The following is a 72,089-nucleotide window of genomic DNA, read 5'->3' on the forward strand; positions in this document are numbered from 1 at the left end:
TACTGCAGTGATGTATTTATTTTATTTTTTGAGTATACTGTTTTAAATGGGGGGGCGGTCCTGTTACTGTGCAGAGTGACACTATATCACCTTTTTTTCTTCATGTGGTGTAATGTAGAAGTTGTGAAAAATTAAGTAATGTGTTCTGCAAGCGGAGCTCGAGATAACTGTGTTATTTCCTGCAGAAACGAGTCCTGGCTGGAAGGAATGATGGCGGTCTATGCTGGATGAAAGATGAAGGACTTCACCTAGAGACGTCACTGGTGAGTCAGTGTTACCTATACACTGACACTATACACTGTATACTATATAGAGGTCCTGTGTATAATGTCACCAGTGATCTCTGTATTACCTCTACACAGACACTGCATACTAAGTACAGATCTCCTGTGAATACTGGCACTTATGGTGATAGTATTGTGGTTTTTTTTTTATTACTGATCAGTATTGTAGTATTCAGTCACTATGTGGTGGTAATATGTGGTCTGGAAATGGTGCGGTGGTATTTGTCCCTTGTATGTAGTATTATTCGGTCACTATGTGGCCTGGTCATGGTGTGGTGGTATTAAGTCACAGGTGTGGCATGTGGGGGTGACACCATTAGGCCCAGTTTAAGTTCTACAAAACAGGAAAACCATTTTTGGTAACCTTTGTGTGTATTGAGCCGGGCGGGGGGGGGGGCCAAACTCGGGAACAGCCCCGGGCGGCAAAAGCTCTAGCTACGCCTCTGCCCTCTATATATATATATATATAAAGAGAAAAAAAACCAACCAGCACTCCCAATGTGAACACATGCAAGCTGCAAGCTGTATCATATAGATATAAAGAAACACAGCAGCACATGTATATGAATCTAGGCCATGTGAAAACACAGACAAATATTCGATATGAATCATACTACTCAAAAATATTTTTTCATAAAAAATTTTTCAAAAAATTTTTTTTTTTTCATAAAACTTACAGTTATAGATAAAATGAAGATTCTTAGCGCATAAATTGGCCAATTCATGTGTGCCCATCAACCACGGCAAGGTGATCTCCCTCTGATGGGTCCTAACTCTACTGTACATGCCACTCTTGGGCCACCAGCCTACAACTTAGGACAAACATGTCACTCTGGGCTAAACCTACAATTTATGGGCAAGTAGAGAAAAAAAAAAAAAAAAAAAAAATTTTTTGAAAATTTTTTTATGAAAAAATATTTTTGAGTAGTATGATTCATATCGAATATTTGTCTGTGTTTTCACATGGCCTAGATTCATGTACATGTGCTGCTGTGTTTCTTTATATCTATATGATACAGCTTGCAGCTTGCATGTGTTCACATTGGGAGTGCTGGTTGGTTTTTTTTCTCTTTGTTTAGTGTATGGATGTGGCTGCATCCAGACTGATCTTGCACTCCCCCCATTGACCTTGCAGGTGGCGGTAATCATCTCTACTTGCCCATAAATTGTAGGTTTAGCCCAGAGTGACATGTTTGTCCTAAGTTGTAGGCTGGTGGCCCAAGAGTGGCATGTACAGTGGAGTTAGGACCCATCAGAGGGAGATCACCTTGTCATGGTTGATGGGCACACATGAATTGGCCAATTTATGCGCTAAGAATCTTCATTTTATCTATAACTGTAAGTTTTATGAAAAAAAATTTTTTGAAAAATTTTTTATGAAAAAATATTTTTGAGTAGTATGATTCATATCGAATATTTGTCTGTGTTTTCACATGGCCTAGATTCATATACATGTGCTGCTGTGTTTCTTTCTATATATATATATATACAGTGGGGCAAAAAAGTATTTAGTCAGTCAGCAATAGTGCAAGTTCCACCACTTAAAAAGATGAGAGGCGTCTGTAATTTACATCATAGGTAGACCTCAACTATGGGAGACAAACTGAGAAAAAAAAATCCAGAAAATCACATTGTCTGTTTTTTTAACATTTTATTTGCATATTATGGTGGAAAATAAGTATTTGGTCAGAAACAAAATTTCATCTCAATACTTTGTAATATATCCTTTGTTGGCAATGACAGAGGTCAAACGTTTTCTGTAAGTCTTCACAAGGTTGCCACACACTGTTGCTGGTATGTTGGCCCATTCCTCCATGCAGATCTCCTCTAGAGCAGTGATGTTTTTGGCTTTTCGCTTGGCAACACGGACTTTCAACTCCCTCCAAAGGTTTTCTATAAGGTTGAGATCTGGATACTGGCTAGGCCACTCCAGGACCTTGAAATGCTTCTTACGAAGCCACTCCTTCGTTGCCCTGGCGGTGTGCTTTGGATCATTGTCATGTTGAAAGACCCAGCCACGTTTCATCTTCAATGCCCTTGCTGATGGAAGGAGGTTTGCACTCAAAATCTCACGATACATGGCCCCATTCATTCTTTCATGTACCCGGATCAGTCGTCCTGGCCCCTTTGCAGAGAAACAGCCCCAAAGCATGATGTTTCCACCACCATGCTTTACAGTAGGTATGGTGTTTGATGGATGCAACTCAGTATTCTTTTTCCTCCAAACACGACAAGTTGTGTTTCTACCAAACAGTTCCAGTTTGGTTTCATCAGACCATAGGACATTCTCCCAAAACTCCTCTGGATCATCCAAATGCTCTCTAGCAAACTTCAGACGGGCCCGGACATGTACTGGCTTAAGCAGTGGGACACGTCTGGCACTGCAGGATCTGAGTCCATGGTGGCGTAGTGTGTTACTTATGGTAGGCCTTGTTACATTGGTCCAGGCTCTCTGCAGTTCATTCACTAGGTCCCCCCGCGTGGTTCTGGGATTTTTGCTCACCGTTCTTGTGATCATTCTGACCCCACGGGGTGGGATTTTGCGTGGAGCCCCAGATCGAGGGAGATTATCAGTGGTCTTGTATGTCTTCCATTTTCTAATTATTACTCCCACTGTTGATTTCTTCACTCCAAGCTGGTTGGCTATTGCAGATTCAGTCTTCCCAGCCTGGTGCAGGGCTACAATTTTGTTTCTGGTGTCCTTTGACAGCTCTTTGGTCTTCACCATAGTGGAGTTTGGAGTCAGACTGTTTGAGGGTGTGCACAGGTGTCTTTTTATACTGATAACAAGTTTAAACAGGTGCCATTACTACAGGTAATGAGTGGAGGAAAGAGGAGACTCTTAAAGAAGAAGTTACAGGTCTGTGAGAGCCAGAAATCTTGATTGTTTGTTTCTGACCAAATACTTATTTTCCACCATAATATGCAAATAAAATGTTAAAAAAACACACAATGTGATATTCTGGATTTTTTTTTCTCAGTTTGTCTCCCATAGTTGAGGTCTACCTATGATGTAAATTACAGACGCCTCTCATCTTTTTAAGTGGTGGAACTTGCACTATTGCTGACTGACTAAATACTTTTTTGCCCCACTGTATATATTTATTTATATACTAGATGGTTGCCCGATTCTAATGCATCGGGTATTCTAGAATATGTATGTCTACGTAGTATATTGCACAGCCACATAGTATATTACCCAGCTACATAGTATATTGCCCAGCCACGTAGTATAATGCCCAGTCACGTAGTATATTGCCCAGCTACGTAGTATATTGCCCAGCTACGTAGTATATTGCCCAGTCACGTAGTATATTGCCCAGTCACGTAGTATATAGCCCAGTCACGTAGTATATTGCCCAGTCACGTAGTATATTGCCCAGTCACGTAGTATATTGCCCAGCCACGTAGTATATTGCCCAGTCACGTAGTATATTGCCCAGCCACGTAGTATATTACCCAGCTACGTAGTATATTGCCCAGCCACGTAGTATATTACCCAGCCACGTAGCATATTGTCCAGCCACGTAGTATATTACCCAGCCATGTAGTATATTACCCAGCCACATAGTATATTGCCCAGCTACGTAGTATATTGCCCAGCTACGTAGTATATTACCCAGTGATGTAGTATATTACCCAGCCACGTAGTATATTGCCCAGTCACGTAGTATATAGCCCAGTCACGTAGTATATTGCCCAGCCACGTAGTATATTGCACAGTCACGTAGTATATTGCCCAGCCACGTAGTATATTGCCCAGTCACGTAGTATATTGCCCAGCCACGTAGTATATTGCCCAGTCACGTAGTATATTGCCCAGCCACGTAGTATATTACCCAGCTACGTAGTATATTGCCCAGCCACGTAGTATATTACCCAGCCACGTAGCATATTGTCCAGCCACGTAGTATATTACCCAGCCACGTAGTATATTGCCCAGCCACGTAGTATATTACCCAGCTACGTAGTATATTGCCCAGTCACGTAGTATATTGCCCAGCCACGTAGTATATTGCCCAGTCACGTAGTATATTGCCCAGCCACGTAGTATATTACCCAGCTACGTAGTATATTGCCCAGCCACGTAGTATATTACCCAGCTACGTAGCATATTGTCCAGCCACGTAGTATATTACCCAGCCACATAGTATATTGCCCAGCTACGTAGTATATTGCCCAGCTACGTAGTATATTACCCAGTGATGTAGTATATTACCCAGCCACGTAGTATATTGCCCAGCTACGTAGTATATTGCCCAGCTACGTAGTATATTGCCCAGCCACGTAGTATATTACCCAGCTACGTAGTATATTGCCCAGCTACGTAGTATATTGCCCAGTGACGTAGTATATTACCCAGCCACGTAGTATATTACCCAGCCACGTAGTATATTACCCAGCTACGTAGTATATTGCCCAGCCACGTAGTATATTACCCAGCCACGTAGTATAATGCCCAGTCACGTAGTATATTGCCCAGCCACATAGTATATTGCCCAGCTACGTAGTATATTGCCCAGCTATGTAGTATATTGCCCAGCTACGTAGTATATTACCCAGTGATGTAGTATATTGCCCAGTGATGTAGTATATTGTCCAGCCACGTAGTATATTGTCCAGCCACGTAGTATATTGTCCAGCCACGTAGTATAATGCCCAGTCACGTAGTATATTGCCCAGTGACGTAGTATATTGCCCAGTCCCATAGTATATTGCCCAGCCACATAGTATATTGCCCAGCTACGTAGTATATTACCCAGTGATGTAGTATATTACCCAGCCACGTAGTATATTGTCCAGCCACGTAGTATAATGCCCAGTCACGTAGTATATTGCCCAGCCACGTAGTATATTACCCAGCTACGTAGTATATTGCCCAGCTATGTAGTATATTGCCCAGTGACGTAGTATATTACCCAGCCACGTAGTATATTACCCAGCCACGTAGTATATTACCCAGCTACGTAGTATATTGCCCAGTCACGTAGTATATTGTCCAGCCACGTAGTATATTGCCCAGTCACGTAGTATATTGTCCAGCCACGTAGTATATTGCCCAGCCACGTAGTATATTACCCAGCCACGTAGTATATTGCCCAGTCACGTAGTATATTACCCAGCCACGTAGTATATTGCCCAGTCACGTAGTATATTGCCCAGTCACGTAGTATATTGCCCAGCCACGTAGTATATTGCCCAGCCACGTAGTATATTACCCAGCTACGTAGTATATTGCCCAGTCACGTAGTATATTGCCCAGCCACGTAGTATATTGCCTAGTTACGTAGTATATTTCCCAGCTACGTAGTATATTGCCCAGCTACGTAGTATATTGCCCAGCCACGTAGTATATTACCCAGCTACGTAGTATATTGCCCAGTCACGTAGTATATTGCCCAGCCACGTAGTATATTGCCTAGTTACGTAGTATATTGCCCAGCTACGTAGTATATTGCCCAGCTATGTAGTATATTGCCCAGCCACGTAGTATATTACCCAGCCACGTAGTATATTAACACGTAGTATATTACCCAGCTACGTAGTACAGTTAGGGCCAGAAATATTTGGACAGTGACACAAGTTTTGTTATTTTAGCTGTTAACACATAGTATATTGCCCAGCTACGTAGTATATTGCCCAGCTACGTAGTATATTGCCCAGCCACGTAGTATATTAACACGTAGTATATTGCCCAGCCACGTAGTATATTAACACATAGTATATTGCCTAGTTACGTAGTATATTACCCAGCTACGTAGTATATTGCCCAGCCACGTAGTATATTACCCAGCTACGTAGTATATTGCCCAGCCACGTAGTATATTAACACGTAGTATATTGCCTAGTTACGTAGTATAGTGCCCAGCCATGTAGTATATTGCCCAGCCACGTAGTATATTAACACGTGGTATATTAACACGTAGTATATTGCCTAGTTACGTAGTATATTGTCCAGTCACGTAGTATATTGCCAAGCTATGTAGTATATAGCAGAGCTACGTAATATATTGTCCAGTCACGTAGTATATTGCCCAGCCACGTAGTATATTGCCCAGCCACGTAGTATATTAACACGTAGTATATTACCCAGCCACGTAGTATATTAACACGTAGTATATTACCCAGCTACGTAGTACAGTTAGGGCCAGAAATATTTGGACAGTGACACAAGTTTTGTTATTTTAGCTGTTAACACATAGTATATTGCCCAGCTACGTAGTATATTGCCCAGCTACGTAGTATATTACCCAGCCACGTAGTATATTGTCCAGCCACGTAGTATAATGCCCAGTCACGTAGTATATTGCCCAGCCACGTAGTATATTACCCAGCTACGTAGTATATTGCCCAGCTATGTAGTATATTGCCCAGTGACGTAGTATATTACCCAGCCACGTAGTATATTACCCAGCCACGTAGTATATTACCCAGCTACGTAGTATATTGCCCAGTCACGTAGTATATTGCCCAGCCACGTAGTATATTGCCCAGCCACGTAGTATATTACCCAGCCACGTAGTATATTGCCCAGTCACGTAGTATATTACCCAGCCACGTAGTATATTGCCCAGTCACGTAGTATATTGCCCAGTCACGTAGTATATTGCCCAGCCACGTAGTATATTGCCCAGCCACGTAGTATATTACCCAGCTACGTAGTATATTGCCCAGTCACGTAGTATATTGCCCAGCCACGTAGTATATTGCCTAGTTACGTAGTATATTTCCCAGCTACGTAGTATATTGCCCAGCTACGTAGTATATTGCCCAGCCACGTAGTATATTACCCAGCTACGTAGTATATTGCCCAGTCACGTAGTATATTGCCCAGCCACGTAGTATATTGCCTAGTTACGTAGTATATTGCCCAGCTACGTAGTATATTGCCCAGCTATGTAGTGTATTGCCCAGCCACGTAGTATATTACCCAGCCACGTAGTATATTAACACGTAGTATATTACCCAGCTACGTAGTACAGTTAGGGCCAGAAATATTTGGACAGTGACACAAGTTTTGTTATTTTAGCTGTTAACACATAGTATATTGCCCAGCTACGTAGTATATTGCCCAGCTACGTAGTATATTGCCCAGCCACGTAGTATATTAACACGTAGTATATTGCCCAGCCACGTAGTATATTAACACATAGTATATTGCCTAGTTACGTAGTATATTACCCAGCTACGTAGTATATTGCCCAGCCACGTAGTATATTACCCAGCTACGTAGTATATTGCCCAGCCACGTAGTATATTAACACGTAGTATATTGCCTAGTTACGTAGTATAGTGCCCAGCCATGTAGTATATTGCCCAGCCACGTAGTATATTAACACGTGGTATATTAACACGTAGTATATTGCCTAGTTACGTAGTATATTGTCCAGTCACGTAGTATATTGCCAAGCTATGTAGTATATTGCCCAGTCACGTAGTATATTGCCCAGTCACGTAGTATATTGCCCAGCCACGTAGTATACAGCACAGAGCCACATAGTATATTGCCCAGTGATGTAGTATATTGCCCAGTGACGTAGTATATTGCCAAGCTATGTAGTATATAGCAGAGCTACGTAGTATATTGCCCAATCACATAGTATATTGCCCAGACACGTAGTATAAAGCACAGAGCCACGTAGTATATTGCCCAGCCACGTAGTATACAGCACAGAGCCACGTAGCATATTGCCCAGCCCATGTAGTATATTGCCCAGCCACGTATGACACAGGTTAAAAAAATAAAAAATAAACATATACTCACCTTCCGCAGGCGCGTTGTAGCACTGTCGCCTCTGTGGGGTGCAGGCGGCATCTTCCGGTCCGAGGGCGTGCTGACGTTGCGGTCACATGGCCGTGACGTCACGGCAGGTCCTTTTCGCGCAGGCGCACAGGACTTGTGATGACGTCGCGGTCACATGACCGTGACGTCATGGCAGGTCCTTCTGCCAGACCATCCGTGCGACCGGAGCGTGCCGGTTGCATCGCGAGGAGCCGGAAAGGCGGCGTAGGTGAGTATTTAATAATTTTTTATTTTTTTTATTATTTTTAACATTCGATGTTTTTACTATTGATGCTGCATAGGCTGCGTCAATAGAAAAAAAATGTGGTCACACAGGGTTAATAGCAGCGGTAACGGACTGCATTACACCGCGGCATAACGCGGTCCGTTACCGCTGACATTAACCCTGTGTGAGGGCAGACCGGAGGGGAGTATGCGGGCGCTGGGCAGTGAGTGCGGGGAGTAAGGAGCGGCCATTTTCTTCTGGACTGTGACTGCCATGACAGGCAGCTACCGAGACCAATCAGCGAACAAATAACCGTTACAGAAGGACAGACAGACGGAAGTGACCCTTAGACAATTATGTATATAGATAGGAAAAAAACCAATCAGAACTCCTAATGTGAACACGTGCATGCTGCAAGCTGCACCATATAGATAAAAAAGAACACAGCAGCACATGTACATGAATCTGCTGTACATATATGTGCTGCTGTGTTTTTCTTTATCTATCTATCTATCTATCTATCTATCTATCTATCTATCTAGTGAGGCTGTGGCCTCTGATACAGCTAGGGGGCGCTGTTTGTTCTCCCCAGAATGTGCATGCAGACGGATGAAGTCCATAGGTGTGCATGAGAGTCACGGATCTCCGGTCCAGGTTTTCCAGGTGGATGAAGGCCACAGGTTTGTGTGTGTTTAAAAACCCTGCAGTAAGGGGTATGGGTGTGTCAGATGTCAGGCCAGGTGTGCGAGGTGCACGTCAGTGTCATTCTGGTGTGTGCTGGTCTGCAGAGTGCATGGAGGCACAGTCCAGCAGAGCCAGCACCCAGGGCAGCTGAATAGCTTGGCACCCGCAGCGTACACAGAGATGCAAGTCGTCCATGGTACTGGTCTCGGATGTGGACAGTCCTGTGCCCGGAAGTGGATATCCTGTGCCCGTAGGAGTCAGATGTGGACAGTCCTGTGCCCGGAGGTGGATATCCTGTGCCCGTAGGAGTTGGATGTGGACAGTCCTGTGCCCGGAGGTGGATGTTCTGTGCCCGAAGGAGGACTAGCATGTGCAACGAAAGCAAACAGGTGGATATGGTGCCCGGCTGCTATCCGGAGGATATCCTGAACTGTGTACGACTGTGTGAGTAATAAGTCTGTAAGAGACTGTGATACAGCGATGCAGGACACCCATGAGAACTAGTCAGAAGAGGGCTGGCGTGTGCAGTGTCTGCAACATATGAGGCTGTGTGTACGGAGACGTATAGACACTGTGAGATGGCGTGCGGTCGCCCAGGGAAACTGGACAAGGGAAGTCTGGCCTGTTTAGGGACCGCAAATCTAAAGCCATGTGATATGCATTACTTTGAACCGGTGTAAACTGGTCACTGAAGTTCCATGCATTTATGTGAAGTGGACTTTAATGCTGTGAAGAAACACATTAAAAGAGACTTTTGTGTTTGAATTTGTGGGTCACTGCTTCTTCACTGCGTACGATGCTACTGTAGCTTTACAATATATATCTACTAGCTATTGAACCCGTTCTACGCCCGGGTGGCGAGCATTTATATTGGTATATGGTCTCCATCCTGGTATGTGCTGCTCCATCCTGCGTCCCCATCCTGTCATGTGCTGCTCCATCCTGCATTCCCATCCTGTCATGTGCTGCTCCCATCCTGCCCCAATCCTGTCATGTGCTGCTCCCATCCTGCGTCCCCATCCTGTCATGTGCTGCTCCCATCCTGCGTCCCCATCCTGTCATGTGCTGCTCCCATCCTGCCCCCATCCTGTCATGTGTTGCTCCCATCCTGCCCCCATCCTGTCATGTGCTGCTCCCATCCTGCCTCCATCCTGTCATGTGCTGCTCCATCCTGCGTCCCCATTCTGACATGTGCTGCTCCATCCTGCGTCCCCATCCTGTCATGTGCTACTCCATCCTGCGTCCCCATCCTGTCATGTGCTACTCCATCCTGCGTCCCCATCCTGTCATGTGCTGCTCCCATCCTGCCCCCATCCTGTCATGTGCTGCTCCCATCCTGTGCCCCATCCTGTCATGTGCTGCTCCATCCTGCGTCCCCATTCTGACATGTGCTGCTCCATCCTGCGTCCCCATCCTGTCATGTGCTACTCCATCCTGCGTCCCCATCCTGTCATGTGCTACTCCATCCTGCGTCCCCATCCTGTCATGTGCTGCTGCCATCCTGCGCCTCCATCCTGTCATGTGCTGCACCCATCCTGCGTCCCCATCCTGTCATGTGCTGCACCCATCCTGCGGAGGGCGTTAAACTAGAAGAAGAGGGGACGGGAAGAAAAACATTAGACTCGAACAAAGACGACCCAGGAAAACATACTCAGAAGGGAGGTAAGAACATTTCTAAAACAATCCACAGTGAGGAGATTGGAACAAAACAAAATCCTCTAAACTGCATGCTCGCAAACGCCAGAAGCCTGACAAACAAGATGGAAGAACTAGAAGCAGAAATATCTACAGGTAACTTTGACATAGTGGGAATAACCGAGACATGGTTAGATGAAAGCTATGTCTGGGCAGTTAACTTACAGGGTTACAGTCTGTTTAGAAAGGATCGTAAAAATCGGAGAGGAGGAGGGGTTTGTCTCTATGTAAAGTCTTGTCTAAAGTCCACTTTAAGGGAGGATATTAGCGAAGGAAATGAGGATGTCGAGTCCATATGGAAATTCATGGAGGGAAAAATGGTAACAAAATTCTCATTGGGGTCTGTTACAAACCCCCAAATATAACAGAAACCATGGAAAGTCTACTTCTAAAGCAGATAGATGAAGCTGCAACCCATAATGAGGTCCTGGTTATGGGGGACTTTAACTACCCGGATATTAACTGGGAAACAGAAACCTGTGAAACCCATAAAGGCAACAGGTTTCTGCTAATAACCAAGAAAAATTATCTTTCACAATTGGTGCAGAATCCAACCAGAGGAGCAGCACTTTTAGACCTAATACTATCTAATAGACCTGACAGAATAACAAATCTGCAGGTGGTCGGGCATCTAGGAAATAGCGACCACAATATTGTGCAGTTTCACCTGTCTTTCACTAGGGGGACTTGTCAGGGAGTCACAAAAACATTGAACTTTAGGAAGGCAAAGTTTGACCAGCTTAGAGATGCCCTTAATCTGGTAGACTGGGACAATATCCTCAGAAATGAGAATACAGATAATAAATGGGAAATGTTTAAGAACATCCTAAATAGGCAGTGTAAGCGGTTTATACCTTGTGGGAATAAAAGGACTAGAAATAGGAAAAACCCAATGTGGCTAAACAAAGAAGTAAGACAGGCAATTAACAGTAAAAAGAAAGCATTTGCACTACTAAAGCAGGATGGCACCATTGAAGCTCTAAAGAACTATAGGGAGAAAAATACTTTATCTAAAAAACTAATTAAAGCTGCCAAAAAGGAAACAGAGAAGCACATTGCTAAGGAGAGTAAAACTAATCCCAAACTGTTCTTCAACTATATCAATAGTAAAAGAATAAAAACTGAAAATGTAGGCCCCTTAAAAAATAGTGAGGAAAGAATGGTTGTAGATGACGAGGAAAAAGCTAACATATTAAACACCTTCTTCTCCACGGTATTCACGGTGGAAAATGAAATGCTAGGTGAAATCCCAAGAAACAATGAAAACCCTATATTAAGGGTCACCAATCTAACCCAAGAAGAGGTGCGAAACCGGCTAAATAAGATTAAAATAGATAAATCTCCGGGTCCAGATGGCATACACCCACGAGTACTAAGAGAACTAAGTAATGTAATAGATAAACCATTATTTCTTATTTTTAGTGACTCTATAGCGACAGGGTCTGTTCCGCAGGACTGGCGCATAGCAAATGTGGTGCCAATATTCAAAAAGGGCTCTAAAAGTGACCCTGGAAATTATAGGCCAGTAAGTCTAACCTCTATTGTTGGTAAAATATTTGAAGGGTTTCTGAGGGATGTTATTCTGGATTATCTCAATGAGAATAACTGTTTAACTCCATATCAGCATGGGTTTATGAGAAATCGCTCCTGTCAAACCAATCTAATCAGTTTTTATGAAGAGGTAAGCTATAGGCTGGACCACGGTGAGTCATTGGACGTGGTATATCTCGATTTTTCCAAAGCGTTTGATACCGTGCCGCACAAGAGGTTGGTACACAAAATGAGAATGCTTGGTCTGGGGGAAAATGTGTGTAAATGGGTTAGTAACTGGCTTAGTGATAGAAAGCAGAGGGTGGTTATAAATGGTATAGTCTCTAACTGGGTCGCTGTGACCAGTGGGGTACCGCAGGGGTCAGTATTGGGACCTGTTCTCTTCAACATATTCATTAATGATCTGGTAGAAGGTTTACACAGTAAAATATCGATATTTGCAGATGATACAAAACTATGTAAAGCAGTTAATACAAGAGAAGATAACGGGAAACCACTGGGTAAATCTGACAGGGAGAAGGACTTGGGGATCCTAGTTAATGATAAACTTACCTGGAGCAGCCAGTGCCAGGCAGCAGCTGCCAAGGCAAACAGGATCATGGGGTGCATTAAAAGAGGTCTGGATACACATGATGAGAGCATTATACTGCCTCTGTACAAATCCCTAGTTAGACCGCACATGGAGTACTGTGTCCAGTTTTGGGCACCGGTGCTCAGGAAGGATATAATGGAACTAGAGAGAGTACAAAGGAGGGCAACAAAATTAATAAAGGGGATGGGAGAACTACAATACCCAGATAGATTAGCGAAATTAGGATTATTTAGTCTAGAAAAAAGACGACTGAGGGGCGATCTAATAATCATGTATAAGTATATAAGGGGACAATACAAATATCTCGCTGAGGATCTGTTTATACCAAGGAAGGTGACGGGCACAAGGGGGCATTCTTTGCATCTGGAGGAGAGAAGGTTTTTCCACCAACATAGAAGAGGATTCTTTACTGTTAGGGCAGTGAGAATCTGGAATTGCTTGCCTGAGGAGGTGGTGATGGCGAACTCAGTCGAGGGGTTCAAGAGAGGCCTGGATGTCTTCCTGGAGCAGAACAATATTGTATCATACAATTATTAGGTTCTGTAGAAGGACGTAGATCTGGGTATTTATTATGATGGAATATAGGCTGAACTGGATGGACAAATGTCTTTTTTCGGCCTTACTAACTATGTTACTATGTTACTATGTTACTAGGGTAATTGGTCGCCAGAAAGGCTGCCTGCTATGTAATGGCTATTGGGCACACTGCAGCGACGCGATAAACTACTTCCACTCAGGCAGGAACAATAATTGTCAACGCCGCAGTCGCTACAATGACACCCAAATGCCAGCACACGGTATGCTGCCACCAGCTTCATTTAAACGGGTCCGAAGCTAACCCAAAACAGTAGCGTAATTCCCTTCAGAAGACTTAGGGTACGTTTTAGAACAGGAAGAACGAACTAGTACTTTAAATATTTTTACTCCGAAAGATAAGGCAGTGTTTATAAAAAGTTATATAAAGATGTTACAATATGAGACAATTGAAAATATGTACAAAGGTAATTATAAAAATACAGGGATTACATGAGAAATCAACACTTGCATGTGTTCAGAGCATTGCAAGCAACCAGGCTAGTTGGTGGAGTTTCCATCTGTCCCAGTGCATCAGGCTAGCTGTCAGGGCTTCCCAGGTAAAAAAAAAAAACTAACTGCTGGGGTCTGTCACAAACAGTATTCCATGTATTTATATTGTTTATATTATAGTCGTTATTTTTGGTATTTCATGTCGTTGTTTTGATTGAGACTATATTGTTATGTGGTTTCCTGCAGTGAATGCATAAATCGCTGTGATTCTTGTTATGCTGCTACTCGCTGATATTATACTATATATAGGGCGCCAGTGGTTTTTATGCAGTGTTGGCGCAGTTTGTACTATCTCCCTGTGTTCCCTTTACATATGTCTCTATTGTCATTTTCTGCCCTCAATTAAAATGGCCGCTGGTGTACTTCCGGTTATGCGCGGTACGCGTCATCGTACTTCCGGTCCGCGATTCTGTGCTGACACACACGGGCCCATGTGTGAGAGGCACAGACAGGTGCGGCCGGTTACGTTGATGCGTCCGCCTATTGGTGCGGCATTGGGGGTCGGCCTCTATATAATCCACCGGCCTCTGTACCTGGCACGCCCCCTGAGGAAGGACTTGTACCGAAACGCGCGTTGGGGTGGGTTGGAGCTGGTGCGGTCCCCTGTACTCCTGTGGTATGTGCACCTTTACTACCGTTATTGATATCTGCCTATGGGTATTATTGATTGCGATATTATAGAACTGCATGATTTTTTCTTTAACCCTGTGACAGTGTTATACAATGTTTATGTGTGCCTACCATTAGCATCCCATAGGTTTTTCTTGTGGGGTGTTTGTGGTATTGTCATCTGGGGGATCTGTATCCACCTCCTAGTTAGCACGAGGTCTCGTTTTACGTCCCCTACCTTGCTGTCTTTGTCCACTGTTTTATTGTTTTTCTAATAAAGATACAAATTTTCTATGATATTCTGGACTTGTACACTATTTGTTTCATGGTTTTGCTGTCCGAAAGATAAGGCAGTGTTTATAAAAAGTTATATAAAGATGTTACAATATGAGACAATTGAAAATATGTACAAAGGTAATTATAAAAATACAGGGATTACATAAGAAATCAACACTTGCATGTGTTCAGAGCATTGCAGGCAACCAGGCTAGTTGGTGGAGTTTCCATCTGTCCCAGTGCATCAGGCTAGCTGTCAGGGCTTCCCAGGTAAAAAAAAAAAACTAACTGCTGGGGTCTGTCACAAACTTATAAACCACAGCCCATGGCATCACCAACAGGGCTGGTTTACCCAGTCCCTCCTCCCTCCTCAACCTTCTAGTTTTCTCCAACAATTCTTATAATTTGTGTATTTTCGGTCTAGAACATGTCAGAATCATAACACACCCAGCATTCATCTTGTATTAGGATTTGCTCTCTATAGATACTAAACTCAGGCTAGTAGGGATAGGATTTGCTCTCTATAGATACTAAACTCAGGCTAGTAGGGACACTCCATTCCAGCGTAATCCATATTCTGTCCGTGTTGGACTTGGAGACTCCTGCTTACAGTGATGGATAGATGCGCCGATGGACGTTAGAAATATGTATTTATTATGCTCTTAGCCCAAGTCGTTGGCCCAATATCTTGCAATATTAGGACAAAGGACTTCATGTTTTACAAGAACTTCTAAAGCCAGATATAGCTGGACAGAGGGGAGGGGGACAAGTAACTTGCTTCGAGCCTGGAATTTATGGCCAGGGCAATAAAACCATACCATACATTCGGAAGCACACAGAAAAGCAAAGAGCCAGAGAGAGAAGGGGGGTTTTTATCCCCCAGCATGGGCTGAAGGACAAAGCTACAACATCATATTATTTTTCATACAATATTGTGACATGTGCATGGAGGCATACTGTGGGGTTCTGCCTCCCTAGCGCAGACCAAAAGGGGGAGGTGTGAGGAAAATGTATGTCACGATAATGTAAAAACCATAGTTGAGGTATTTTTGCACTTCTGACCATGGTCCCAAAAGCATGGCAGCTGTAAAAAACCCCTCACTTCCCCCCCCCCCTGAATACAACAAACCAGCCCTATGGCAGACACTGGGTAATTTGAAGCTAGTGTGTGAGCAGGGTGAAGCTTTAAACTGCAGGTGACCAATCCTGCAAAGCCACCTGTGGTCCCTCCCTTCTCAGTCATGAATTTCTCTGTCTCCGGGGTCTGAAAACGTAAAGATCTCTGACCTCAGTGAATATCATTAACCAGCCCTTTAGTGATTTCCTGAGGCTGGAGTATATAAGCCCCCACACTTAACCCAGCCTGCAGTCTGAGTCTGAGTTTTTTTTGCCTGAGGAGCTGTACTATGCATTGGGACATTTGGGAGCTCTGCCTGCAGCATGGTTTTGCCTGACATGAACTGAGAACATGTGAGTTTTACCTTTTCTCATTTAATCCCTTTATTTTATAATTACCTTGTCTCTTGTGTAACATCCTTGTAATATTTTTCATAAACACTGCCTAATTTTAATGGAGTAAAATACTTAAAATACTAGATTCGTTCTTCCTGCTCTAAAACGTACCCTGAGCCTTCTGAAGGGAATTATGCTACTGTTTTGGGTTAGCTTCAGACCCGTTTAATAGAAGCTAATGGCAGCATACCGTGTGCGGTGCCTTTGAGTGGCGTTGATAATTATTGTTCCTGCCTGAGCGGGAGTAGATATATTGCGTCGCTGCAGCGTACCCAATAGCCAGTACATAGCAGGGAGCCTTTCTGGTGACTAATTACCCTAGGTGCAGTACCTAATCTGACCTGAGGGTAAGGGGGCGCCAGGGAGCTGCACGTTCAAGCAGAACTGAAAAGCTGGATATACATAAATCCCTGCAGTTCGTGGTATATTGAAGAGCAGAATAAGCCCCTGCTGTAAACTAAGAGGTCCATAGACTTGTGTTTTGTTTTGTTTTTTCATCACATTGTAGCAGTGGAGGGGTAACTAAGATAAGCCCCCCTGCACATGTGATAGCCGTCTGTTGGCCTAAAGTCACCCCGATCCGTGACGTGGGGGTGACGGTCACGGTGTGAATCGTGACAGTCCTTCATTCAGACTCCAGCCAAAGCAGAGTGGACCTCCGGAAACACGGGGTGGTACCGAAAGAGGTACCCCAGATTGGTAGACCCCGTTACACCCTGTCTGTTTTGTCCCTGCGTTTTCTGATGTTTTTCATCTGTGACATTTTATCCATAATTTATTTAATCTGTGACATTGATAAAATGTCTTTGCTATATGCATTATGCTATATGCATTTCTTTACCATAGAGGATAACTTCTTTAATAACCCCTTAGTCCTCATCCAGGGGCAAAAACATTTTGAGATCATGAGAGAACATTCCAGGTTGCACTCCTAAATATGAACTGGTTTTGCTTAGTAACCCAAGGATGGAAGCTATGTCAGGAAGATATTCAATAGAATTTTGTCCGCAAGCTACACAGTAACTGCCCAGAGAGCTCGAAGTCAACAATCATTGACGTATTATTCCTCCAGGTCCTGAAAGTCACCGGGCAACATAACTCCTCAAGTGACATCAGTGCTGGTCAGAGGCTTGACTCCCGATAATTACCACTAGGGCATAAATACTGGCTGAGACCTGAGTAGTGACACAAGATTGGGGTTGTCTGAGGAGATCAGGAAGGTAGGACATGATGGTGGCTTGCTCTTTTGTGGACTCGTAAAGCAACTTGGATCCTATGTATGGAGACTCAAGTTCCATAAGGTCTTAAACTGATATGTTATATTATTAGGATGATTTCTACTTATTTGGTTTGGTCTCTAATTATACTTACGTGTGTCTCTGTTGTTGCTGAGTTTTTTCCAACTCAGATGTGAATAAACTGTACAGATAGAGTGACGGCACAGCGGTGATATACTGTACAGATAGCGTGTGACAGCACAACGGTGATATACTGTACAGATAGCGTGTGACGGCACAGCGGTGATATACTGTACAGATAGCGTGTGACAGTACAGCGGTGATATACTGTACAGATAGCGTGTGACAGCACAACGGTGATATACTGTACAGATAGCGTGTGACGGCACAGCGGTGATATACTGTACAGATAGTGTGTGACAGTACAGCGGTGATATACTGTACAGATAGCGTGTGACAGCACAACGGTGATATACTGTACAGATAGCGTGTGACGGCACAGCGGTGATATACTGTACAGATAGCGTGTGACGGCACAGCGGTGATATACTGTACAGATAGCGTGTGACGGCACAGCGGTGATATACTGTACAGATAGCGTGTGACGGCACAGCGGTGATATACTGTACAGATAGCGTGTGACAGTACAGCGGTGATATACTGTACAGATAGCGTGTGACGGCACAGCGGTGATATACTGTACAGATAGCGTGTGACGGCACAGCGGTGATATACTGTACAGATAGCGTGTGACAGTACAGCGGTGATATACTGTACAGATAGCGTGTGACGGCACAGCGGTGATAGACTGTACAGATAGCGTGTGACGGCACAGCGGTGATATACTGTACAGATAGCGTGTGACGGCACAGCGGTGATATACTGTACAGATAGCGTGTGACGGCCCAGCGGTGATATACTGTACAGATAGCATGTGACGGCACAGCGGTGATATACTGTACAGATAGCGTGTGACGGCACAGCGGTGATATGCTGTACAGATAGCGTGTGACGGCACAGCGGTGATAGACTCTACAGATAGTGTGTGACGGCACAGCGGTGATATACTGTACAGATAGCGTGTGACGGCACAGCGGTGATATACTGTACAGATAGCGTGTGACGGCACAGCGGTGATATACTGTACAGATAGCGTGTGACGGCACAGCGATGATATACTGTACAGGTAGCGTGTGACGGCACAGCGGTGATATACTGTACAGGTAGCGTGTGACGGCACAGCGGTGATATACTGTACAGATAGTGTGTGACGGCACAGCGGTGATATACTGTACAGATAGCGTGTGACGGCACAGCGGTGATATACTGTACAGGTAGCGTGTGACGGCACAGCGGTGATATACTGTACAGATAGAGTGACAGCACAGCGGTGATATACTGTACAGATAGCGTGTGACGGCACAGCGGTGATATACTGTACAGATAGTGTGTGACGGCACAGCGGTGATATACTGTACAGATAGTGTGTGACGGCACAGCGGTGATATACTGTACAGATAGCATGTGACGGCACAGCGGTGATATACTGTACAGATAGCGTGTGACGGCACAGCGGTGATATACTGTACAGATAGCGTGTGACGGCACAGCGGTGATATACTGTACAGGTAGCGTGTGACGGCACAGCGGTGATATACTGTACAGGTAGCGTGTGACGGCACAGCGGTGATATACTGTACAGATAGCGTGTGACGGCACAGCGGTGATATACTGTACAGATAGTGTGTGACAGTACAGCGGTGATATACTGTACAGATAGTGTGTGACAGTACAGCGGTGATATACTGTACAGATAGCGTGTGACGGCACAGCGGTGATATACTGTACAGATAGCGTGTGACGGCACAGCGGTGATATACTGTACAGATAGCGTGTGACGGCACAGCGGTGATATACTGTACAGATAGCGTGTGACGGCACAGCGGTGATATACTGTACAGATAGTGTGTGACGGCACAGCGGTGATATACTGTACAGATAGCGTGTGACGGCACAGTGGTGATATACTCTACAGATAGTGTGTGACGGCACAGCGGTGATATACTGTACAGATAGCGTGTGACGGCACAGCGGTGATATACTGTACAGATAACGTGTGACGGCACAGCGGTGATATACTGTACAGATAGCGTGTGACAGTACAGCGGTGATATACTGTACAGAAAGCTGTGACGGCACAGTGGTGATATACTCTACAGATAGTGTGTGACGGCACAGCGGTGATATACTCTACAGATAGTGTGTGACAGTACAGCGGTGATATACTGTACAGATAGTGTGTGACAGCACAGCGGTGATAGACTGTACAGATAGCGTGTGACAGTACAGAGGTGATATACTGTACAGTTAGCGTGTGACGGCACAGCGGTGATATACTCTACAGATAGCGTGTGACGGCACAGCGGTGATATACTCTACAGATAGCGTGTGACGGCACAGCGGTGATATACTCTACAGATAGCGTGTGACGGCACAGCGGTGATATACTGTACAGATAGTGTGTGACGGCACAGTCGTAAAGAACATTATTGTTGGAGGAAGAGAATAGAAGAAAACAAGTTAACAATAGAGAGAGATAGGAGAGCAGACCTCATGGGAGAGTCAGGCCCAGAGAAGACCACCAAGCTGACAGCTGCTGCCCATTTTCTGATCTGCGCAGTTAGGCTACGTTCACACTAGCGTTCGGCTAGTGTGCGTCGCGCTAGCGTCGGGCGACGCAGCGGCGACGCACGCGTCATGCGCCCCTATGTTTAACATGGGGGACGCATGCGTTTTTGCTTGTTGCGTTTTCCGACACGTGCGTCTTTTTTGACGCTAGCGTCGGACCAAGAAAACGCAACAAGTTGCATTTTTCTTGCATCCGATTTTCGTCAAAAAACGACGCACGCGTTGAAAAACGCAGCGTTTTTGCGTGCGTTTGCACGCGTTTTTCGGTGCATTGTGCGTCGCGTCGCCGACGCAGCGGCGCACAACGCTAGTGTGAACGTAGCCTTATGCTGTTGTGGGTGTAATTTAATTTTTTGCATTTGCATAAACAGGTCATTCATATTTGTTTTGTAAATGATGAGCTCTGTGACTGCCTGACGAAGTGTGGTGTCACCTTGCAGAACTTTAGCTGTTTGATCTGTCTGATGTGAGGTGTGGACACGCTCCACCGGTCCAGTGTCTGCTGTCTGAGTGGAGGTCTTGTGTTATCCTTACATTTTTGGGTCTTTCCTTTCTGTGAAGGTGGCAGTTGTGGTAGAGTAAACCATCATTGACTTCCATGATGGCCTCGCACGGCGTGTGCCCCACACAGTACAGATCTTTACGATGGGGTACAGTGTGTTCTTCATCAGGATCCCACCAGTTCCCATCTATTCAGCCGCAGCCAGATCTGCTGAAGTCACTGTGACATTTCGAAGGTCATGTTGGTGATACAGAATGCTCACCACAGTCCTAGGAGACTCCAGAGTGTTTGGCCTCTCTTCAGGGTAATGAGAGGCTTCGCAGTTCCTGTGACTTGCAGCTAAATAACTGGTTGTAAGTAGAATTTAAGTAGAATTTCCCTTTCAAATTTGCCGAAGACAGAAAACAAAAATTTCTGAACAATCGCTCATCGCAGATAGGTTTGAGTGAAACCATACAGATCAAATCCATGGAGATTGATGGCCGGATGCCTTGTATAAACACCCCGGATTGTGAGCAATGTCTCCACAGATCTGAGAAGGTTTTTGGTTCCCTCAGGTGATATCTCGCTGCAGGTCGGGTAACCTGTTTGGTTGGGTGCATGTATATTTGTGATCTTCTTCTTTGGGCTTTTCTAGAATTTCTTTCCACTGATCTATGAGGAAAGTTCTGATATAAACTCTGTTTTCTGATTACGTGGTTTCGTCCGTGACGCAAAGATCGGACACGTTCCTCTCATTCTGCAAGTCACTCAGAAGACGTCCCATCCCTAATGTGTGGAATGCTGGATGTATCCATGCACCCCAGTAATGACCTGAACCCCTACACCGCACATAGAAGTCAGCAGAGAGAGCATAGAGACATGTGAGCCCTCAATGCCAGGTGGCTGCAGCACAGGAAACATGCACAGTATGATAGGAGCCAGCTCTATATGCACTGGATAAGGAATAGTCATAGATGTCCACAAAGATATCGAAGGTCCTTCAACATAACAGGCGCACGACCCTGAGGGGCTGGATGTTCCCAGACTATAGAACCACAAATCATGTTGTGCCACTTTTATGCCACGTGTGAAGGATATGCCTTAAACATTAGTGAGTTCCTTCCACCTCGAGGTTCTCCTTATGCGGGATACCACCTCTGTGTGGGGCCGACAGATCTGAGACATTGAGTTTTGGGTCATGTCAAAGCTTAGATGACTTCTGGGATTCTCTACGTTCGACATGTAGAGGACAGTAGTCAGATATTATTAGGATTCTACGGAAAACCTGAAGAGACAGTGGCTCCAAGAGTAAAATCGGGAACGAAGCTTTCCCACCACCCGGACGTGCATACTAGTCAGATTCACTCATGGACTCATTGATGGTCGTATAAAGGAGTTCTTTTTTTCTCCTTTTACATTGTTGGTTACATTTAGATGTGGTTTTGAGTCTTTATAATTTTGTAGTTTTCATACATTATGTAGCACATTATTCTGTAAAATGCTTAAATATCATCAGATTTCTATGGTCGTGTACTGTGCAAAGCTTCCAGTCCCAGAGGCAGAAAAACAGGTCTGTAACATTACAGATCTCTGACGTTGGCCACTATATATGCGGCACTTCTCTATACAGGCTCCTCCGTGTGTCACTGTACGAAGGAGGCACTTTTCTCTATTGGCTTCTCCTCCATGTGTCACTGTAGGAAGGAGGCACTTTTCTCTATAGGTTGCTCCTCCGTGTGTAACTGTAGGAAGGAGGCACTTTTCTCTATTGGCTTCTCCTCCATGTGTCACTGTAGGGAGGAGGCACTTTTCTCTATAGGTTGCTCCTCCGTGTGTAACTGTAGGAAGGAGACACTTTTCTCTATAGGTTCTTCCTCCATGTGTCACTGTAGGGAGGAGGCACTTTTCTCTATTGGCTTCTCCTCCATGTGTCACTGTAGGGAGGAGGCACTTTTCTCTATAGGTTGCTCCTCCGTGTGTAACTGTAGGAAGGAGGCACTTTTCTCTATTGGCTTCTCCTCCATGTGTCACTGTAGGGAGGAGGCACTTTTCTCTATAGGTTGCTCCTCCGTGTGTAACTGTAGGAAGGAGACACTTTTCTCTATAGGTTCTTCCTCCATGTGTCACTGTAGGGAGGAGGCACTTTTCTCTATTGGCTTCTCCTCCATGTGTCACTGTAGGAAGGAGGCACTTTTCTCTATAGGTTGCTCCTCCGTGTGTAACTGTAGGAAGGAGGCACTTTTCTCTATTGGCTTCTCCTCCATGTGTCACTGTAGGGAGGAGGCACTTTTCTCTATAGGTTGCTCCTCCGTGTGTAACTGTAGGAAGGAGACACTTTTCTCTATAGGTTCTTCCTCCATGTGTCACTGTAGGGAGGAGGCACTTTTCTCTATAGGTTCTTCCTCCATGTGTCGCTGTAGGGATGAGGCACTTTTCTCTATTGGCTTCTCCTCCATGTGTCACTGTAGGGAGGAGGCACTTTTCTCTATAGGTTCTTCCTCCATGTGTCGCTGTAGGAAGGAGGCACTTTTCTCTATAGGTTCTTCCTCCATGTGTCGCTGAAGGGAGGAGGCACTTTTCTCTATAGGTTCTTCCTCCATGTGTCGCTGTAGGGAGGAGGCTCTTTTCTCTATAGGTTCCTCCTCCATGTGTCACTGTAAGAAGGAGGCCTTTTTCTCTATAGGTTCTTTCTCCATATGAACCTGTAGGAAGGAGGCACTTTTCTGTATGGGTTCCTCCCCCATGTGTCACTGCAGGAAGGAGGCACTTTCCTCTATAGGTTCTTCCTCCATGTGTCACTGTAGGAAATAGGCACTTTTCTGTATGGGTTCCTCCTCCATGTGTCACTGTAGGAAATAGGCACTTTTCTCTATAGGTTCTTCCTCCATGTGTCACTGTAGGAAGGAGGCACTTTCCTCTATAGGTTCTTCCTCCATGTGTCACTGTAGGGAGGAGGCACTTTTCTCTATAGGTTCTTCCTCTATGTGTCACTGTAGGGATGAGGCACTTTTCTCTATTGGCTTCTCCTCCATGTGTCACTGTAGGGAGGAGGCACTTTTCTCTATAGGTTGCTCCTCCGTGTGTAACTGTAGGAAGGAGACACTTTTCTCTATAGGTTCTTCCTCCATGTGTCACTGTAGGGAGGAGGCACTTTTCTCTATAGGTTCTTCCTCCATGTGTCACTGTAGGAAATAGGCACTTTTCTCTATTGGCTTCTCCTCCATGTGTCACTGTAGGGAGGAGGCACTTTTCTCTATAGGTTCTTCCTCCATGTGTCGCTGTAGGAAGGAGGCACTTTTCTCTATAGGTTCTTCCTCCATGTGTCGCTGAAGGGAGGAGGCACTTTTCTCTATAGGTTCTTCCTCCATGTGTCGCTGTAGGGAGGAGGCTCTTTTCTCTATAGGTTCCTCCTCCATGTGTCACTGTAAGAAGGAGGCATTTTTCTCTATAGGTTCTTTCTCCATATGAACCTGTAGGAAGGAGGCACTTTTCTGTATGGGTTCCTCCTCCATGTGTCACTGCAGGAAGGAGGCACTTTCCTCTATAGGTTCTTCCTCCATGTGTCACTGTAGGAAATAGGCACTTTTCTGTATGGGTTCCTCCTCCATTTGTCACTGTAGGAAATAGGCACTTTTCTCTATAGGTTCTTCCTCCATGTGTCACTGTAGGAAGGAGGCACTTTTCTGTATGGGTTCCTCCTCCATGTGTAACTGTAGGAAGGAGGCACTTTCCTCTATAGGTTCTTCCTCCATGTGTCACTGTAGGGAGGAGGCACTTTTCTCTATAGGTTCTTCCTCTATGTGTCACTGTAGGGATGAGGCACTTTTCTCTATTGGCTTCTCCTCCATGTGTCACTGTAGGGAGGAGGCACTTTTCTCTATAGGTTGCTCCTCCGTGTGTAACTGTAGGAAGGAGACACTTTTCTCTATAGGTTCTTCCTCCATGTGTCACTGTAGGGAGGAGGCACTTTTCTCTATAGGTTCTTCCTCCGTGTGTAACTGTAGGAAGGAGGCACTTTTCTCTATTGGCTTCTCCTCCATGTGTCACTGTAGGGAGGAGGCACTTTTCTCTATAGGTTGCTCCTCCGTGTGTAACTGTAGGAAGGAGACACTTTTCTCTATTGGCTTCTCCTCCATGTGTCACTGTAGGGAGGAGGCACTTTTCTCTATAGGTTGCTCCTCCGTGTGTAACTGTAGGAAGGAGACACTTTTCTCTATAGGTTCTTCCTCCATGTGTCACTGTAGGGAGGAGGCACTTTTCTCTATAGGTTCTTCCTCCATGTGTCGCTGTAGGGATGAGGCACTTTTCTCTATTGGCTTCTCCTCCATGTGTCACTGTAGGGAGGAGGCACTTTTCTCTATAGGTTCTTCCTCCATGTGTCGCTGTAAGAAGGAGGCACTTTTCTCTATAGGTTCTTCCTCCATGTGTCGCTGAAGGGAGGAGGCACTTTTCTCTATAGGTTCTTCCTCCATGTGTCGCTGTAGGGAGGAGGCTCTTTTCTCTATAGGTTCCTCCTCCATGTGTCACTGTAAGAAGGAGGCATTTTTCTCTATAGGTTCTTTCTCCATATGAACCTGTAGGAAGGAGGCACTTTTTTGTATGGGTTCCTCCTCCATGTGTCACTGCAGGAAGGAGGCACTTTCCTCTATAGGTTCTTCCTCCATGTGTCACTGTAGGAAATAGGCACTTTTCTGTATGGGTTCCTCCTCCATGTGTCACTGTAGGAAATAGGCACTTTTCTCTATAGGTTCTTCCTCCATGTGTCACTGTAGGAAGGAGGCACTTTTCTGTATGGGTTCCTCCTCCATGTGTAACTGTAGGAAGGAGGCACTTTCCTCTATAGGTTCTTCCTCCATGTGTCACTGTAGGGAGGAGACACTTTTCTCTATAGGTTCTTCCTCTATGTGTCACTGTAGGGATGAGGCACTTTTCTCTATTGGCTTCTCCTCCATGTGTCACTGTAGGGAGGAGGCACTTTTCTGTATGGGTTCCTCCTCCATGTGTCACTGCAGGAAGGAGGCACTTTCCTCTATAGGTTCTTCCTCCATGTGTCACTGTAGGAAATAGGCACTTTTCTGTATGGGTTCCTCCTCCATGTGTCACTGTAGGAAATAGGCACTTTTCTCTATAGGTTCTTCCTCCATGTGTCACTGTAGGAAGGAGGCACTTTTCTGTATGGGTTCCTCCTCCATGTGTAACTGTAGGAAGGAGGCACTTTCCTCTATAGGTTCTTCCTCCATGTGTCACTGTAGGGAGGAGGCACTTTTCTCTATAGGTTCTTCCTCTATGTGTCACTGTAGGGATGAGGCACTTTTCTCTATTGGCTTCTCCTCCATGTGTCACTGTAGGGAGGAGGCACTTTTCTCTATAGGTTGCTTCTCCGTGTGTAACTGTAGGAAGGAGACACTTTTCTCTATTGGTTCTTCCTCCATGTGTCACTGTAGGGAGGAGGCACTTTTCTCTATAGGTTCTTCCTCCATGTGTCACTGTAGGGATGAGGCACTTTTCTCTATTGGCTTCTCCTCCATGTGTCAATGTAGGGAGGAGGCACTTTTCTCTATAGGTTCTTCCTCCATGTGTCGCTGTAGGAAGGAGGCACTTTTCTCTATAAGTTCTTCCTCCATGTGTCGCTGAAGGGAGGAGGCACTTTTCTCTATAGGTTCTTCCTCCATGTGTCGCTGTAGGGAGGAGGCTCTTTTCTCTATAGGTTCCTCCTCCATGTGTCACTGTAAGAAGGAGGCATTTTTCTCTATAGGTTCTTTCTCCATATGAACCTGTAGGAAGGAGGCACTTTTCTGTATGGGTTCCTCCTCCATGTGTCACTGCAGGAAGGAAGCACTTTCCTCTATAGGTTCTTCCTCCATGTGTCACTGTAGGAAATAGGCACTTTTCTGTATGTCTGTATGGGTTCCTCCTCCATGTGTCACTGTAGGAAATAGGCACTTTTCTCTATAGGTTCTTCCTCCATGTGTCACTGTAGGAAGGAGGCACTTTTCTGTATGGGTTCCTCCTCCATGTGTAACTGTAGGAAGGAAGCACTTTCCTCTATAGGTTCTTCCTCCATGTGTCACTGTAGGGAGGAGGCACTTTTCTCTATAGGTTCTTCCTCTATGTGTCACTGTAGGGATGAGGCACTTTTCTCTATTGGCTTCTCCTCCATGTGTCACTGTAGGGAGGAGGCACTCTTCTCTGTAGGTTGCTCCTCCGTGTGTAACTGTAGGAAGGAGACACTTTTCTCTATAGGTTCTTCCTCCATGTGTCACTGTAGGGAGGAGGCACTTTTCTCTATAGGTTCTTCCTCCATGTGTCACTGTAGGGATGAGGCACTTTTCTCTATTGGCTTCTCCTCCATGTGTCACTGTAGGGAGGAGGCACTTTTCTCTATAGGTTGCTCCTCCGTGTGTAACTGTAGGAAGGAGACACTTTTCTCTATAGGTTCTTCCTCCATGTGTCACTGTAGGGAGGAGGCACTTTTCTCTATAGGTTGCTCCTCCGTGTGTAACTGTAGGAAGGAGACACTTTTCTCTATAGGTTCTTCCTCCATGTGTCACTGTAGGGAGGAGGCACTTTTCTCTATAGGTTCTTCCTCCATGTGTCACTGTAGGGATGAGGCACTTTTCTCTATTGGCTTCTCCTCCATGTGTCACTGTAGGGAGGAGGCACTTTTCTCTATAGGTTGCTCCTCCGTGTGTAACTGTAGGAAGGAGACACTTTTCTCTATAGGTTCTTCCTCCATGTGTCACTGTAGGGAGGAGGCACTTTTCTCTATAGGTTCTTCCTCCATGTGTCGCTGTAGGGATGAGGCACTTTTCTCTATTGGCTTCTCCTCCATGTGTCACTGTAGGGAGGAGGCACTTTTCTCTATAGGTTCTTCCTCCATGTGTCGCTGTAGGGAGGAGGCACTTTTCTCTATAGGTTCTTCCTCCATGTGTCACTGTAGGGATGAGGCACTTTTCTCTATTGGCTTCTCCTCCATGTGTCACTGTAGGGAGGAGGCACTTTTCTCTATAGGTTGCTCCTCCGTGTGTAACTGTAGGAAGGAGACACTCTTCTCTATAGGTTCTTCCTCCATGTGTCACTGTAGGGAGGAGGCACTTTTCTCTATAGGTTCTTCCTCCATGTGTCGCTGTAGGGATGAGGCACTTTTCTCTATTGGCTTCTCCTCCATGTGTCACTGTAGGGGGGAGGCACTTTTCTCTATAGGTTCTTCCTCCATGTGTCGCTGTAGGAAGGAGGCACTTTTCTCTATAGGTTCTTCCTCCATGTGTCGCTGAAGGGAGGAGGCACTTTTCTCTATAGGTTCCTCCTCCATGTGTCACTGTAAGAAGGAGGCATTTTTCTCTATAGGTTCTTTCTCCATATGAACCTGTAGGAAGGAGGCACTTTTCTGTATGGGTTCCTCCCCCATGTGTCACTGCAGGAAGGAGGCACTTTCCTCTATAGGTTCTTCCTCCATGTGTCACTGTAGGAAATAGGCACTTTTCTGTATGGGTTCCTCCTCCATGTGTCACTGTAGGAAATAGGCACTTTTCTCTATAGGTTCTTCCTCCATGTGTCACTGTAGGAAGGAGGCACTTTTCTGTATGGGTTCCTCCTCCATGTGTCACTGTAGGGAGGAGGCACTTTTCTCTATAGGTTCTTCCTCCATATGTCCTTGTTGGTAGGGGAAACATTTCACTATTGGCTGGTCCACCCTGTATTCATAGAATACAGGGACATAGAGATGCACTGGAATATAGAGATGTAGCTTCGTGTACGTGTACACTGTCCCTGAAATGAAGAATACCAATCATATTCAAGTACAGAATATGTGGCCATTCTTGACATTGCAGCCTGTGCCTCATTGCTACAGCTGACTGCCGTGCAAAAGATTGGGTGTTTGATTCCTGGGGAAATTAAACTTCCAAAAAAGTGAAGAATGAGGTACTTAAATGAATGCAAGCATGTGAAGAGCACAGAAAGATGCTGGCCCCTCTCCCCTACTGAGTAGCACAGGCAGTGAACCTGCATGGGAAGAATATCAGACATCACAGATACGAATTGAAAGTCAGGACATCGCCCCAAATAGCGCCACCTACCAACAGATCTGCAGGAATCTCATCCTGTCTACTGAGGAATAACTGTCTGTTTCCTTCTAGAAAACGATGAGGATGATGAATCTGCTGCTGGGGGTGCTGGGCCTCACCTTATGCTCAACTCTATGTCAAGGACAAAGTGAGTAAAAAAATATTCTCCAACTCAAAAACCTCCAGAACATAAGTGATGGCACGGATTATCCAGATCGCAAAAACACCCGACCTTCTCATCAACCAAAATCTAGAAGTAACCACTCAACACTGTACAGTGAGCGCAGAACTCCATGATATCCAGACCTGACACTACAGCATTTATTGCTTCTGACAACCCACCTGTATATCCTGTGTGAGGTAATAAGCCCCGCCCCCAGTGATGACATCACTGATATAATGATGAGACCACACCCCTTATATTCCTGCCCCGCCCCTCATCTATCACTGCTGACTACCTGCCTGTGTACATGTGAGAGGTTATCAGCCCCACCCCCAGTGATGACATCACTGATATAATGGTGAGACCACACCCCTTATACTCCTCCCCACCCCTCATCTATCACTGCTGACAACCTGCCTGTGTATACGTGAGAGGTTATAAGCCCCGCCCCCAGTTATGATATCACTGATATAATGGTGAGACCACACCCCTTATACTTCAGCCCCGCCCCTCATCTATCACTGCTGACAACCTGCCTGTGTATATGTGAGAGGTTATCAGCCCCGCCCCCAGTGATGACATCACTGATGTAATGGTGAGACCACACCCCTTATACTTCAGCCCCGCCCCTCATCTATCACTGCTGACAACCTGCCTGTGTATACATGAGAGGTTATAAGCCCCGCCCCCAGTTATGATATCACTGATATAATGGTGAGACCACACCCCTTATACTCCAGACCCGCCCCTCATCTATCACTGTTGACTACCTGCCTGTGTACATGTGAGAGGTTATCAGCCCCACCCCCAGTGATGATATCACTGATATAATGGTGAGACCACACCCCTTATACTCCTCCCCACCCCTCATCTATCACTGCTGACTAACTGCCTGTGTACACGTGAGAGGTTATAAGCCCCGCCCCCAGTTATATCACTGATATAATGATGAGACCACACCCCTTATACTTCAGCCCTGCCCCTCATCTATCACTGCTGACAACCTGCCTGTGTATATGTGAGAGGTTATCAGCCCCGCCCCCAGTGATGACATCACTGATATAATGATCAGACCACACCCCTTACACCCCAGCACCACCCCTGATGATAGCATTACTGACATATGACATGAGACCACACCCCTTATACTCCGCCCCGCCCCTCATCCATCACAGCTGACTACCTGCCTGTATACATGTGAGAGGTTATCAGCCCCGCCCCCAGTGATGACATCACTGATATAATGATCAGACCACACCACTTACACTCCAGCCCCGCTGTTATGACCTGGTGGTTAGGACAATAATGGACCTGGTGGTTAAGAGCACACGGAATGACCTGATAGTTACTAATGATACAGGGCAAGCTCTGGGACGTGGAAACTCTGCTGACCGCAATCCCTAATCCTATCAACCACACTAGAAATAGCCGTGGATTGCTCCTAACGCTCCCTATGCAACTCGTCACAGCCTAAGAAACTAACTAGCCCTAAAGATAGAAAAATAAAGCCTACTTTGCCTCAGAGGAATTCCCTAAAGGAAAAGGCAGCCCCCCACATATAATGACTGTGAGTTAAGATGAAAATTACAAACACAGAGATGAAATAGATATAGCAAAGAGAGGCCCGACTTACTGAACAGACAGAGGATAGGAAAGGTAACTTTGCGGTCAGCACAAAAACTACAAAAAGACCACGCAGAGGGCGCAAAAAGACCCTCTGCACCGACTCACGGTGCGGAGGCGCTCCCTCTGCGTCCCAGAGCTTCCAGCAAGCAAGACAAAAATCAATATAGCAAGCTGAACAGAAAAATAGCAAACAAGAGAAAAACAAGCAGGAACTTAGCTTCTGCTGGGAAGACAGGTCCCAAGAACGATCCAGGAGCGAACTAGACCAATACTGGAACATTGACAGGTGGCATGGAGCAATGATCTAAGTGGAGTTAAATAGAGCAGCCAGCTAACGAATTAACCTCGTCACCTGTGGAAGGAAACTCAGAAGCCGCAGCCCCACTCACAACCACCAGAGGAAGCCCATGGACAGAACCAGCCGAAGTACCATTCATGACCACAGGAGGGAGCTTGACAACAGAATTCACAACACCCCGCCCCTGATGATAGCATTACTGATATATGACATGAGACCACACCCCTTATACTCCGCCCCGCCTCTCATCTATCACTGCTGACTACCTGCCTGTGTACATGTGAGAGGTTATCAGCCCCGCCCCCAGTGATGACATCACTGATATAATGATTAGACCACACCCCTTACATTCCAGCCCCGCCCCTGATGATAGCATTACTGACATGTGACATGAGACCACAGCCCTTATACTCCAGCCCCGCCTCTCATCTATCACTGCTGACATTTGTCTTGTGAATTTGCAGTAACTAATTCTTCTCTGTTTCTTTTTTTTCAGCGATCACGTCAAGTAAGTATCTAATCTTCCTCCTCTTTTGACATTTCTTCTCTGAACCACTGCTCCTCTGAGCTGCTGCAGGTTATCTGGCCATTTCTCAATGTTATCGCCTACACTTTTTCCATTTCACTTGAATTGATTGTTCCTTGTATTATATTGATGATTATTATTAGTAAAGCAATAAAAGAACCTTTATTGGCCGTGATTTTCTGCAAACGATCATGTGATTAATGTAGGTGGCAAAGATCACAGCCAGGGTGGTCGTAACTGAACCCACCTGCTCTCTGCTGCCCCCTATCGCCCAGACAATTTTCCACCGACCGACGATTAACAGAGAAGGTTGTTTCCACTACTAGGCCAGTTATAAGGAAACTAATAGCATGCGTATCATATATACACCTCCAATTTCAACGCATGGAATATATGCATATACCCCTGATACAGTCACTGTGAACTCTACGATAACTCAAGACTATTCGTTGCCACCACAAGTCATTTATACAGACTGACTGGATGCCAGGTAGCACTTGACTTTGGGGTGCAGTTTACAGAACAAAAGGAACAGAATTAACTTTTTCTATTTAATCCAACATGATAAGCAGTGTTTATAAAAATATACAACATATTTTACAAATGGGAGAAAGCAATACAGCATATACAAGTACATAAAATAAAACAGGATAAGCAAAATAACTTACTACGCATATCATAGAGATGATTCAGCTTAGCGAAGGAGAGCACTTTGATTGGAGACGTTCAGTGAACGGGATTCATGCATACACCGATGTGTATCTCTGTCCGGGAACACATATTATGTCCTGACCTTTTATCAGCACCTGAGTTACACCCACTCATTCCCCGTGGTGACCTTACGTGGGACGGGTTGTTGGATGTTCTCAGCCCTTCAGAATTTCATGAAATTCCCAATTTATGAGCTATATTTACTTGTGATGATCGCAGAAGTTTGAGATCGCCGCCATAGTTTTTATGGGGATTTTACCTTTCCATAGATAGTAAACATAAAATGACTGGTGTCAGTAATCTGGCCACTATTGATTTGGGGCTAATAGGCAGGGGTTATAGTTATGAGAAAATATGCATCTTCTTCTCCGATTAGCCCTGAAGTAAAAAAATATATGTCCCATCATTGTCGGATATAATATAATAATAATAATAATAATAATTTTTATTTATATAGCGCCAACATATTCCGCAGCGCTTTACATATTATAGAGGGGACTTGTACAGACAATAGACATTACAGCATAACAGGAATACAGTTCAAAACAGATACCAGGAGGAGTGAGGGCCCTGCTGCTCGCAAGCTACAAACTATGAGGAAAAGGGGAGACACGAGAGGTGGATGGTAACAATTGCTTTAGTTATTCGGACCAGCTATAGTGTAAGGCTCAGGTGTTCATGTAAAGCTGCATGAACCAGTATGTAGCAGTACAGACACAGAGGGCTAATACTGCATAAAGTGTATGAGAACATGATGCGAGGAACCTTTTTTTTTTTTTTATTATTATAAATTGGCCACACAGGGATCGTTAGGTTAATGCATTGAGGCGGTAGGCCAGTCTGAACAAATGAGTTTTTAGGGTACGCTTAAAACTGTGGGGATTGGGGATTAATCGTATTAACCTAGGTAGTGCATTCCAAAGAATCGGCGCAGCACGTGTAAAGTCTTGGAGACGGGAGTGGGAGGTTCTGATTATTGAGGATGCTAACCTGAGGTCATTAGCGGAGCGGAGGGCACGGGTAGGGTGGTAGACTGAGACCAGGGAGGAGATGTCGGATCTATACACACTCCAATATTTCTATCTGGACCCCGGAGGCAGGTTGGCTATTGTAGATGTAACATTTCCCCTGAATAAAAGCTTCTTTCCACTGCAGGAAGAAACTCCTCCAGCTTTCTATCTATGCATAAACGTCAAACTTTTTCACAATAGGTATCCTGCTTTAGTTACCTGTCCCCACCAGGGAGTCTAGACTTCTGAACCAATTTTAAACTTTTCTGTCACATATCTTCACCTTCAATCAATAAATCTCAGTCTTCCCATATGTTAACCTGTGTAATTCAACTACTAAAAAAGCTATTTTTCCTTCTGCAAAAGAGAGAGAGAGGAGGAGGAGGGAGGGAGTGAAGCCTCACCAGAGGCTTCAGAAATCTTAATATTTTCAATGACAATAGGTGACACCATTGTTGCAGGAGCATCACCAGAACAATCGCTCTTATTTTAAATTTTATTATAAGAATGTCCTATTTTTGGTTCATACTTTGTGTTCCTTTAGAATGTCCCATTTTGTGTTTCTCAAGATTGTCCAGTCTTGTGTTTTTTTTGGGAAATATCCAGTCTTGTTTTTCTCCAGAATAATCCTTTTCCGATTATGGTGTTTCCAGAACCTTTCATTCTTTAAAATATCGTATTCTATGTTTTTCCAAAGTGACCAGTTTTGTGACATTATATGTTTTACAAAGTGCCTTGACTTGAGCGTTTTTAAAAAATGTCCAAATGTCCCATTATGTGTTTTTCCAGAATGTCACACCTTGCGCTCCATCAATATCTACATTCTTGAATTGCTTTCAAATATCCCAACTTGCCATTCTTCAGAATGTCCAGTCCTGTGTTGCTCCATAATTTCCATTATTGAGTTTCTTCAGAGGGTCTCGTCTTGTGTTTGGTCAGAAAGTACATTATTGAGTTTCTCCAGAATGCATAATCTTTTGCTTGTCCAGGATCCCCTGTATTCTATTCTTCTAAGATTTTCATGTCATCTTTACCCACAATGACCCACATGAGGTTTCCTCAGGATCTCCAATCTCCTCTTACTTTAAAATGTTTCATCTTGGGTTTTTCCAGAATTTGCCATATTCCTTCAGAATTTACCACTTTTTGCTTCTGCAGGGTGTTCCATATAGTGATTCTCAAGTATGCCCCATGTTGTTCATCAGCTTAATGTCCCATCTCGTATTTCTCTAAGATATCTAGACCTTTGTTTCTTCAGAATGTCCTGTCTTGTGTTTCACCAGAATGTCACCTCTATTTTATCCAGAATCTTAAATGTTGTTTCTCCAGAATCTACTAGATTTGGTTTCTGTAGAATGTTTTCTTTTGTAATTTTCAAGAAAATCCTGTCATGATGTATCAATGTCCAAGCGTGTGCTGCCATTGAATATCCCATTATGTGTTTTTCCAGAAAGTCACATGTTGCGTTTAGACAGCATCTACCTTCTTGATTTTCATTAAAATATCCCAATTTGCTTTTCTTCAGAGGGTCCAGCACTGTGTTTCTCAAATAATCTCCATTATTGAGTTTCTACAGAAGGCCTCGTTTTGTGTTTGGTCTGAATATCCAAACTTGAGTTTTTCCAAAATGACTAATCTTTTGCTTGTCCAGAATCACCTGTATTCCATTATTCAAAGTTTCCCACGACATCTTTCTACAGAATTTCCCATCGGATGCAACCCCAGGATCACCATTCTCCTGTGACTTTAGCTGTGACTTGGGTTTTCTGCAGAATTTCTAATATTACTTCAGACTTTACCATTTTGTGCTTCTACGGGATCTCCTGTTCAGTGATTCTCAAGAATGCACAAGGTTGTGTTTTAACAGAATGTCACCTCTTTTTATCCAGAATGTTCCATGTTGTGTTTCTCCAGAATCTTCTATACCACGTTTCTGTATAATGTTCTCTTTTGTATTTTTCCAGAATGTCCTATCACGAGGTACAAATATTCCAACTTGTGCGATCGTAGAAAGTCCAATTTTGTGTTTCCTCAAAATGTCTTGTTTTGGGTGTTTCCAGAATTTCCCATTGTGCATCTCTGGAACTTTCCATGCATATTCCCAAAACAATGTCTTGTCTTTATTGTTCCTCAATTTTTAATCTCATTTTCTTCTAAAATGTTTTACCTTGTGTGAAGATCTGAGGATGTGGGTTATAAAAATCACCTAGGCAGGTTAACGATGCAACTATTTTTATTCCATACATCCATGGTTGTATAGCAAATCAATGTAGATGGAGAAAATACAATGTCCTCAGTCCACAAGTTCCCAATCTGAGATCGGTAGTTCCACTGGCCCCGTGCCAGGCGATACCCACTGTCTTCCACCTTTTGGTGGGCCCACAGCTTTTGGTAATTCCAGCTGGAATAGTGTGCATTCACAGCCTATGTTCCTCCAGACGATGGATATCATGACCATAGCTCATGGATTCCCCTCCAGCCAACAATCAATCTCCAAAACTCCATAGATCGTCCATCCATTCCAGCTTGGATCCTCTCACTTCAAAGTCGCTCCAACCACTGCCTGATTCAATCTATGTGCCTTTTTTCTCCCTCCCCCTTAAAACAATTTTCTTTAGCTCACAGAATCAAGCATATTCCATCACCTAAGGCTAATGTGAGCCCCCTGTGGTGACGGCTCCCCTGGAGGTACCTTCACACATAACGATATTGTTAATGATATCGTTGCATTTTGTGACGTAGCAACGATATCGTTAATGAAATCGTTATGTGTGACAGCGACCAACGATCAGGCCCCTGCTGGGAGATCGTTGGTCGCTGAGGAAAGTCCAGAACTTTATTTCGTCGCTGGACTCCTCCTGACATCGCTGGATCGGCATGTGTGTGACACCGATCCAGCGATGTCTTCACTGGTAACCAGGGTAAACATCAGGTAACTAAGTGCAGGGCCGCGCTTAGTAACCCGATGTTTACCCTGGTTACCATCCTAAAAGTTAAAAAAAACAAACGCTACATACTTACCTCCCGCTGTCTGTCCTCCAGCGCTGTGCTCTGCTCTCCTCCTGTACTGGCTGTGAGCGTCGGTCAGCCGGAAAGCAGAGCGGTGACGTCACCGCTCTGCTTTCCGGCCGCTGTGCTCACAGCCAGTACAGGAGGAGAGCAGAGCACAGCGCTGGAGGACAGACGGCTGTAGGTAAGTATGTAGCGTTTGTTTTTTTTTTTTACTTTTAGGATGGTAACCAGGGTAAACATCGGGTTACTAAGCGCGGCCCTGCGCTTAGTTACCCGATGTTTACCCTGGTTACCGGCATCGTTGGTCGCTGGAGAGCGGTCTGTGTGACAGCTCTCCAGCGACCAAACAGCGACGCTGCAGCGATCCGGATCGTTGTCGGTATCGCTGCAGCGTCGCTTAATGTGAAGGGGCCTTGGGTCTACTATCTCCTTCCACATAATGGGCCTCGGCTGGTAGGCAATGGATTGGTAGGATGATTGCTTTACATTTACCTGTACCAATCTCCTGTCTGGCTTTAGGATTACATAAGTTTGATTCCTGAGGATGAACTGATGAGCAAACAAATCCCTAATAAAACACCGCAAGAAAATATCTAATAAAGCACAACAAAAACGATGCCCATGCTGGAAAAAGTCTCCGCTCTACGTCCATTTGTCCTATAGTCTTTAGTAAGCGGCCGTATCCTCACACCTTGATTTCTCTATAATATCTTGTCTTGGGTTTCTATAGATTCTCACATTTTGTGTTTGGCTAGCGGACCAGGGCGCTCGCTGACCCCACGTGTCTCCACAGAGTTCTTTGAGAATGTCCCATATTTTGCTTCTAAATAATATCCAGTTTTGCGTTTCTCAAGAATCTTCTATTTTATGTTCTGTTGGAATCTCCCATCTTGTCTTTTCCAGAATATATCAACTTTAAATTAAAAAAATAAGTCATATCTTTTGTTTCTCCAAAAGATTGAATCTTGTTTTGTCCTGCTATTTGTTTGCCCAGCGAGTCCTGTCATGCCTTTCTCGGGATAACCCAGTCTTGTGTTTCTCCAGAATCTAACTTCTCTTTAGATTGCCCTACCTTGCCTTTCTTTCACTAAATTGTCCAGTCTTGTATTTCATCAGAACATCTCTTCTTGTTTTCCTTCAGAATGTCCAGTCTTGTATTTCTCCAGAACATCTCTTCTTGTTTTCCTTCAGAATGTCCTGTCTTGTATTTCTCCAGAGTGTCTTGCACAGTGTATGTGCAGACTTTCCACGTTTACCTCCTACAGAGTTAATGTTTTCCATCATTTTGGATCACAATTCTCTAAGATTTCCTTTTTTTACCATATTCAGTCTCATAATCCATTAACAACAACTCAAACTTTCTGTCAAGGGTCAAGGCTGTAATAATTGACAAACACATTGTATCATCTGTTGTCAAAGCAAATAACCTTGTCTTTGTATTCTTAATTATTTTCCTTGAACAGATGCAAAATCCTGCAACTTCTGTAATCCCACAAACGCCAACTGTGACCAGAAGAACGTCTACGTCATCTGCTCCTGCAAGGCCGGCTTCGTCGGAAATGGTCTGGACTGCACGAGGTTGGCGTTCTGTGATACATCCAAGTGCTGTCCTGATGGATACACCTGGGATACGCAGAAGAAGATATGTGGGGACATTAATGAATGCAGTTCCCCAACCCTGAACAAATGTTCCCCAACAGAAACGTGCATCAACCGCAATGGTATTTACCTCTGTACTCCCAACCCCTCGGCCCTCTGCTCTGGAGCTACTTGTTCCAGTGACCAGGATTGCCTGAAAGTCAATGACACTTTTCAATGTGCGGATCCCTGTGACTTCTATAATGAGCTGAATGGAGATGGTAAATTGTCCTCCATTGAGTCCTCCGGCAGATTCAGCACCGACAGATACAATTTTGGCTGGTTCCGTTATGTAGGAAGCAAGACTGCCAGTCTGAAAGTGGGACCTGTGGGGGCACTGAGATGTGGGTCTCTGGAACCATTTTCTCTTGCCGAAGATCATCCAAACATTGGTGATGGGATCAAGATGGTTCCTTTACTCAGCAACTCTCTGAGTGGAACTGTAGCTGCTGGTAAACTCCCAGTGAAAGCCTGTCCCAGAGGATACTACGTGTACAAGTTCTCAGGAATGCTGAGATTCGACGTCTACTGCACAGGTAAGATGTGACTTCAGGAAGTTTTAGTATGATCACATTAATATAGCTAGAAATAGTGCTCCCCCCCCCCCCCTAAAGAACGCCATCCATAGTGCCCATACCAATGGTTCCAGACGTCAGACAGTAAACTCCTGTAAGTAATGTCAGCAACACCTCCCGCATTAAAATCGTCAGCACTCATGCCCTTGTGAAGAGTTACAGCAGGAGTGGTACTATGCCTACCTACTCAAAACATGTCTGAGGGTCTTTTTTATTATTTCAGATCCTGAAAAGAATTTACCAACAACTACAACAATTGCTACAACCACAGCACCTACCACAACTACAACCCCAAGCACAACAGAAGTAACAACTACAACACCAGCCACAACTACAACCCCAAGCACAACAGAAGTAACAACTACAACACCAGCCACAACTACAACACCAAGCACAACAGAAGTAACAACTACAACACCAGCCACAACTACAACACCAAGCACAACAGAAGTAACAACTACAACACCAAGTTCAACAGAAAAAACAACACCTCTGTCATCCACAACACCAATCACAACTAATCCAACCCCATCTACCACAGAGTCAACAACTACCCAAGACACAACCACCACAGAGGCAGCAACAACACTAGAGACAACTACAACCCAAGACACAACTACTCAAGATACGACAATATCTACCACAGACATAACAAGCCAAGAGATATCAATCCCAGAGACAACCACTACAGCTCCAGACAACATAAGTACTGAAGAGACAACTACTCAAGAGTCAACCACTATAACCACAAAAGCAACAACTTCTACTCAACAGACAACAGCTACAACTGAGGAAATAATTACTGATAAAGACACAACAACTATCAAGGAGACAACACCCGAAGACACAACCACAACTGCCCTAGAGATTACCACAGAAGAATCGAGAATTGCCCAGGACACAACCACCCCAGAGGTAATAACATTTGAAACAGAGAAGACCACTACAGCCCCAGATATTACAACTACTCAAGAGGCAACCACTATTACAACAAAAGCAGCAACTTCTACTCAAGAGACAACAGATACAACTGAGGCAATAACTACTGATGAAGACACAACAACAATCAAGGTGACAACACCTGAAGGCACAACCACAAGGGTCTTAGAGATTACCACAGAAGAAACAACAATTGCCCAGGACACAACCACCCCAGACATAACAACTGAAACAAAGACAACCGCTACAACCCTGGACACATCTACCACAGAGGAAACAACAATTACTCAAGACTCAACCACCCTAGAAGTAACAACTGAAATGGAGACAACCACTACAGCCCAAGACATTGCTACTACTGAAGACACAATTACTCAAGAGTCAACCACTATTACCACAGAAGCTTCAACTTCTACTCAAGAGACAACAGATACAACTGAGGCAATAACTACTGATGAAGACACAACAACAATCAAGGTGACAACACCTGAAGGCACAACCACAAGGGTCTTAGAGATTACCACAGAAGAAACAACAATTGCCCAGGACACAACCACCCCAGACATAACAACTGAAATGGAGACAACAACTACAGCCCAAGACATTGCTACTACTGAAGACACAATTACTCAAGAGTCAACCACTATTACCACAGAAGCTTCAACTTCTACTCAAGAGACAACAGATACAACTGAGGCAATAACTACTGATGAAGACACAACAACAATCAAGGTGACAACACCTGAAGGCACAACCACAAGGGTCTTAGAGATTACCACAGAAGAAACAACAATTGCCCAGGACACAACCACTCCAGACATAACAACTGAAATGGAGACAACAACTACAGCCCAAGACATTGCTACTACTGAAGACACAATTACTCAAGAGTCAACCACTATTACCACAGAAGCTTCAACTTCTACTCAAGAGACAACAGATACAACTGAGACAATAACTACTAATGAAGACACAACCACAACTGCCATAGAGATTACCACAGAGGAAACAACAATTACTCAAGACTCAACCACCCTAGAAATAACAACAACTGAAACGGAAACCACCCCTGCAGCCCCAGACATTGCAACTACTGAAAACACAGCTACCCAAGAGTCAACCACTATTACCTCAGAAGTAACAACTTTAACTCAAGAGACAACAGATGCAACTGAGACAATAACTAGTGATGAAGACACAACTATCAAGGTGACAACTCCTGAAGACACAACTACAAATGCCATAGAGATTACCACAGAGGAAACAACAATTACACAAGACACAACCACTCCAGAGGTAACAACTACAAAAATGGAAACCACGGCAAACCAAGACACAACATTTCATAATACAATTACTCAAGACTTAACCACCACAGAAGAAGCAATAACTACAGCAGAGGAAATCGGTACAACCCAAAACACTACAACTACTCAAGAAACGACTATATCTACCACAGAGTCAACAACAGCTGCAGACACAACGTTTGAAGACATAACTACTGAAGAGACAAGCACAATGATAACTACCTTGTCCCCAAGTCAGCAAATCAATAGCTTAGTTGCTTGCCTCGAAAATCTTCTTCCAGCTGACATGACCCAGAAGCTTGTTGAGTTATCCAATAATCTCTCTGACTTGCCACCTGAAGATGTTAAGAATGCTCTCACAACGCTGAAGGAACAACTAAATGCAGATTTTGCCACATTTCTAAATGCCCTGGGCATGTGATCACCTCCTCTCTCCCTAACGTATATTTATTTGGATGTGGGCATTGGAAATTCACATTCTGTTGTTTTATAATTGGGACCTCCCTCAATTTCCTTCTCGGTATATCTGAGTTTGAGGCAGTGTCACTCATTCAGCGCCTCAATTCTAAGGAATGTTTCACGAAAAGCAACTTACAATCATAATATTGTCCCTGTAACTGCGTCCTCCAGCTGACACTGTGCAGGTGGCTGCTTGAAGATGGCAGGTTGTCCGCTGGTTCCATGAGAATCCATCCGTGTCCATCTGTGAATCACAACTTGCCATCTTCTGCTGCTACACTTCAAGTAGTGATTGTGCCATTTCTTAGGTCACTCCCCCATGACGCCATTCTTTTCCTGCTCTTTGAGCCGTTGCCTGGTTTTGATCAGCAGTATTGGAGTTGTGCTCTCCACGCGATACAGGTCATACTGACTTCAGAGCAGAATATAGCCTGGTGGATGGCCAATTCAGTCCGGTCAATGACCTGCACCTTCATTGTGGAGCCAGAGACCCTCGCACAGAACTGAAGCCCCTCCTGTGCCCTGTTCATCAATGTTATGTAAATGTCTAATTATTTTCTGATTTCTCGTATAACTACTTAATAATAATTAATATGAATATTGAAAATCAAGTGAGAAGTTTCTATTTATCAATAAATGTTTGAGTCTATTCCTGGCCTCCGTGTGCCATATTCTCCATCGTTACTTATGCGGATGTCTGACCTTACATATATCGAAGGGCTGAGATGGTTTCTGAAGTTGGGTGGTGAAGGGTTGGCATTATAGGGGGTGGAGCCGTGGGGGTAACAAGGAGCACAATGGGGGCAGAAGGAACCGTGGGTGGGGACTGAACGTAGTTGGGAGAGGACGGGGCAATATATTTGTCAATGTCATGACACAATCTGTGATCCCCACTGCATATCTGCCAACATTTCAGGGACTATATTACCCGACAGCTTTCAAAATACCTCGGCTCCATTCATCTAAACGAATGTATCATCCCAAAAAAAATGTTCAACAATTGCAGAAATGTAAAGTACTGCTGTGTTCATTTTTCATTTTAAATATTAACAATTTTTTATAGGAATAAAATACAAAAAAATATTTAAAAAGGTTTAATATTTTCTACTTTTGAACACAAGGGGGAGCAGCTCCTGACATTTGCCGTGAAAACCACGTGTTGTGCTAGCTTGCCTTACAGCTGCAGTAAATGTGGGTGGAGTCTAGTCAGGTCCGGCTCCAGGTTTTTGTGAGCCCCTTTAAAATGTACCACAATTCATGATGCACAGATACAGCAGAGAAAAATAGGTATAGTACAACGCCAAAGATTTCCCTTACATCTTACAATACATGAGTGATATCTAATGTAAATTCTACAATAGCTCAGAAACCGGACAGAATAGTCCTCCATACAGTATTATGAGCACAATATATTCCTCCATGCAGTATTATGAGCACCATATTGTGCTCCATACAGTATAATGAGTCCCATATATTGCTCCATACAGAATAATGAGCCCCATATATTGCTCCATACAGTATTATGAGCACAATATATTCCTCCATACAGAATAATGAGCCCCATGTATTGCTCCATACAGTATAATGAGCCCCATATATTGCTCTATACAGAATAATGAGTCCCATATAATGCTCCATACAGAAAAATGAGCCCCATATATTGCTCCATACAGTATAATGAGCCCCATATATTGCTCCATACAGAATAATGAGCCCCATATATTGCTCCATACAGAATAATGGACTCCATGTAATGCTCCATACAGTATAATGGCCCCATATAATGCTCCATACAGAATAATGGTCCCCATATATTGCTCCATACAGAATAATGGGCCCCATATAATACCCTATACAGAATAATGTCCCCATATATTGCTCCATACAGAATAATGAGCCCCATATATTGCTCCATACAGAATAATGAGCCCCATATATTGCTCCATACAGAATAATGAGCCCCATATATTGCTCCATACAGAATAATGAGCCCCATATATTGCTCCATACAGAATAATGAGCCCCATATATTGCTCCATACAGAATAATGAGCCCCATATAATGCTCCATACAGAATAATGAGCCCCATATAATGCTCCATACAGAATAAAGAGCCCCATATATTGCTCCATACAGAATAATGAGCCCCATATATTGCTCCATACAGAATAATGAGCCCCATATAATGCTCCATACAGAATAAAGAGCCCCATATATTGCTCCATACAGAATAATGAGCCCCATATATTGCTCCATACAGAATAATGAGCCCCATATATTGCTCCATACAGAATAATGAGCCCCATATATTGCTCCATACAGAATAATGAGCCCCATATAATGCTCCATACAGAATAAAGAGCCCCATATATTGCTCCATACAGAATAATGAGCCCCATATATTGCTCCATACAGTATAATGAGCCCCATATAATGCTCCATACAGAATAAAGAGCCCCATATATTGCTCCATACAGAATAATGAGCCCCATATATTGCTCCATATAGTATTATGAGCACCATATATTGCTCCATACAGAATAAAGAGCCCCATATATTGCTCCATACAGAATAATGAGCCCCATATATTGCTCCATACAGAATAAAGAGCCCCATATATTGCTCCATACAGAATAATGGGCCCCATACATTGCTCCATACAGTATAATGAGCTTCATATATTGCTCCATACAGAATAATGAGCCCCATATATTGCTCTATACAGAATAATAAGCCCTGTATAATGCTCCATAAAGAATAATGAGCCCCATATATTGCTCCATACAGAATAATGGGCCCCATATATTGCTCCATACAGTATAATGAGCCCCATATATTGCTTCATACAGAATAATGATCCCCATATAATGCTCCATAAAGAATAATGAGCCCCATATATTACTCCATACAGAATAATGAGCCCCATATATTGCTCCATACAGAATAATGGGCCCCATATATTGCTCCATACAGTATTATGGGCACCACATAGTGCTCCATAAAGAATAATGTGCCCCATATATTGCTCCATAGCGTATAATGATCCCCATACAATGCTCCATAAAGAATAATGAGCCCTATATATTGCTCAATAGTCAATACAGAATAATGTCCCCATATATTGCTCCATACAGAATAATGGGCCCCATATATTGCTCCATACAGTATTATGGGCCCCATATATTGCTCCATACAGAATAAAGATCCCCATATAATGCTCCATAAAGAATAATGAGCCCCATATATTACTCCATACAGAATAACGAGCCCCATATATTGCTCCATACAGAATAATGGGCCCCATATATTGCTCCATACAGTATTATGGGCACCACATAGTGCTCCATAAAGAATAATGTGCTCCATATATTGCTCCATAGCGTATAATGATCCCCATATAATGCTCCATAAAGAATAATGAGCCCTATATATTGCTCAATAGTCAATACAGAATAATGTCCCCATATATTGCTCCATACAGAATAATGGGCCCCATATATTGCTCCATACAGTATTATGGGCCCCATATATTGCTCCATACAGAATAAAGATCCCCATATAATGCTCCATAAAGAATAATGAGCACTATATATTGCTCAATACAGTATAATGAGCCCCATATAGTTCTCCATATAGTATAATGAGCCCCATATATTGCTCCATACAGTATAATGAGTCACATATAATGTTCCATACAATATAATGAGCCCCATATAGAGCCCCATATATTGCTCCATACAGAATAGTGGGCCCTATATATTCCTCCATACAGAATAATGGGCCCCATATATTGCTCCATACAGTATTATGGGCACCTCAAAGTGCTCCATACAGAATAATGAGCCCCCTATATTATTATTTATTATTATAGCGCCATTTATTCCATGGCGCTTTACATGTGAGGAGGGGTATACATAATAAACAAGTACAATAATCTTACACAATACAAGTCATGACTGGTACAGGAGGAGAGGACCCTGCCCGCGAGGGCTCACAATCTACAAGGGATGGGTGAGGATACAGGAGGAGAGAGGACCCTGCCCGCGAGGGCTCACAATCTACAAGGGATGGGTGAGGATACAGGAGGAGAGGACCCTGCCCGCGAGGGCTCACAATCTACAAGGGATGGGTGAGGATACAGGAGGAGAGAGGACCCTGCCCACGAGGGCTCACAATCTACAAGGGATGGGTGAAGATACAGTAGGTGAGGATAGAGCTGGTCATGCAGCGGTTTGGTCGATCTGTGGTTACTGCAGGTTGTAGGCTTGTCAGAAGAGGTGGGTCTTCAGGTTCTTTTTGAAGGTTTCGATGGTAGGCGAGAGTCTGATGTGATGGGGTAGAGAGAAATCTTGTATGCGATTGTGGGAAGAGGAGATAAGAGGGGAGTAGAGAAGGAGATCTTGTGAGGTTCGGAGGTCGCGTGTAGGTAAGTACCGGGAGACGAGGTCACAGATGTATGGAGGAGACAGGTTGTGGATGGCTTTGTATGTCATGGTTAGGCTTTTGCACTGGAGTCTCTAGGTAATGGGGAGCCAGTGAAGGGATTGACAAAGGGAAGAGGCCGGGGAATAGCGGGGGACAGGTGGATTAGTTGAGCAGAAGAGTTTAGAATAGATTGCAGGGGTGCGAGAGTGTTAGAGGGGAGGCCCCAGAGCAGGAGGTTACAGTAGTCGAGGCGGGAGATGATGAGGGCATGGACTAGGGTTTTTGCAGATTCTTGGTTGAGGAATGTACGGATCCGGGAAATATTTTTGAGTTGAAGTCGGCAGGAAGTGGAGAGGGCTTGGATATGTGCTTTGAAGATGATATCAGTGTCAAGGATTACGCCGAGGCAGCGAGCTTGTGGGACTGGGGAGAGTGGGCAGCCATTTACTTTAATGGATAGGTCTTTTGGTGGAGTCAAGTGAGATGGGGAAAGATGATGAATTCTGTTTTGTCCATATTAAGTTTTAGAAATCTAGCGGAGAAGAAGGATGAAATAGAGTACAGACATTGTGGGATTCTGGTTAATAAGTTGGTGATATCTGGTCCAGAGATGTAGATCTGTGTGTCGTCAACATAGAGATGATACTGAGATTCTATGAGCTGTCCTAGGCCATAGGTGTAAATGGAGAAGAGCAGGGGCCCTAGGACTGAATCTTGCGGGACTCCAACAGATAGATAGATATATTGCTCCATAAAGAATAATGGGCCCCATATATTGCTCCATACAGTATTATGGGCACCACATAGTCCTCCATACACAATAATGTGCCCCATATATTGCTCCATAGTGTATAATGATCCCCATATAATGCTCCATAAAGAATGAGCCCTATATATTGCTCAATACAGTATAACGAGCCCCATACAGTTCTCCATACAGTATAATGAGTCCCATATATTGCTCCATACAGTATAATGAGCCATATATTGCTCAATACAGTATAAAGAGTCCCATATAGTTCTCCATGCAGTATAATAAGCCCCATATATTGCTTTATACAGTATGAGTCCCATATAGTTCTCCGTACAGCATAATGAGCCCCATGTAATGCTCTACACAGTATAATGGTCCCTATATATTGCTCAATACAGTATAATGAGCTCTATATAGTTCTCCATACAGTATAATGAGCCCCATATATTGCTCAATACAGTATGAGTACCATATAGTTATCCATACAGTATGAGCCCCATGTAAAGCTCCATATAGTATAATGAGCCCTATATATTGCTCAATACAGTATGAGACCCATATAGTTCTCCATACAGCATAATGAGCCCCATATATATTGCTACATACAGTATAATGAGTCCTTTATAGTTCTCCATACAGCATGAGCCACATATAATGCTCCATACAGTATAATGAGCCCCATATATTGCTCAATAAAGTATAATGAGCCCCATATAGTTCTCCATACAGTATAATGAGTCACATATAGTTCTCCATACAGTATAATGAGTCCCATATATTGCTCCATACAATATAATGACCCACATATAATGTTTCATACAGTATAATGAGCCACATTTATTGCTCCATACAATATAATGAGCCTCATATATTGCTTTATACAGTATAATGAGTGACATATAATGTTCCATACACTATAATGATACATATATATATAAGGGCCCCACACAGTGCTCCATACAGTATAATGGGCTCCTACAGTATATTGCTCCATACAGTATAATGAGCTCCATATAATGCTCCATACAGCATGAGCCACATATAATGCTCCATACAGTATAATGAGCCCCATATATTGCTCAATAAAGTATAATCAGTCCCATATATTGCTCCACACAGTATAATGAGCCCCATATATTGCTCCATACAGAATAATGAGCCCCATATAGTTCTCCATACAGTATAATGAGCCCCATATAGTTCTCCATACAGTATAATGAGTCACATATAGTTCTCCATACAGTATAATGAGTCCCATATATTGCTCCATACAATATAATGACCCACATATAATGTTTCATACAGTATAATGAGCCACATTTATTGCTCCATACAATATAATGAGCCTCATATATTGCTTTATACAGTATAATGAGTGACATATAATGTTCCATACACTATAATGATACATATATATATAAGGGCCCCACACAGTGCTCCATACAGTATAATGGGCTCCTACAGTATATTGCTCCATACAGTATAATGAGCTCCATATAATGCTCCATACAGCATGAGCCACATATAATGCTCCATACAGTATAATGAGCCCCATATATTGCTCAATAAAGTATAATCAGTCCCATATATTGCTCCACACAGTATAATGAGCCCCATATATTGCTTCATACAGAATAATGAGCCCCATATAGTTCTCCATACAGTATAATGAGCCCCATATAGTTCTCCATACAGTATAATGAGTCACATATAGTTCTCCATACAGTATAATGAGTCCCATATATTGCTCCATACAATATAATGACCCACATATAATGTTTCATACAGTATAATGAGCCACATTTATTGCTCCATACAATATAATGAGCCTCATATATTGCTTTATACAGTATAATGAGTGACATATAATGTTCCATACACTATAATGATACATATATATATATAAGGGCGCAACACAGTGCTCCATACAGTATAATGGGCTCCTACAGTATATTGCTCCATACAGTATAATGAGCTCCATATAATGCTCCATACAGTATAATGACCCACATATAATGTTCCATACAGTATAATAAGCTTCATATATGGCTCCATACAGTATAATGAGCCTCATATATTGCTCCATACTGAATAATTAGCCTCATATATTGTTCCATACAGTATTATGGGCATCACATAGTGCTCCATACAGAAAAATGGACCCCATATATTGCTACATACAGTATAATGAGCCCGATTTATCTTTTGTGTGGATGAGGCCTGTATAATTTAGAAGATATGCTCCAAACAATTTCAAACTCAGATATAGCCTGCTGTATCACGTTTGTTAAAAAATATATAAGGTATATTTTAAAGTGAAACAGGTCTGCACACAACAATTCCACCGCCACAAAATTACAATGTAAGATATGGCATGGTGAATCAGGGTAGCAACTGTCCCAAACATTTTTTTTTCCTGGAATACAGCTCAAATCACAAACCAATGTCACCACCACTAAATGACAATATGGAATACAGCAGATTGTATTCACATTTAGCAAGTGAAAAAATAAAATTTAAAAAGGTTTACTCGTGCATGGAGCACAATAGAAGCAGTGCACAACACACTTGTAGGACATGTGCCCTGTTGGCTTTGTCTGTGAACCTCAGCAATGGCACACACAAAAGAAATCTACTGGAAGGTCAATTTCACAGCCACACTGGACAGTAGCAAGCTACACTATCTGAGTAAGAAACAAGCACCTAGCTAACTAGCAACAAACAGTCCCAGAATCAGGAGCAGCCTCTCTGCGCTGTAAGTGTCAAAAAGGCGCTAAAACAAGATGTCCGCTCTTTATATGGAGAGGAACACGTGATTTCAGCAGTTATTAACACAAGCATTGTCGATGTTTTCTGCGTCCTGATTGGCTAGCACATATGGCTAGCACTTATGTGCACACATGAAATAACAAAAAAAAGTTACTATTTACAAAAATGTTGCACCTCTGAGCTCTGCAACCCCCTCCCGTCATCAAACACGTGCCAATTTCTCATCATACACCACCATTAGCGAAGCCAAAGTGCTTAAAATACTTTAGTGGCAATGCAAATATTTTTCCACATTTTTTACGGACTGTTACTAATTTCTTCCGATTTTATAACATTTTGCTCATCTCTATTTACTATTGTGATACAGTAAAGGAGATCTCATTTTCACATTTTTTGCAGCATATCTTCTTTGTCATACAGGCCTCATCCACACTCAAACAACTCTTTCTTCTGTGACTAACATGATACAGCACGCCATATTTCACATTGTCATTTACTGCCACTGAAATTCAGCCGTTTGCAGAGCTGGTGCAGAATTTAAAATCTAATTTTTTGTTGCTAATACTGTGCTCCTACCACACTATCTAAGCAACATGACTGGGAAAAAACAAGGCCGTGGTGGAAGGGGAATCAGGCTTGGTTTTCAAGGTGTATGTGGGGTAGGTGGTAATGTTTGTGAAAGCACTATTAAACCAATGTCACGTCCTATGCAAAGGCAACTGACAACTTCTGTTACTGGACGGGCTACTCCACTACCTTTCTTTAGCAGATGCATAGCGGTATGCCTTGTTGATGAGACCCAGAAAGAGCATGTGCTCGAGTGGATGGCAAGCGTAGCTTCAAGTGGCCTCTCCTCCTCTTACTCCACCTCAACATCACACCCAGTACAGTCCACAGAGGTAGCACCAAAATTACCCTTGCTTCCCTCTACATCCCAACTATCCAACCATACAACTGACTGTATGGAACCACAGATGGGTGAGTCTGGAGAGCTGTTCACACATTCTATGTCATGGTCATCAGAAGTGTACTCAAAAGCTTCACAGAGTCAAGAGGAGGAAATCTGCACCGATGCCCCAAATTTTCTCATCTTGGATCTGGGACAGGACTCAGTAGCATCCTGACTCTTGTCACTGATGGGAAGGTGATCCTGATGAGTCTCAAATATCTGAGGCTCACGCAGACTGTACTGTGCTGTCAGGGCAGGAAGAGAAGGAGGGTGACTCCAAGGGTGAGTGATGTGATACAACAGAGGATGATGATGATTTTGTAGATCCCACTTGGGGAGAACACAGGTGCATGCGGCGGAGTAGGTCATCTGTGGAGGTGGAGGAGAAGGAAGATGAGGAAGGTGCATTGCTCCGTACGGCGCAGACATGGAGTGATGCAGTCAGGATGAGCACTGCATCCTCAGCCACAATTGGGGCTGTGGCCAGTAGGATTTGCAGGTCTGCAGCTTTCAAGGGCAGCAATGGTTGCCAAGCCTGGGCTTTTATTGACACGGCAAAAGATGAGCCAACTCATGTTATCTGCCAACTTTGCAAAAAAAAAACTGAGTAGAGGGAAAAAGTGCAATAATTTGACTACTACATGCATGAACCTTCATATGCGCAATCAATATGTGTTACTCGGGCAATCCCACTGTGATAAAATGTGGACCAGCAGAACTTAACAACCATCAGCCTCCCCATCAACCGCATCTGCTGCTTCTTCCTCCTCCTCTGTTACCGTGCCAACTATTGAGATGCAGATCTCTGACCGCTGAACCTCAGGTTCTTTACCTGCTCCAGTCAGGCTGAGTGACAGCCGATCAGCTATACTGGAAGTGGACATGCCTGCTGTTTTTGACCAATCTCAGAGAACAAGCACACCACAACTTTCTCAATCTACTGCAACATCTCCACCTGCTCCTCTTTCACGGTCCAGCAGTTTGTCCAGTTTACTGTGTTGCGCCGTCTCTCAGCACTGCAGACAGCCCTCGGTCCCACAGCTGTGGTCACGTAAAAGATTGTTTTCTCCTACACACAACAAAGCTAAGAGGTTAAACTCCACCTTCTCCAATCTGTCGACCACAGAAATGCATCCTGTCTGGTAGATATAGACGGTTTCCGAAAGCTGATGGCCGTCGCAGTCCCCCAGTACCAATTGTCCAGTCGCCTTTACTTCTTTAAAAGAGCTGGGTCTGAGCTATACCAGAATGTCGCAGACAACATCACCCGTTACTTGAATAAATCTATGTCTTCCAGGGTGCATTTCACCACAGACACTTGGACGAGTAATCCTGGCCAAGGGCGTTACATCTCGCTGTCTGGGCACTGATTGACTCTGGTGGCTGTGAGTGCAGGTGGGGAAGGGGCTACTCCACAAGTCTTAGAAACCCCAAGGCTTGCAGGACACTTCCTCCACTGTTTCTGCCTTCTCCTCCATCTTCTCTAGGGCCTCCATCTATGCCCTCAACCTCTGCCTTAATGAGACACGCATTCCAACACTGCAGAGAGAATCCCCACCACCTCCGTACTGCGCAGCCAGGGCTCACCGCAATCAGGCAGTGTTAAAATTGATGTGCCTTGGAGATCACAGTCATACAGCTAAAGAGTTGTGGATAGCTCTCCAGGCTGAGTTTGAGCAATGGCTGTCTCTGCTGAACCTGGATCCAGTGAAAGTAATGTCTGATAACGGTGCAAACCTGGTGGCGGCCCTACGCCGAGGCAAATTCACACACGTGCCTTGCATTGCTAACGTCCTCGACCAGGTGGTATAGAGTTTAATCCACCAGTATCCTGGCCTGGGTGAGCTGCTCCAGAAATATCGTAAGCTGTGTGCTCATTTTTGCCATTCGCAACCCTCAGCTCATCGACTTGCATCAATACAGAGGTCTTTGTCCATGCCAGTTAACAGGTTGATATACGATGTGCCGACACGGTGGAATTCCACTCTGTACATGTTGCAGTGACTGTGGCGGCAGCATTGAGCCCTGACGCAGTATGTCATATAGCCCAGGCCAACGCAGAACATATGTGGCGCATTTTATGCTTACAGAGTGGCACAGATTAAGGACCTCTGCACCCATCTGCACAGTTCGAAATGGCTACTAAGAAGGTGTCATGAATCATAGGGGCAATGTTTTGGCCACCAATATGTCATGAAACACAGGGGTATATTTTTAATTATCCCACCGCTGACATCAAAATGTCATGAACCGGAATTGCTTGGTTGCCCCCGGTTCTTTTCTGAAGGGGATTTATCTATATCCCAATTCCCAGTTCTGGTTTGGAACCTGAAATTCTCTGGTGCCCCCCTTACCCTCAGGTCAGACAGGGTAATGCACCTAGGGTAATTAGTCGCCAGAAAAGGCTGCTTTAACCCCTTCATGACCCAGCCTATTTTGACCTTAAAGACCTGGCCGTTTTTTGCAATTCTGACCAGTGTCCCTTTATGAGGTAATAACTCAGGAACGCTTCAACGGATCCTAGCGGTTCTGAGATTGTTTTTTTGTGACATATTGGGCTTCATGTTAGTGGTAAATTTAGGTCAATAAATTATGCGTTTATTTGTGATAAAAACGGAAATTTGGCGAAAATTTTGAAAATTTCGCAATTTTCACATTTTGAATTTTTATTCTGTTAAACCAGAGAGTTATGTGACACAAAATAGTTAATAAATAACATTTCCCACATGTTTACTTTACATCAGCACAATTTTTGAAACAAAATTTTTTTTTGCTAGGAAGTTATAAGGGTTAAAATTTGACCAGCGATTTCTCATTTTTACAACGAAATTTACAAAACCATTTTTTTTAGGGACCATCACACATTTGAAGTCAGTTTGAGGGGTCTATATGGCTGAAAATACACAAAAGTGACACCATTCTAAAAACTGCACCCCTCAAGGTACTCAAAACCACATTCAAGAAGTTTATTAACCCTTCAGGTGCTTCACAGCAGCAGAAGCAACATGGAAGGAAAAAATGAACATTTAACTTTTTAGTCACAAAAATTATCTTTTAGCAACAATTTTTTTATTTTCCCTATGGTAAAAGGAGAAACTGAACCACGAAAGTTGTTGTCCAATTTGTCCTGAGTACGCTGATACCTCATATGTGGGGGTAAACCACTGTTTGGGCGCACGGCAGGGCTTGGAAGGGAAGGAGCGCCATTTGACTTTTTGAATGAAAAATTGGCTCCACTCTTTAGCGGACACCATGTCACGTTTGGAGAGCCCCCATGTGCCTAAAAATTGGAGCTCCCCCACAAGTGACCCCATTTTGGAAACTAGACGCCCCAAGGAACTTATCTAGATGCATAGTGAGCACTTTGAACCCCCAGGTGCTTCACAAATTGATCCGTAAAAATGAAAAAGTACTTTTTTTTCACAAAAATATTCTTTTCGCCTCAATTTTTTCATTTTCACATGGGCAACAGGATAAAATGGATCCGAAAATTTGTTGGGCAATTTCTCCTGAGTACGCCGATACCTCATATGTGGGGGTAAACCACTGTTTGGGCACTCGGCAGGGCTCGGAAGGGAAGGAGCACCATTTGACTTTTTGAATGGAAAATTAGCTCCAATTGTTAGCGGACACCATGTCGCGTTTGGAGAGCTCCTGTGTGCCTAAATATTGGAGCTCCCCCACAAGTGACCCCATTTTGGAAACTAGACCCCCCAAGGAACTTATCTAGATGCATATTGAGCACTTTAAACCCCCAGGTGCTTCACAGAAGTTTATAACGCAGTGCCATGAAAATAAAAAATAATTTTTCTTTCCTCAAAAATGATTTTTTAGCCTGGAATTTCCTATTTTGCCAAGGATAATAGGCGAAGGCACGCCGCCGAAACGCGCGTAGGGGTAGTGGCACCACCCTCTGAGCCCTGGTAAGACCCCGTTATATTATCTCTGTGATGGTAACTACTAGTGCAGCGGGACGTTTTGGCTGTTTATCTATGTCTCATGCAGAGTAACGCTGACATGCCAATTTGGCTTTACTTATTTGCTCTCAGCAATTTTATTATCTAGTGTCATCACGTTCTCTTATGCAGTGGTAATATGGGTATAGTAGTGTACCATGTTACATGTGGGTTACTGGGTTTCGCCTGACCATCTGCTCAGTTATGGTGCCACTTTTGTTTTTTTGGCTCATCTACCTTAACACCTTTTGTGGGTACTTTTTTAGATGTTTGTATATTTTGTCTTAATAAAGATTGTTATATGTTTATTCTTAATACGCTTCAGTCTCTATATGTTCTCAAATAGAAAATCGCAGTTGTAAAACCGCAGTAAAATGTGCAGAAAAAACGCGGTAAATCCGCCATAAATCCGCAGCGGTTTAGCACTGCGGATTTATCAAATCCGCAGCGGAAAAATCCGCAGAGGACCAGAATACGTGTGCACATACCGAAACCCTACCCCTAACCCTACCCCTAACCCTACCCCTAACCCTACCCCTATTCTAACATTAGTGGAAAAAAAAAATCTTTATTTTTTTATTGTCCCTACCTATGGGGGTGACAAAGGGGGGGGGGCATTTATTATTTTTTTTATTTTGATCACTGAGATATAATCTATCTCAGTGATCAAAATGCACTTTGGAACGAATCTGCCGGCCGGCAGATTCGGCGGGCGCACTGCGCATGCGCCCGCCATTTTGGAAGATGGCGGCGCCCAGGGAGAAGACGGACGGACCCCGGCAGGATCGGTAAGTATGATGGGGTGGGGGGGAGCACGGGGGGGGAGGGGGATCGGAGCATGGGGGGTGGATCGGAGCACGGGGGGGTGGAACGGAGTACGGGGGTGGTGGAACGGAGCACGGGGGGGTGGAACGGAGCACGGGGGCTGGAACGGAGCACGGGGGGTGGATCGGAGTGCAGGGGGGGGTGGATCGGAGCACGGGGGGGTGGAACGGAGTACGGGGGTGGTGGAACGGAGCACGGGGGGGTGGATCGGAGTGCAGGGGGGGTGATTGGAGCACGGGGGGGTGATTGGAGCATGGGGGGAGCGGACAAGAGCACGGGGGAGCGGAGCACAGGATGGAGGGGAGCCGGAGCAGTGTATCGGACAGATCAGGGGGCTGGGGGGGCGATCGGAGGGGTGGGGTGGGGGCACATTAGTGTTTCCAGCCATGGCCGATGATATTGCAGCATCGGCCATGGCTGGATTGTAATATTTCACCAGTTATAATAGGTGAAATATTACAAATCGCTTTGATTGGCAGTTTCACTTTCAACAGCCAATCAGAGCGATCGTAGCCACGGGGGGGTGAAGCCACCCCCCTGGGCTAAATTACCACTCCCCCTGTCCCTGCAGATCGGGTGAAATGGGAGTTAACCCTTTCACCCGATCTGCAGGGACGCGATCTTTCCATGACGCCACATAGGCGTCATGGGTCGGATTGGCACAGACTTTCATGACGCCTACGTGGTGTCATGGGTCGGGAAGGGGTTAATATGTCCTGTCTAATGGCTATATGGTTCCCAGGGCCTGGAGGAGAGTCTCCTCTCCCCAAACCTGGGTACCAACCGCACATTATCCGCTTACTTCCCGCATGGTCGGCACAGCCACATGCGTAAAGTAAGCGAATCAATGCATTCCTATGTGTGCGGAATCCCCGCGATTCGGCACAGAGAATGAACATGCTGCGTTTTTTTCCTGAATGAGATTCTGCCACGGAAAAAACGCAACATGTGCACAAAAAGTGCGGATTGCATTCTAATAATAGGATGCTTAATGTGTGCGTTTTTTCGAGGTTTTATCACGTTTTTATAGCGGAAAAATCCTGAACGTGTGCACATAGCCTTAAAGTGCCATAATGGCCAAGCTCCGTGCCCTGTGTGGTATTTTATCTGAAAAGCTCCGCTACACAGTACGACCACCAAGCTCAGAGACTGATGATGCTCATGTGCAACCCCCAATCCCAGTGCCTCAGTAATGGCTGAAACCATCAAGACCTGAAGCAGTTCTGTCATGTGAACATGAAGCTCGTGTCACATATGGCAGACTGTATCTACTACACTATGGGGGAAAGTTGCCGCGTCTGTGTCCGCCACTGCGCCATCCTGGGGAGGTGAGCTGTACCTGCTGCTGTCAGACCACATGACTCAAGGGTCCACCAGGGGGTCATTGAAGTTGTGAGCTCAGCATTCCTCCTCTGATAGAGCAGTGATCCCCATGTGATCACCTCCAGCTAGTTCACAGAAATGGAGCTAATGAAGCATTGGATCTAGCGCAGATCTGCTGTACCTGTGCTACCTGTACAGCTCCACTTCTGATTCTTCCATAGAGCATTGTCTTAGAGTTTATCACAGCTGTGAGATGAGCATTGATGTCTCCCTCTGGAGCAGAGTGTGATACGTCCTTATTATGGAGATACTGGTGTATACTGGACATGTGCTGTCTATACAGCTCCACTTCTGATTGCTCCATAGAACATTCTCCATATGGCTCAGGGTTCACCTATGAGTTTATTGTAAGTTGAGCTGTAGTCTCCTTGCTATGACCACCATCATCTGTGATCGTTGTGTGATGGTGTGACTGAGGTATACCAGATTTATAGGTGATGTGTCTACTGACCTTCACGTCTAAGCCCTCCACACACAGAACATTCTCTCATGACCGGCTCCTCACAGATGTGAGCCAAGCATAGGGGTTCCTTTTAGATAGCAATGTTCTCCTCTAGTTGTTTTTCTAGAACTATCATTTATCTTCCATTTTTATGGTCTTGGTCTTAGGATGGATCAATAGTCGCTCCTTCCCTGTGGTCTGCAGCCCTAGTATAGATGAGACAATCCTCATTCCCGGAGGTGGTGGGGTGATGGTGGGGGTTTATAAGTTTGCTTGAAATTGATATTTGATAAGAGGGGACCTGCCTGAGAGAGAAAATTCAGCTTGTATTTATTATTACTGCGTAGCACTTGCCTTTTTTTTTTGCGGGCATATTGATCCGTCGGATGAGTTAAATGGGACCTATGTGCCTCTATCGGCGGGATCGCATTTTGGGTTTGAGAACGCACATGCACGAAGCGTTGCTGCAAATGACTAATTGCTCGTTGATTAAACCACCTCCAGATGGTTTTTTTTTGTTTTTGTTTTTTTTTCTTTTTCCGCTGCAACAAATCACTAATGCGCAGTGCGCTGAAAACGAAGCGATAGCGAGGGCTGCTGATGCGAGGATCGACCGATGTTGCGACGTGCTACTGGTGAGGAGATTGTGATATGCAATAGTCTCGATGATATAGTGCGAAGGCATTCCAGAGTGGTTGAAACCTTCTCCGGCCTTTTACGGTTTGTTTGATAAAAGGGGATTTAGTAATGTCCACTAGGCCCGTTAAATTGAAATAAAAAGGCTATTCTGGATAAATAACATAGCGCCGATGTACCCAATCCACCTCTTTCCCTGAGCTGATTCAAATATTCTACGCATGCTTCGTATGTCACACTTATCGACTGGCCTACTTTGAGTTTAGAGAGCAACACTCTTCCCAAGGCTAACCATAGACCTGACAGGTAGCCGCTGTAACCGAAGCGCGGATTAAGGGCATCGGTGATTTGCGCTGTGTCCCCTAGTGATGAAACAAAACTGGGCACCCAATGGTTGTGCTATATGGACGGTAAAATTTGAGTTAACGAGATTAACGTCTATGTTCGACATTACTATGGCTCGACACCGGTTGTCGTTATTGAAGCGTAGTCGAGCTAGCCGGCGTCAAAGAGGGAATAAAGGTTGGGATTCAGAAGACATATTGGTTAAGGTGTTTTAGGTTCCTAGACTTTTCGTTAAAATTGGATGTCTGTGTTTTTCGACAGAGTACCCCATTGCTCCACTGAAGATACGATTGCACAATTTCTAACAGGGCTGGCTCGCGGTCCTAGCTTGCTGTGGTCCATAATTATGGCTAGCTGCCTTGGTGCTGTTGGTTTTTTGTAGATTGCTTCCCCCTACCATGAGGTCCTTGCTTGACGTCTCTTGTGCTATGACGCAGGTATGGGCATTGTAGATTTGAAGGAAACCATTTTAGGGGTGTAGGAATGTTTTTTAGACTAGTAAGTCTGTACGGAGCTTACCCCACCCCTAGACCTTGCCCTATCCTGGATCGCCTCATACCTATCTAACCGCACATTTAGCGTTTCCCACTCCCACATTACCTCCTCATCCCACCCTCTCTCTGTTGGAGTTCCTCAAGGCTCTGTCCTAGGGCCCCTACTTTTTTCCATCAATACCCTTGGCCTAGGACAACTCATAAAGTCCCATGGATTCCAGTACCACCTGTATGCGGACGACACTCAGATCTACCTCTCTGGCCCAGATGCCACCTCTCTGCTGTCCAGAATCCCGGCGTGTCTATCAGCCATATCCTCCTTCTTCTCCTCTCGCTTCCTAAAACTCAATGTAGACAAAACCGAATTAATCATCTTTCCCCCATCTCACGTATTCCCCCTACCTGATCTATCTATGATGGTAAACGGCATCATGCTCTCTCCCGCACCTGAAATCCGCTGCCTCAGAGTAACTCTCGACTCTGCCCTGTCCTTGAAACCTCACGTCCAAGCTCTTGCCACCTCCTGTCGCCTCCAACTCAAAAATATTGCCAGAATCCGTTCCTTCCTCAGCCCACAATCTACCAAAACTCTTGTGCATGCCCTCATCATCTCCCGCCTTGATTACTGCAACACCCTCCTCTGTGGCCTCCCCGCTAACTCTCTTGCACCACTCCAGTCCATCCTTAACTCTGCTGCCCGGCTAATCCACCTCTCTCCTCGCTACTCCCCTGCTTCTCCCCTCTGCAAATCCCTCCACTGGCTCCTCATTCCCCAACGAATCCAGTTCAAACTACTAACACTGATCTACAAAGCCATCCACAACCTGTCCCCTCCCTATATCTCTGAACTAATCTCCCAATATCTTCCTCCATGCAATCTTCGATCCTCCCAATACCTCCTACTCTCACCACACTTATTCCTTCCTCACACAACCGCCTCCAAGACTTCTCCCGAATATCCCCCATCCTCTGGAATTCCACGCCTCAACACGTCCGACTATCCACCACCCTCGGATCCTTCAGACGGAACCTGAAAACCCATCTCTTCAGGAAAGCCTACAGCCTGCAATAACCATTCTGCCCCCAAACCAACCGCCCGAGCCACCGTCTCGCCCATACCTTCTGTCTCTTCCCCACTATCCCATAGAATGTAAGTCCACAAGGACAGGGTCCTCTCCCCTCTGTACCAGTCTGTCACTGTAAACCTGTTTACTGTAAACGATATCTATAACTCTGTATGTAACTCCATCTCATGTACAGCACCATGGAATTAATGGTGCTATATAAATAAATAATAATAATAATAATAATAATATAGAGGGATGAGATGCCCACAACTTGAATACCACCGGCAATACCTGGGCTTGTAGACATTTGGCTCCACACTGAGCCCCCTGATCCCTGCAGCTTTTATATACCTGGATGACTGCATATTCCCTGTGTCTACCTCATACTATATGATTTATGATCCTCCTGCCCATGTCCTGCACAGAAGCTCCTCACACTGGGAATTGGTTTTCATACTAGCACATGCTCAGGGCCCGGCTTGTGTCTGTGTGTAATTCTGTCTGCAAGCTGCGTCTGTCCAGAAAGCCAAAATCAGAAAGTCACCGGGCAACATAACTCCTCAAGTGACATGAGTGCTGGTCAGAGGCATGGCTCGAGATAATTACTACTGGGGTATAAATACTGGCTAAGACCTGAGCAGTGACACAAGATCAGGGGCATTTGAGGAGGACACAAAGGTAGGACATGCAGGACTCGGCACTGATATTCCAACCAGGGGCCACAATCCTCAATCCATGCAGGCATTACACACAGGCAGAGGTTCTGCAGGACATGGCGGATAGGAGATGATAACTGTGGGGGGGAGGTCCTATAAATATATCTACCAGTCAAGAGGAAGCGCTCACGGATCACCTGTCGCCAAAAACTGAAACAGTTATTTTACAAGAGATCCAAAAGATAGCAGGATGGATGGATGGACTGATGCATAGATGGACAGATGGTTAGGTGGATGGATGGATGGACTGATGAATGGATAGATGGACAGGTGGATGGACAGACAGAAGGATGGATGTTCATTTAGATGTACAGATAGAATAAAGATGGACATACTTGTATAACAGAAAGACGTATTAATCCACTGCTTGTTTCTCCTCCGCTTTTCTGCTCTGTGAATCCCTTCATTGGCTATTTCACAATTGGTACAGTATAAACTATTAACGGTGACCATCCATAACCTGCCTCCTACATGTATCTCCAAACTAATCTCCGGTCCTCCCAAGACCTCCTTCTCTCCTCCACACTTATATGTTCCTCACTCAATCGCCTCCAAGTCTTCTCCCGAATATCCCCCATCCTCTGAAATTCTGTGCCCCAACATGTACGATTATCTGCCACATTAAGAACTTTCAAACAAAATTTGAAAACCCACCTCTTCAAGAAAGAAGAGGGCCTGCAATCTCTCACATCACCACCTACTGTCTCCTTCCCCATGACCTTGTAGGCCACCAAGGACAGGGCCTGCTCCCATCTGTCCAGTCTGTTATATTTGTATGTAACCCCTTTTCATGTACCGGAGCTGCTAAAAACAAGTAATAATAATAATAACGTTTACATATATAACTGTATAGATCTAATCTGCGGAGATTGATGGCCGGACGCTTTGTATAAACACCGCGGATTGTGAGCAATGTCTGCGCTATGTACAGATCTGAGCAGATCCCTCGTGTGATATCTCGCTGCAGGCCAGGTAACCGCTGTCATTGGGTGCACAAATAGTTATAATTTTCTATCCTAGGAATTTTCCAGAATTTCTTTCCACTGATCTATAAGGAAAGTTCTGATATAAACTCTGTTTTCTGATTACGAGGTTTCCTCCGTGACGCAAAGATCGGACACGTTCCTCTCATTCCGAAAGTCACTTAGAAGAAGTCCCATCCCTAATCTGTGAAATGCTGGATGTATCCATGCACCCCAGTAATGACCTGAACCCCTACACCTCACATAGAAGTCAGTGGGGAGAGGACACAGACATGTGAGCCCTCAATGCCAGGCGGCTGCTGCACAGGAAACCAGCACAGTATGATAGGAGCCAGCTCTATGGGCAGTGGCCAAGGAACGAATCCACCAAGGTACAAGGAGGTCCATTCACATGATGATCGCACCGCTGCCTGTGGGGATGGACTTTCCCAGACTACAGAACCTCGATTTAATCACACTTGTCCACATTGTCTTATGACACTTTTACAATAACTTCAAACATTGATGAGATTCAGACATCCCAAGCTCAGGCCTCCAGCAAGATACCAACTCAGGGTGGGGCTGACAGATCTGGGACATAGTGCTACAGGTTGTCCAACAACATAGATGACCTTTGGGGCTCTCCGCACTTTCCGTGACCGGAGTCGTAGTATTTTATTAAGATTTTACTGTAGACCTAAGGAACATTGCTTATCCTATCTTTCCTTCAGATTCCAGAGACAGCAACTTGATAATATTAAGAGTCTTTATTAATTAGATGACTAGTGATTGTAGCTAATGGGCAAGAAGACCTAAAATCGCCCCCGAGGGCAGAAGCCAATAAAAATGTGGGAATCAGAGATTGAAGAAAATCTCATTTGCTTTGAACATTTACAGTAAATTCTACAAAAAAATTAGATTCTCAGAAATCCTAAATTTTTGCAATTGACTTTATGTGAATTCAATAAAATGGTGGCCGGAAGTTTGGGGAGAGGAGAGGATTTTTGGTGCACTCTACATTTACTATGCTCTGACCTGAAGAGACCCCACAACATGTAATTCACACAGAATCACTTTGCTGCCAATGACATTTGGCTCGTAGATTTGAGTGATCTGGTTGTATCCATGCTCCCCAGTAATGACCTGAACCCCTACACCTCACATAGAAGTCAGCGGGGAGAGGACACAGACGTGTGAGCCCTCAATGCCAGGCGGCTGCTGCACAGGAAACCAGCACTGTATGATAGGAGCCAAATCTATGGGCAGTGGCTAAGGAATGGAGCCACCAAGGTACAAAGAGGTCCATTCACACGACGTTCCTGACGCTCCCTGCAAAACCTCTTTAAACCTCGTCACAGTCATCATGACACTGTTATTTCACAAGACGATGTGAGAACGCCCCGGAGCAAGATACAAACTCAATGTGGAGGTGACAGATCAGGGACATTGTGTTACAGGCGCTCCTGCAGCACGGATGACCTCTGGTACCCGCCACACTTTACGTAATGAGGGTTGTAGTAAGTTAACAAGATTTTGCTTCCTTTACTTTGATCATTTTAATTGATAGAAATTAGAATTGCAATTAAGAAATGTGTAAGGCTACATTCACATTTGCGTTGTGCGGTGCTGCGTCGGCGACCCAACGCACGACGCATGCAAAAACGCATGCAAAACGCAGCTTTTTGTGACGCATGCGTTCATTTTTGCATGATTTTTGGCGCAGAAAAAACTGCATCATGCAGCGTCCTCTGCGCCCTGACGCTTGCGCCAAAATGACGCATGCGTCACAAAACACAAGACAACGCATGTCCATGCGCCCCCCCATGTTAAATATAAGGGCGCATGATGCATGCGTCGCCGCGGCTGTGCCCGACGTGGCGCCGCACAACGCTAATGTGAGCGTAGCCTAAGAAGTCCAATAACGACACACAGTCCAGCAGCAAGAGCAGGCGCCATGAATATACAAGCCCTCAGCTTCACTCTTCTTTTAGAATCCAGAAACGTTGTCCTTTGTGCACTAAGGGAAAGTAACGTTCTGATAACTCGCCTGTACGGCGCTATATAAGTGACTAAAATAAAGAAATTAAAATAAACTCATCATTTTTTGCAACAAATTCAGTCAAGCACAGACTCCGTGTCTGGAGGCCACAATCCAGTCATTAATAATTCGCTATGTAACGTAATTTTAGTTCCTGGCTCCCAAGTGTAATATTCAACTGCTTATGTTTAAAGACTATGGAAAAACGACTTCATTCAGCACAAACTTTGATTTGTTTTCATAACCCGTTCTGCCTAAAACAAATAGAAAACAGTTGTTCCACAAAAACTTTGCTTCTGTTTAACAATGATAAATGTAAGGTTATACACATGGGAAGAAGGAATCAATGTCACCATTACACACTGAACGGGAAACCACTGGGTAAATCTGACAGGGAGAAGGACTTGGGGATCCTAGTTAATGATAAACTTACCTGGAGCAGCCAGTGCCAGGCAGCAGCTGCCAGGGCAAACAGGATCATGGGGTGCATTAAAAGAGGTCTGGATACACATGATGAGAGCATTATACTGCCTCTGTACAAATCCCTAGTTAGACCGCACATGGAGTACTGTGTCCAGTTTTGGGCACCGGTGCTCAGGAAGGATATAATGGAACTAGAGAGAGTACAAAGGAGGGCAACAAAATTAATAAAGGGGATGGGAAAACTACAATACCCAGATAGATTAGCGAAATTAGGATTATTTAGTCTAGAAAAAAGACGACTGAGGGGCGATCTAATAACCATGTATAAGTATATAAGGGGACAATACAAATATCTCGCTGAGGATCTGTTTATACCAAGGAAGGTGACGGGCACAAGGGGGCATTCTTTGCGTCTGGAGGAGAGAAGGTTTTTCCACCAACATAGAAGAGGATTCTTTACTGTTAGGGCAGTGAGAATCTGGAATTGCTTGCCTGAGGAGGTGGTGATGGCGAACTCAGTCGAGGGGTTCAAGAGAGGCCTGGATGTCTTCCTGGAGCAGAACAATATTGTATCATACAATTAGGTTCTGTAGAAGGACGTAGATCTGGGGATTTATTATGATGGAATATAGGCTGAACTGGATGGACAAATGTCTTTTTTCGGCCTTACTAACTATGTATGTTACTATGTTACTATGTGATCAGGACAATTAAATTTTGAAATTTGTCTGCTTTTGGGAAAATTCTCCATTCGTATTCTATACTGAGGAGTCTTCATTGTCCTGATCACAGATGCAAAGTAGTTTTTGTGGAACAACAACTGTTTTCTATTTGTTTTAGGCATAACAGGTTAGGAAAACTCACTTTGGACCCAGGAACAAAAAATAAATAAAAATTTGTTACATAGTGATATTAGCAAATGAGAATATGTAATGAAAACCTGTCATGCAAAAAACAATCTCAACCTGCAGACAATGGTGTTAATTAGAGAAGAGCGAACCTTTCAACGTTTGCCGAATGGACCAGCGAACGTACCTGTCACGATAATGTGATTATGCCATGTTTGAGTATCTGCCTGGAAGTTCCATGGCTTTCCAGACACACGCTGTGGCCTTTCTGACCCCCCTCTTCCCACTCTGCCTGAATGTGTAAATCCATAGCCCCTCATTCCCCCCTCCCTCAAGAATGTATATGGTTTCAAACTGAAAGTACAAGTAGAAGCACATGGGGAAAGAAAACCCAGGTTTCTTTGTCCTTGCAAATGTAAATATCATAGCACCAATTAATGACAGAAGTGGGACAAATAGATTTTTGACATGAGCCTCGGTAGAACTGCCAGCCAGTGAGTTTTCTAGGTTCCAGAACCAGCACAATTGAGAAATGGATTACTATGGAACTGGGTCACCCAGCTACCCCATGTCTATAAACGAACTCCTATGTCACGCTGAACATAACTACATGGGTGTCGTCTTTCTAAGGTTCCTACGCCAAGATATGTGGGATGATGGGTTTTCATAATGCTAAGACAGGGGAGTATACAGCCTCTAAGTGAGGTCACCACAGGGGAAGTGCTTTGGTTTTAGGCTAGGAAATAAGTGAGTGAAGCAGCAGTCTTCATGTGTCTTTGTCTGGGGTCTAGCTGCTATACAGATGTGTGCTATGCATCTAGATGTAACCCCTCCTCCACAGCACACGGCCAGCCATCAGATGATATGACATAACAAAATGTAAGTGATTTTTCAACATTAATCACATTTTATTTGTAATTGTAAATATCTTTTTATACCTCTGTAAACACTGCCTACCTTTTTTGGAGTAAAATATAAAATTACTGGCTTGTCTCTCCTTGCTCTATAACATACGGTCACGTCCTCTGAGGTGAATTACGCTACTAATCTGGGTTGGCTCCAGACCCGTTAATAATTACGATATTGGAGCTGGTAGCAGCGGATTTGTCCTGTGCGTTTGGGAGGCTTTGTAGCGACCGGTGGCATTGATAATTATTGTTTCCTCCTGAGTGGGACTAGTTATATCGTCCTCGCTGCAGCGTGCCCAATAGCCAGTACATAGCAGACAGTCTTTCTGGTGACTAATTACCCTAGGTGCAGTACCCTGACTGACCTGAGGGTAAGGCGGGCGCCTGAGAGCTGCAAGTTCCAAACTGGAACTGGGAAGTGAAATATAGATAAATCCCCTTCAGAAAGAACCAGGGGCAACCAAACAATCCCGGCTCATGACAAATTGGTGTTAGTGGTGGGGATGATAAAGGTATCCTCCCCGTGAATTGTGACATATTGGTGGCAGCGGTGGGATTCCTGACAGTACCCGAACGCCATTAGATTCAATGGGAGGCCAAACCAAACATATACAAAACGGTGACCAGAAAAATGCCCACAGGAAAATTGCCCACAGGAAAAATGCCCACTGGAAAATTGCCCACATGGAAAATTGCCCACGCTGAAATTTGCCCACATGGAAAATTGCCCACATGGAAAATTGCCCACATGGAAAATTGTCCATACGGAAAATTGCAAAGAGATATAGGATAAATGCTCTGCAGGACAGGGGGATAGTATGCAGGTGTACGTGAGATGCTCTGCAGGGCAGAAGAATAATATAGAATTATAGGTGAGATGCTCTGCAGGACAGAAGAATAATATAGAATTATAGGTGAGATGCTCTGCTGGACAGAGAATAGCAAAAACATATAGATTAAATGCTCTGCAGGAGAGGGGGATAGTATGCAGGTATACGGGAGATGCTCTGCAGGGCAGAATAATATAGAATTATAGGTGAGATGCTCTGCAGGACAGAGAATAGCAAAGAGATATAGGTTAAATGCTCTGCAGGACAGGGGGATAGTATGCAGGTATACGTGAGATGCTCTGCAGGACAGAGCATAGTATAGAATTATTTGTGAGAAGCTCTGCAGCACAGAAGAATGTCTGTGAAAATTGCCCACATAAAAAACTACCGACAAGTTTATTAAGAACAGTTTATTAAGGAGGTCTAATAACAACAATAACAAGTTTATTAAACAATCATTACACACCTGCAAATAATTAGCCGCCGGGTGATTGTCCTTGACTTCCATGGGCTCCATTTAAATACAATACAGCACAACACAGGCAGCAAAGAAAATGCAGAATGGATTTCAACAAAGGTCTCTGGGCCCAGTTTACTTCTCCAGGTTCTACAGGTTTGGTTCACTCATCCCTAGTCCCAGAGTACGGATTCTATTCTTGTCATTCTACTGTGCTAACAATAATTCTACTCTCATTGTGGTGTGTCTGGGCCTAGAGACACTTATTCCACTCTCACTGTGGTGTGTCTGGGCCTAGAGACCCTTATTCCACTCTCATTGTGGTGTCTGGGCCTAGAGACCCTTATTCCACTCTCATTGTGGTGTCTGGGCCTAGAGACCCTTATTCCACTCTCATTGTGGTGTGTCTGGGCCTAGAGACCCTTATTCCACTCTGTGTGGTGTGTCTGGGCCTAGAGACCCTTATTCCACTCTCATTGTGGGGTGTGTGGGCCTAGAGACCCTTATTCCACGCTCATTGTGGTGTGTCTGGGCCTAGAGACCCTTATTCTACTCTCATTGTGGTGTGTATGGGCCTAGAGACCCTTATTCCACTCTCATTGTGGGGTGTCTGGGCCTAGAGACCCTTATCCCACTCTCATTGTGGTGTGTCTGTGCCTAGAGACCCTTATTCCACTCTCATTGTGCTGTGTCTGGGCCTAGAGACCCTTATTCCACTCTCATTGTGCTGTGTCTGGGCCTAGAGACCCTTATTCCACTCTCAGTGTGGTGTGTCTGGGCCTAGAGACCCTTATTCCACTCTCAGTGTGGTGTGTCTGGGCCTAGAGACCCTTATGCCACTCTCATTGTGGTGTGTCTGGGCCTAGAGACCCTTATTCCACTCTCATTGTGGTGTCTGGGCCTAGAGACCCTTATTCCACTCTCATTGTGGTGTCTGGGCCTAGAGACCCTTATTCCACTCTCATTGTGGTGTGTCTGGGCCTAGAGACCCTTATTCCACTCTGTGTGGTGTGTCTGGGCCTAGAGACCCTTATTCCACTCTCATTGTGGTGTGGATGGGCCTAGAGACCCTTATTTCACTCTCATTGTGGGGTGTCTGGGCCTAGAGACCTGTTATGACCTGGTGGTTAGGAGCACCCGGAATGACCTGATAATTAAACCTCATACAGGACGAGCGCTGGGATGTGGGAACTCTGCTGACCGCAAGCCCTAATCCTATCACACACACTAGAAATAGCCATGGAGCGCTCCTGACCAGACCATAGGCGCCTCGTCACAGCCTAAGAACTATCTAGCCCTAGAGATGGAAAGTAAAGCCTACCTTGCCTCAGAGAAATTCCCCAAAGGTAAAGGAAGCCCCCCACATATATTGACTGTGAGTAAAGATGAAAGTCACAAACGCAGAAATGAGACAGGTTCAGCAAAGGGAGGCCAGACTTACCAAATAGACAGAGGATAGGAAAGGTAACTTTGCGATCAGCACAAAAACCTACAAAAGACCACGCAGAGTGTGCAAAAAAGACCTCTGCACCGACTCACGGTGCGGCGGGGCCACTCTGCATCCCAGAGCTTCCAGCTAGCAAGACAAAATCATGATAACCAGCTGGACAAGAAAACAAAGAACAAATAATGACTATCAGGAACTTAGCTTCTGCAGGAGAAGGCAGGTCACCAGAGAGATCCAGGAGCGAACTGAACAAATGCAAAAACATTGACAGCTGGCATGGAGTAACGATCTGAGAGGAGTTAAATAGAGCAGCCAACCAAAGGACAAACCACGCCACCTGTGTAAGGAACCTCAGAAGCCGCAGCTTCACTCATAGCCACCAGAGGGAGCCCATAGACAGAACTCGCCGAAGTACCATTTACGACCACAGGAGGTAGCTCGACAACAGAATTCACAACAGTACCCCCCCCTTGAGGAGGGGTCACCGAACCCTCACCAGAGCCCCCAGGCCGATCAGGATGAGCCAGATGAAAGGCATGAACAAGATCGGCAGCATGAACATCAGAGGCAAAAACCCAGGAATTATCTTCCTGACCATAACCCTTCCACTTGACCAGGTACTGAAGTTTCCGTCTCGAAACATGAGAATCCAAAATCTTCTCCACCACATACTCCAACTCCCCCTCAACCAACACCGGGGCAGGGGGATCAACGGAGGGAACCATAGGCGCCACGTATCTCCGCAACAACGACCTATGGAACACAATATGGATGGCAAAAGAAGCTGGAAGGTCCAAACGAAATGACACAGGATTAAGACCTTCAGAAATCTTATAAGGCCCAATGAAACGAGGCTTAAACTTAGGAGAGGAAACCTTCATAGGAACGTGACGAGATGACAACCAAACCAAATCCCCAACACGAAGTCGGGGACCAACACAACGCCGGCGGTTAGCGAAACGTTGAGCCTTCTCCTGGGACAATGTCAAATTGTCCACCACATGAGTCCAAATCTGCTGCAACCTGTCCACCACCGCATCCACACCAGGACAGTCCGAAGGCTCAACCTGCCCTGAAGAGAAATGAGGATGGAAACCAGAATTACAGAAAAAAGAAGAAACTAAAGTAGCCGAGCTGGCCCGATTATTGAGGGCGAACTCAGCCAAAGGCAAGAAGGACACCCAATCATCCTGATCAGCAGAAACAAAGCATCTCAGATATGTCTCCAAAGTCTGATTAGTTCATTCGGTTTGGCCATTAGTCTGAGGATGGAAAGCCGAAGAAAAAGACAAATCAATGCCCATCTTAGCGCAAAAGGACCGCCAAAACCTCGAAACAAACTGGGAACCTCTGTCCGAAACGATGTTCTCTGGAATGCCATGCAAACGAACCACATGCTAGAAAAACAATGGCACCAAATCAGAGGAGGAAGGCAATTTAGATAAGGGTACCAAATGGACCATCTTAGAGAAGCGATCACAAACCACCCAGATGACCGACATCCTTTGAGAAACAGGGAGATCTGAAATAAAATCCATAGAAATATGTGTCAAGGGCCTCTTCGGGATCGGCAAGGGCAAAAGCAACCCACTGGCACGAGAACAGCAGGGCTTAGCCCGAGCACAAGTCCCACAGGACTGCACAAAAGAACGTACATCCCGTGACAAAGAAGGCCACCAAAAGGATCTAGCCACCAAATCTCTGGTACCAAAGATTCCAGGATGACCAGCCAACACCGAACAATGAACCTCAGAGATAACTCTACTAGTCCATCTATCAGGGACAAACAGTTTCTCCGTAGGACAAAGGTCAGGTCTATCAGCCTGAAACTCTTGCAGCACACGCCGCAAATCAGGGGAAATGGCAGACAAAATTACCCCTTCTTTACGAATACCCGCCGGCTCCGGAACACCCGGAGAGTCAGGCACAAAACTCCTTGACAGGGCATCAGCCTTCACATTCTTAGATCCCGGAAGGTATGAAACCACAAAATCAAAACGGGAGAAAAAGAGCGACCACCGAGCCTGTCTAGGATTCAACCGTTTGGCAGACTCGAGATAAGTTAAATTCTTGTGATCCGTCAAGACCACCACGAGATGTTTAGCTCCTTCAAGCCAATGTCGCCACTCCTCGAATGCCCACTTCATGGCCAACAACTCCCGATTGCCCACATCATAATTGCGCTCAGCAGGCGAGAATTTTCTAGAAAAGAAGGCACAGGGTTTCATCACCGAGCCATCAGAACTTCTTTGCAACAAAACAGCCCCTGCTCCAATTTCAGAAGCATCAACCTCAACCTGAAAAGGGAGTGAAACATCTGGCTGGCACAACACAGGGGCAGAAGCAAAACGTCGCTTCAACTCCTGAAAAGCCTCTACAGCCACAGAGGACCAATTGACCACATCAGCACCTTTCTTGGTCAAATCAGTCAACGGCTTAGCAATACTGGAAAAATTAGCGATGAAGCGACGATAAAAATTAGCAAAGCCCAGGAACTTCTGCAAGCTCTTCACAGATGTCGGCTGAGTCCAATCGTAAATGGCCTGAACTTTAACAGGGTCCATCTCGATAGTAGAAGGGGAAAAAATGAAACCCAAAAATGAAACCTTCTGAACTCCAAAGAGACACTTTGACCCCTTCACAAACAAGGAATTCGCACGAAGGACCTGGAACACCATTCTGACCTGCTTCACATGAGACTCCCAATCATCCGAAAAGACCAAAATGTCATCCAAATATACAATCATGAATCTATCCAGGTACTCTCGGAAGATGTCATGCATAAAGGACTGAAACACAGATGGAGCATTAGAAAGCCCGAATGGCATAACCAGGTACTCAAAATGGACCTCGGGCGTATTAAATGCTGTTTTCCATTCATCGCCCTGTTTAATACGCACAAGATTATACGCACCACGCAGATCTATCTTAGTGAACCAACTAGCCCCCTTAATCCGAGCAAATAAATCAGACAGCAGCGGCAAAGAATACTGAAATTTGACTGTGATCTTATTAAGAAGGCGGTAATCAATACAAGGTCTCAAAGAACCATCCTTCTTGGCCACAAAAAAGAACCCTGCTCCCAATGGTGACGACGACGGGCGAATATGACCCTTCTCCAAGGATTCCTTTATATAACTCTGCATAGCGGCGTGCTCTGGCACAGATAAATTGAACAGTCGGCCCTTAGGAAACTTACTACCAGGAATCAAATTAATAGCACAATCGCAGTCCCTATGAGGAGGTAGGGCACTGGATTTGGGCTCATCAAATACATCCCGGTAATCTGATAAAAACTCCGGGACTTCAGAAGGAGTGGAAGGCGAAATTGACAGCAATGGAACATCACCATGTACCCCTTGACAACCCCAGCTGGATACAGACATAGATTTCCAATCCAACACTGGATTATGGACCTGTAGCCATGGCAACCCCAAAACGACCACATCATGCAGATTATGCAACACCAAAAAGCGAATATCCTCCTGATGTGCAGGAGCCATGCACATGGTCAATTGAGTCCAGTACTGAGGCTTATTCTTGGCCAAAGGCGTAGCATCAATTCCTCTCAATGGAATATGATACTGCAAGGGCTCCAAGAAAAAACCACAACGCCTGGCAAACTCCAAGTCCATCAAATTCAGGGCAGCGCCTGAATCCACAAATGCCATTACAGAATAGGACGACAGAGAGCAAATCAGAGTAACGGACAAAAGAAATTTAGACTGTACCGTACCAATGGTGGCAGACCTAGCGAACCGCTTAGTGCGCTTAGGACAATCGGAGATAGCATGAGTGGATTCACCACAGTAAAAACGCAGTCCATTCCGACGTCTGTGTTCTTGCCTTTCAGCTCTGGTCAAAGTCCTATCACATTGCATAGGCTCAGGCCTATGCTCAGAGAACACCGCCAGATGGTGCACAGCTTTGCGCTCACGCATGCGCCGATCGATCTGAATGGCCAAAGACATAGACTCATTCAGACCAGCAGGCGTGGGAAATCCCACCATGACATCCTTAAGGGCTTCAGAAAGACCCTTTCTGAAAATTGCTGCCAGGGCAAATTCATTCCACTGAGTAAGCACAGACCACTTTCTAAACTTCTGACAGTACACCTCCGCTTCATCCTGACCCTGACACAAAGCAGCAAGATTTTCTCTGCCTGATCCACTGAATTTGGTTCATCATAAAGCAATCCAAGCGCCAGAAAAAACGCATCAACATCACGCAATGCAGGATCTCCTGGCGCAAGGGAAAATGCCCAGTCTTGAGGGTCACCACGCAACAAAGAAATAATGATTTTTACTTGTTGAGCGGGGTCACCAGAGGAGCGGGGTTTCAAAGCTAGAAACAGTTTACAATTATTTTTGAAATTCA

General features: G+C 44.6%; 1 protein-coding gene across 1 annotated transcript; it reads left to right on the forward strand.

Annotated features, from left to right (window-relative positions):
- The first annotated feature begins 9,345 nt into the window (after positions 1–9,345).
- LOC138671871 (mucin-2-like) lies at positions 9,346–41,687 on the forward strand. Its single transcript, XM_069760002.1, has 4 exons — positions 9,346–9,421; positions 31,358–31,369; positions 37,584–38,294; positions 38,557–41,687. Exons 1-4 carry the CDS (start codon positions 9,346–9,348, stop codon positions 40,998–41,000), a joined length of 3,243 nt encoding a protein of 1,080 aa, XP_069616103.1. The 3' UTR covers positions 41,001–41,687.
- Positions 41,688–72,089: the final 30,402 nt, after the last annotated feature.

The sequence above is a fragment of the Ranitomeya imitator genome, chromosome 3 (genome assembly GCF_032444005.1).
Source record: "Ranitomeya imitator isolate aRanImi1 chromosome 3, aRanImi1.pri, whole genome shotgun sequence".
Lineage (NCBI taxonomy): Eukaryota > Metazoa > Chordata > Amphibia > Anura > Dendrobatidae > Ranitomeya > Ranitomeya imitator.

Excerpts from the sequence above, each read along its gene's own strand:
- LOC138671871 (XM_069760002.1), top strand. The coding sequence starts at position 9,346 with ATGTGCAACGAAAGCAAACAGGTGGATATGGTGCCCGGCTGCTATCCG. Across the intron at positions 38,295-38,556 it reads ATTCGACGTCTACTGCACAG|ATCCTGAAAAGAATTTACCA; the intron begins GTAAGATGTGAC and ends TTATTATTTCAG.